A 72,089-nucleotide genomic window follows, 5' to 3' on the forward strand; every position below is an offset into this window, starting at 1 on the left:
ACCAAATGGGTGGTCCGATACCGTCCAAAGTGCCCTGCTGCTGGGGCATCATGGGCCATCCGGAGAACCTCCAGTCGTAGTGGCCCTGGCGGGACGTACAGACGACCGTGGTGCAGCAGCAGGCCCTGATGCAGGACCAGCCCCGGATATTGTGGACTGGACCCTTCAGCCAGCTCCCGGAGACGATCCTGGGCCCAAGCATCGACCCGCTGCTGTTCCCGCACCCGAACCTGCAGTGGCTGCGCCTCCTGGGTGGCCAGGAGTGCAGCCGGAGGTAGAATCGTGGTGGGTTCTGCTTGCTGTACCGTGTCTGCGTTGTCTTCAGGTTTCCGGGACAGAGCATCCGCCTTCTGATTCTGAGAGCTAGGGATGTAGCGGATCCGAAACTGGAACCGGGAAAAGAACAACGCCCACCGGATCTGTCTTTGGTTCAGCTTGCGGGTGGTCTGGAGGTACTCCAGGTTCCGGTGGTCGGTTCTCACCTCCACCGGATGTCGTGCCCCCTCAAGATGGTGGCGCCAGACCTCAAAGGCTACCTTGATGGCCAGTAGTTCCCGCTCCCACACAGTATAGTTACGCTCCGCTGGGAGGAGCTGGCGGGAATAGAAGGCGCAGGGTAAAAGTGGCGCTTCCGGTCCGTGCTGCTGAGACAAGACGGCACCGAGAGCCGTACTGGAGGCGTCAGTCTCTACCACAAAGGGTCGAGAAGGATCCGGATGTTGCAAGATTGGCGCTCTCTCGAAACAGGCCTTCAACCCTTGAAACGCCTCCTCCGCCTCCTTGTCCCAGGAAAACGGCGTCTTGGGGCGCAGTAGTCGGGTCAACGGGGTGGTGCGGTGAGCATAGTCCGCAATGAAGGTTCGGTAATAGTTGGCGAACCCCAGGAAACGCTGTAGGTCCTTGCGGTTCCGAGGTGCCGCCCATTCTCGAACCGCTGCCACCTTCCCAGGATCCATCTGCACGCCACCTGGTGAGAGTCGGTGACCCAGGAAGTCCACTGACCGCTGATGAAACTCGCACTTGCTGAGCTTTGCATACAGACGATGCTCGCGCAAGCGCTGCAGCACGGTCCGGACATGGCCTTCGTGGCACGCCGGGTCACGGGAGTAAACCAGAATGTCATCCAAGTACACCACCACGTACTTGTCTAGCAAGTCCTGGAACACGTGGTTGATGTACCGTTGGAACACAGCAGGCGCGTTGCACAAACCAAAGGGCATAACCAGGTATTCGAACTGTCCGTACCGGGTCCCAAATGCGGTCTTCCACTCATCCCCGGCGCGGATCCGAATCAAATTGTAGGCACCCCGGAGGTCTAGCTTGGTGAACACCTGCGCCCCTTGCACCCGCTCCAGTAACTCCGAAATAAGGGGCAAAGGGTACCGGTCCGGGATGGTGATCTTGTTCAGGGCCCGGTAATCATGGCAAAGGCGGAGCTCCCCACATTTCTTTTTAACAAAGAGCACTGGCGCAGCAGTGGGCGAGGTAGAAGGCCTAATGAACCCACGCTCCAGGTTCTTGCGCAAGAAGTCCTGTAAAGCCTCGCGCTCTGGCTCGGTTAACGAGTATAAGCGACTCACCGGTAGAGGCGCTCCGGGCTGGAGGTCTATGCCACAGTCAAAGGACCGATGCGGCGGCAGCTGGTCTGCCCCCCGTTCCTCAAACACGTCGTGATAGTCCCGGTATTCAGCGGGGAGCGTTGTAGCAACCTCCTCAGTGGGCGCGGCTGCTAGCATCTCAGTCTCAGCAGGAGAACTGGGGTCTGGGAAGTGTACAGTCCGTTTGACCCAGTCAATCCGCACATTGTGAGCCTCCAGCCAGTCCATCCCAAGCACCAGGGGGAACCGGGGCATGGAGGCAATATCCAGAGTTCGCATCTCACGGTGCTGCTGGAGGCACAGGACCAGGGGCTGGGTCTCCTGAGTGACGGCACCCGAACGCAGGGGCCGTCCGTCGATTGCCTCCACCTGCACCGGTTCGGGCTTGTTCCGAAGTGGCACCCGATGCTGGGCAGCAAAAGCAGCGTCCATATAAGAGCGGGTTGCGCCCGAATCTACCAGCGCATGGGTAAGAATCCATGGCCCTTCTGGAGGGTATAGATGTACCGGAACCATAAGGTGTTGTAATTCAATTGGTGCGGCCCCATTCTGTGCTGTTTGGGACCCCAGGTAGCCAGGGCCATCAGCTACTGGGGTTTGGTGGTTTCCCTGCAGCTGGCGTTTCTCAGGACAGGACCTTGCATAGTGTCCGCTTCCGCCACAATAGAGACAAAGATTCCCCTCCCGACGCCACGACTTCTCTGCGGGGGAGAGGCGTGGCCGCACTGCCCCAAGCTGCATAGGTTCCTCCAATGACTTAGCTGGGCCCGTGGGGCTGCTGGTAGACACTGGGGCCAAGAACTGGAGGTGCCGGCGGTCCCGAGCCTGACGCCGGTCCTCTAGCCGATCGTCAATCTGTAGACTCCATTGGATAAGGGTGTCTAGCGTGGTGGGGCGTTCCATCGTGGCCAGCTGGTCCAGTATCTCATCTGAAAGCCCCTCGAGATACTGGTCCCGGAGAGCCGAGTCGTTCCAGGTCAAGTCCTGTGCCAGCAGCCGGAATTCTGTGGTGTATGCGGCCACCGTGGACTTGCCCTGTCTCAACCGCCGAATCGCCCGGTTGGCTTGACTCCCTTTCTGGGGGTTGCCGAACGCGGCCTCCAAACGATTGCAAAACCCCGTATAGTCTGCCAGCAAGGGGGAGTCTTGCCTGAGTAGCGGCAACGCCCACTTGGCCGCCTGGTCCTTTAACAAACTAATCAAAAAGTGCACCTTGGTGCGGTCGTCAGGAAAGTTCCGGGCTCGCCCCTGAATATATAGCTTGGCCTGGGCCAGGAACATAGGAAAGCTGGCCGGGGCTCCATCAAATTTCTCAGGCAAAGCCACTGGGTACTTGCCAGGAGTCGGGGCGTCGGCCCCAGGAGCCGGTAGGGCCTCTAAGCGTTGCTGAAGTGCCACGACCGCGTCACTGAGCTGCTGCACGGTGTGAGTCAAGGCCTGGTTCTCCTGGGCCAAAGTCACCAGTGCAGCCGCCTGGTCCTCCATGGCCTCTGGCTCTTCCCGAACGCACCCCTACGAAGGGGGAGTGCAGGTGTGGCGGGAGCAAACTGTGCTGGTCCCGGGGGTCAGGTACCGTGAGTGTAGCAGAGTCCACACGAAGCGGGGCGAGGTCCGATGCGGAGAGACGGGCGGGGAACAGGAACGCTGGAACAGAAGGCTGAGCAGGTAACAGGAATACCGGATGGTCGGAAACAGGAGGCCGAGCAGGGAACAGGAGTACTGGATAGTCAGGAACAGGAAGCCGAGCAGGGAACAGGAGTACCGGTTAGTCAGGAACAGGAGGCCGAGCAAGGATCAGGATCACAGGAAGGTCCGAAGCCAACAACGACGTTGCTCCCGCAACCTGGGGCCGGGATGAGTGGGCTTTTATCCTCTTCTAAGGTCAGGGGCGGTCCCGACCCCCAGGAGCCCCGCCTACTCTGGCCTTAAGGCGAGCACTCCTCCTGGGGGCAACTAGTTCCCTTCGCCTCTCTGCCCTAAGCCTCTGCAGATCAGGAGAGGCTGAAGGGTTACTGGGCCCTGGAGGAGGCTCACCTGTGGCCACTGAGTCATCAGGCCCCTCTGGGGCCAGGAGGACTTCACCTGGGGCCAGCTCCTGCTGCACTGCCACAGGTGCAGGCTCTTCAGCCTCTAGGCCTTGCCCCAGTTCAGCCGGCCCTGGAGGCGGGGACTCCTGTGCAGGCTGGGATTCCTCTGTTTCATCCTCCGAATCAGAATCCCAGGCCATCACAAGAGGATTTATGCACATTTACAGCTATATGTGCATCAACCCTTCCAGTAGATTAGAGACATGGTTCTCAATCACATAGTTGGTCTACAGCAGTATCAATAAAATCATAAAATCATAAAATTAAAAAGGAATGGGTCCCAAGGGCAATCTAGCCCAACTCTCTAAAATGTAAGAATCACAGCTAAAGTATCCATGACAGATGGCCATCCAACCTCTGCTTAAAAACCTCAAAGAGAGGAGAGTCTACCACCTTCTAAGGGAGTCTGCTCCATGGCTGAACAGCTCTTATCATTAGAAAGATCTTCCTAAAGTTTAGTCAGAGTCACCTTTCTCGTAAGCCATTGGTTTGGGTCCTACCCTGCAGAGCAGGAGAAAACAAGCTTGCTCCATCTTCCATGGGACAACCCTTTAGATATTTGAAGATGGCTATCATATCTCAGTCTCCTCTTTTCCAGGGTAAACATATCCAACTCCCTCAACCGTTCCTCATATGGCTTGGTTTCCAGACCCTTGATCACCTTGGGTGCCTTCCTCTACACATGTTCCAGCTTGACAATATCCTTCTTAAATTGTGGTGCCCAGAATTGGACACAAGTACTCCAGGTGTGGTCTGACCATAGCAGAGTAGAATGACACTGTTACTTGCCTTGATCTGGACACTATACTTCTGTTGATGCAGCCTAGAGTCTCCGTTTGACCATTGCTCCATCTAGCTTAGTACCATCTACAGGATCTGACAGCAGCTTTCCATGATTTCAGGCAGGGGTCTCTTCCTGCCCATAGAACAGTCTTTGCTGGATTGAACCTGGGACATTTCTCCATGACAAACATGTGCTCAGCTACTGAGCTATGATCCTTGCGTCTCGGGTCACATGACAAAAGGTATGTCATGGTATTGGAACAATGCCAGGTTATGCTAAACTTTAGTAGCAGATGGGGTTTCATCTATATCGCTGTGATGATCCAGGAAGCATTCCTGGTCTGCAACTCATAGCACGCGCTCCATCCCAGAGTGCCAACAGCCACATGTCTGAGTCACTAAGAAAGAAAATAAAGTAACAGATTCAGCTGGCCAAGAGCTGTGGGTTTTGAAAGTAGTAAAAACTGCACATCAACACACCATTTCAGCGGCAGCCAATGCAAAGATTTGAGGTTAGGAATGACGTTCGAAGCCTGATTGAATCCAGTGCGAAAGCCTGGTGTGGGCAGCTTTGCTCTCAGCTCAGCAAGAATAAGAAGCTTAAAAAATTCAAACTGAAACAATCCAGCTAACACAAATACCTTACTTGTTAGAATCGTTGCATTTCTTGCTTTTATTTGTAGGCAGTGATGTTGGTGAAGATAACGAAGACTTGAATATAACTGGGTGACTCCTGGGCATTGAGTATGTCTTACACTAAGATAGGGTCTGTTGTGTTAACAAATGATTAGGTTCATCTTGCTTGAAAAGGACCCAGTCGTCTACTTGTCTCTTGACCTTACTGTGTCTGTTTCTTCATTTTCCTCTTATTTTCACTAGGGGTACTGTTAGGCCAACCCCAAATTTTCACATAACAGGACCCAACAAGTTGTTTGCGCTCAGACTTAGCTATGAAATTTGAGATTAAATTTGAGATTTAAGAGACTGCAAATTCGAGACTGCAAAACTTGTGTCTCATCAAAGGAGAGGCCACATTTACAAGCCTGCAGTGCGGGGGGGGGCAGGGTTGGACCCCCTCAGGCGTCTCTTCCAACTCTACAATTCTATGATTTTAAGCCCCAACATTTCACCTAAGGCTCAAATTTTAATCCAAGTTTCAATCCCCACCCACCCAGTTCCCTAACCCTGAGCCTCTGCAGCTTATTAACCATAAAATATTAAAAGAATTAACCAAGAAATCAGACCCCCCCCCCAAAAAAAAGACTTTATGACATCAGCTCCAAAAAACACACTTTGAAAATAAACATGGTATGAGATGCAGGGTATGAGATAAAGGCAAAATGGCCTTTATAGGGGATAACTTGCCCCTCCTTTCCCTGCTTAAGATGGCCTGGAGCAGACAAACCCACCAAGCTTCTGAAATGTTGTCATTGGAAGGAATCCCTTACCAGATCTTGTCAAGATGCTGCTGACATTCCTAAGTGCACTCAAGTTACCATCTGTTGCCATGTTTCCTTCAGGTCTGCTGATGATGTGGGGAGTGGGGGGGGGAGTTCAAGGACAAACTAAGATGAGATTTTGGGCCACAAGTTGCTGTTACGGTACTATTTCTGTAGAAGATGCTGATTCCTATTTTTCTCCCTGCTCCAGCATAATCAGCCTTTTTCCTGATTGGAGGAGTATCCATTAACAAAAATGCACACATAGGCATAATCATTAATGGACTATTGGAATGATGATTTATATTTAGGCAGTAGCACTGATCAATGTGCAGATCAAGAGGATTTTTATCCGAGTGGGCTAATTCCAGTAAAAGCATCATGGGCAATTGGCGCTTTGTTTGGGCTCACTGAAATGAAATATACTGCATTGCGGTTCCTGTTCTCTAGGACTATTTTTTTTGGGGGGGGGAATCAGCAAAGAAGAAAGGAGGAAGAGTTAATAGAGGTTAGTTAAATCTGAAATTGCATTTGGAAAACTGGCAAGTCTCGCCTTCTAAGATGTTAACATAAAAAAGAGGCAATGTGGTATAGTGGTTAGAGTTTTGAGCTGGGATCTGAAAGGCCAGGGTTCAAATCCCCAACTCAGCCATGAAGCAGACCGGACAATCTTGAGCCGGTCCCTGCCTTTCAGCCTAACCTACCTCACAGGGTTGTTGTGGGGATTAAATGAGGAGGGAGAGAACCATGTTTGCCACCTTGGAGAAAAAGGTGGGACATAAAGGACAAAATTAATTAATTAATTTAATTAACTGAAATGAAAATGAAGTCCATTCATGATTGCAAGTTTGCATTAAGGATGTGTCTTGAGACCAACAAGGCTGAAGATTAGTGACATAAAGAATTTCATGCTTTAAAAAGTGACAGCCTCGTTAATGCAGCTTGGCAAAGTTGCTGTGTGAACAAACCCAACATTTTAATTGAAAATTGAGGCTTGCAGTGTGCTTTTAAAGATGGTAAAAGTGCTCAGTGATGGTGACCATTTAGAGATGCAGCTGGGATGAATATAGGCTTTGAGTGTCTCTGATAATTCTGGCTTTTGCTCCAGGTCTATGCCTATAAACATGTCAGGATGCCACCTTTCCCTTCTCCCTCACTTGGTCTCATGTAAAATATGCTCTCGCATAAAATTGCTTCACACAGACCTTCAACTGTGCAGAAGGAATGTATCCCAGTGTTAGAAATCATTATTTCTGTCTCCAACGCGCTGCTTACAGAGTGCAATGTCTGCACATTAGGAACAAAATATGCAAGCTGTGGGCCACATATTTTAAAAACCGGCAATTTTGACTTCTGCTTCTGTTACTATTTCTCATCCAGGCTCTGCTGCCTGTCTTCTGGGATGAATTTAATGAATACTGTCTTCTTTTAACTTATCAAATTATGAGATGTGCTTCTTATATACACTATGGTGACAGTTCATGTTAGTGGGTAGCAGATAAATTAAATTACAGACAGATGTGCTTGCAAAGGGCAATCATCATGCCTAATTTAGATAACAGGCTAATCACTCTGAAAAAGAAATAAATATATCCCAATGGGCTTGGCATGTTTTAAAAAGTCCTTTCTGTCTCCATCAATGTAAATGCTACAGCTTATTTTGAGACAGAGTTGCAGCAATACCCAGTAGCAAGAATTTGCCATGTCTGCCTCCAGAAAAACAATTAACCAAATGCTGCTACCTTCTGTCTTCATAATTTAGACGTCATCCCAGGAGAGTTGGCTGCTCATGGCCTCTATGATGTTTCAGCGAGGTGTTTATTTGTGGAACAGATCAACAGCATTATCAGAGAAAGCATTCCCCCAATTCTATACTCATGTGCTTCAGAGCTATCCATTATTTACCTGTAGTTAAGCACACTGTGGGGTGAATGGGGCATTAGGGGAGGGGGATATGCTGTACTCCTTCTGGGATAGTTTGCCCACCTTTGGTCCCTGCACTCAGGTCTCATCTGTGGCTCACAGAAGCTGTAAGCATGTGACAGCAGTCACATATGTTAGTATCTCAGCTTACAGTCAGAGGTACCTGGCCTCCCCCGAGGCAATTAAGCTGGATACTTGATGACCTCTCCGCTGCGTCTCCCGGCAGGCTAGGTCATAACTCCGGCGATTCTCCTCATCAATCAGACGTGAAGAACACACCCTCCGCTACTCTGCTTCTCTCTCTCTCCCTGCATTCTCCCAGGGAGGAGAAATGAGACAGACAGGAGTCCTTTCTACATGTTTTATTCTTGTCACTCAGCAGTACATAGAAATGTGACTGTTTCCTTTCAGACTCCATTAGAAGAGTCTCACACTCCTCCCCTGTACTTCCAGCACAGGTCATATGACACTCTGAGCTAACATCCGGTGCTCAGTACAGAGAATAGGCTCCACCTTTTCTCTAGCAGTAGATCTGCAAAACACAACATCCTGTTTTGCATTCCAGCAATCTGGAGCTGGCTTTTGCCTTGGTGCTTTTTCCTGACAACCTCCCCCAAAAGCATCAATTGGCAAAACATGATCCAGAGAAGAGAACAAACAGTTGTTATACATATAACAGTCCCCTGTTGTTTCAGTTCCACCCTTGGAACTCCCCACCACTGGTTTCACCAGTGTACCTCTCTGGTTGTCTGGCTTCCAAGGAATGAGTGCTTCTGCATTACCTTGGCTTACTACTCTCTGTTGTGTCTTTGTCTCTGACTTAGACACTGCTTTAATCTGCTTTGAGTTGTTAACAATAGCAACACATGCAACAGCTAAGTTAGCAAACTCTTTTGAGTACCTCTTTGGTGGTACACCCTTTGTAACTCTCTCAGACCTGCGTACGAGGTTCTGATCCTCTGTGCTCACTGGTTCAACCTCTGGACTCTGTTGAGAACCAGTAGCAATGGCTAACTGTGGTTCTTCCTTCACCTGTGAAGGTCTATCCATTGTGTGAGATTTTCTCTCAATGACTGTTACAACTGAACTCTCTGAGCTATCAGTGTCATCATCATCAGTACCACTGTAATCTGTGACATCAGAAAAATCATCATCATCATCATCATCTGAATTGCCACCTGTGGGAAATGTCTGTACTACTCGCTCTTGCTCTGGAGCACTCTCTAGGAACTTTGTGAGAATCACCTGACCAGATTCAGACAAAATTACTCTGTAGAGACCCTTTTCATATCCCACAAAAATGCCTCTGGCATTCTTTACTCCACCTGGAGCTTCTGTTCTCACATGAGACCCGAAAACCTTAAAATAGGCAACAGAAGGTTTTCTATTGAACAGCTTCTCAAAAGGAGAACATCCCAACTCTGTTGAGACTTTTCTCAACCACACATGAAGATAGGATGCTAGAGATTCGGCCCAATATTCATGTGGCAAATGTGAACTCAGCAATTGCGCATTCATCCCCTTTTGCAATTCTTTGTTCACCCTCACACAGACCCCTCTGTTCCACGCTTCGGTCGAAACAGCAACTTTGTGGTCTATCCCTTTTCCATCCAGGAACTTCTGAAACTTCTGTAACAGAAAAATTTGCTTCTCATCTGTGAAAAGACAATCAATGTTAGCATCATGCATATTTTTAACCTTGTCACAAAACTCCTGAAACTTTTCTAAAGTTTCTTGCGGTTTCTCCATCATATAAACCCAAGAATAATTAGTGAAACAATCCACACACAAAAGGTAATACTTTGCACTGCCTCTAGATGGTTCTAGAGGACCAATCACATCAGCATACACCCGCTGAAATGCTCTGTCGACCTTCGGCACCTTCCGGGCGCTCTTGGTCACACCTGCAAGAGAGATTTCGTTAGAATCAGAAGAATTACATTTCATGTAATCACTTTGATCAAAAGTCAACAAATACAGTCCATCTGTGATGGCCTGGGATTCCGATTCGGAGGATGAAACAGAGGAATCCCAGCCTGCACAGGAGTCCCCGCCTCCAGGGCCGGCTGAACTGGGGCAAGGCCTAGAGGCTGAAGAGCCTGCACCTGTGGCAGTGCAGCAGGAGCTGGCCCCAGGTGAAGTCCTCCTGGCCCCAGAGGGGCCTGATGACTCAGTGGCCACAGGTGAGCCTCCTCCAGGGCCCAGTAACCCTTCGGCCTCTCCTGATCTGCAGAGGCTTAGGGCAGAGAGGCGAAGGGAACTAGTTGCCCCCAGGAGGAGTGCTCGCCTTAAGGCCAGAGTAGGCGGGGCTCCTGGGGGTCGGGACCGCCCCTGACCTTAGAAGAGGATAAAAGCCCAGTCATCCCGGCCCCAGGTTGCGGGAGCAACGTCGTTGTTGGCTTCGGACCTTCCTGTGTTCCTGATCCCTGCTCGGCCTCCTGTTCCTGACTATCCGGTACTCCTGTTCCCTGCTCGGCTTCCTGTTCCTGACTATCCAGTACTCCTGTTCCCTGCTCGGCCTCCTGTTCCCGACCATCCGGTGTTCCTGTTGCCTGCTCAGCCTCCTGTTCCAGTGTTCCTGTTCCCCGCCCGGCTCTCTGCATCAGACCTCGCTCCTCTTCGTGTGGACTCTGCTACACTCACGGTACCTTACCCCCGGGACCAGCACAGTTTGCTCCCGCCACACCCGCACTCCCCCTTGTAGGGGTGCGTTCGGGAAGAGCCAGAGGCCATGGAGGACCAGGCGGCTGCACTAGTGACTTTGGCCCAGGAGAACCAGGCCTTGACTCACACCGTGCAGCAGCTCAGTGACGCGGTCGTGGGACTTCAGCAACGCTTAGAAGCCCTACCGGCTCCTGGGGCCGACGCCCCGACTCCTGGCAAGTACCCAGTGGCTTTGCCTGAGAAATTTGATGGAGCCCCGGCCAGCTTTCCTATGTTCCTGGCCCAGGCCAAGCTATATATTCAGGGGCGAGCCCGGAACTTTCCTGACGACCGCACCAAGGTGCACTTTTTGATTAGTTTGTTAAAGGACCAGGCGGCCAAGTGGGCGTTGCCGCTACTCAGGCAAGACTCCCCCTTGCTGGCAGACTATACGGGGTTTTGCAATCGTTTGGAGGCCGCGTTCGGCAACCCCCAGAAAGGGAGTCAAGCCAACCGGGCGATTCGGCGGTTGAGACAGGGCAAGTCCACGGTGGCCGCATACACCACAGAATTCCGGCTGCTGGCACAGGACTTGACCTGGAACGACTCGGCTCTCCGGGACCAGTATCTTGAGGGGCTTTCAGATGAGGTACTGGACCAGCTGGCCACGATGGAACGCCCCACCACGCTAGACACCCTTATCCAATGGAGTCTACAGATTGACGATCGGCTAGAGGACCGGCGTCAGGCTCGGGACCGCCGGCACCTCCAGTTCTTGGCCCCAGTGTCTACCAGCAGCCCCACGGGCCCAGCTAAGTCATTGGAGGAACCTATGCAGCTTGGGGCAGTGCGGCCACGCCTCTCCCCCGCAGAGAAGTCGCGGCGTCGGGAGGGGAATCTTTGTCTCTATTGTGGCGGAAGCGGACACTATGCAAGGTCCTGTCCTGAGAAACGCCAGCCGCAGGGAAACCACCAAACCCCAGTAGCTGGTGGCCCTGGCTACCTGGGGTCCCAAACAGCACAGAATGGGGCCGCACCAATTGAATTACAACACCTTATGGTTCCGGTACATCTATACCCTCCAGGAGGGCCATGGATTCTTACCCATGCGCTGGTGGATTCGGGCGCAACCCGCTCTTATATGGACGCTGCTTTTGCTGCCCAGCATCGGGTGCCACTTTGGAACAAGCCAGAACCGGTGCAGGTGGAGGCAATCGACGGACGGCCCCTGCGTTCGGGTGCCGTCACTCAGGAGACCCAGCCCCTGGTCCTGTGCCTCCAGCAGCACCGTGAGATGCGAACTCTGGATATTGCCTCCATGCCCCGGTTCCCCCTGGTGCTTGGGATGGACTGGCTGGAGGCTCACAATGTGCGGATTGACTGGGTCAAACGGACTGTACACTTCCCAGACCCCAGTTCTCCTGCTGAGACTGAGATGCTAGCAGCTGCGCCCACTGAGGAGGTTGCTGCAACGCTCCCCGCTGAATACCGGGACTATCACGACGTGTTTGAGGAACGGGGGGCAGACCAGCTGCCGCCGCATCGGTCCTTTGACTGTGGCATAGACCTCCAGCCCGGAGCGCCTCTACCGGTGAGTCGCTTATACTCGTTAACAGAGCCAGAGCGTGAGGCTTTACAGGACTTCTTGCGCAAGAACCTGGAGCGTGGGTTCATTAGGCCTTCTACCTCGCCCACTGCTGCGCCAGTGCTCTTTGTTAAAAAGAAATGTGGGGAGCTCCGCCTTTGCCATGATTACCGGGCCCTGAACAAAATCACCATCCCGGACCGGTACCCTTTGCCCCTTATTTCGGAGTTACTGGAGCGGGTGCAAGGGGCGCAGGTGTTCACCAAGCTAGACCTCCGGGGTGCCTACAATTTGATTCGGATCCGCGCCGGGGATGAGTGGAAGACCGCATTTGGGACCCGGTACGGACAGTTCGAATACCTGGTTATGCCCTTTGGTTTGTGCAACGCGCCTGCTGTGTTCCAACGGTACATCAACCACGTGTTCCAGGACTTGCTAGACAAGTACGTGGTGGTGTACTTGGATGACATTCTGGTTTACTCCCGTGACCCGGCGTGCCACGAAGGCCATGTCCGGACCGTGCTGCAGCGCTTGCGCGAGCATCGTCTGTATGCAAAGCTCAGCAAGTGCGAGTTTCATCAGCGGTCAGTGGACTTCCTGGGTCACCGACTCTCACCAGGTGGGGTGCAGATGGATCCTGGGAAGGTGGCAGCGGTTCGAGAATGGGCGGCACCTCGGAACCGCAAGGACCTACAGCGTTTCCTGGGGTTTGCCAACTATTACCGAACCTTCATTGCGGACTATGCTCACCGCACCACCCCGTTGACCCGACTACTGCGCCCCAAGACGCCGTTTTCCTGGGACAAGGAGGCGGAGGAGGCGTTTCAAGGGTTGAAGGCCTGTTTCCAGAGAGCGCCAATCTTGCAACATCCGGATCCTTCTCGACCCTTTGTGGTAGAGACTGACGCCTCCAGTACGGCTCTCGGTGCCGTCTTGTCTCAGCAGCACGGACCGGAAGCGCCACTTTTACCCTGCGCCTTCTATTCCCGCCAGCTCCTCCCGGCGGAGCGTAACTATACTGTGTGGGAGCGGGAACTACTGGCCATCAAGGTAGCCTTTGAGGTCTGGCGCCACCATCTTGAGGGGGCACGACATCCGGTGGAGGTGAGAACCGACCACCGGAACCTGGAGTACCTCCAGACCACCCGCAAGCTGAACCAAAGACAGATCCGGTGGGCGTTGTTCTTTTCCCGGTTCCAGTTTCGGATCCGCTACATCCCTAGCTCTCAGAATCAGAAGGCGGATGCCCTGTCCCGAAAACCTGAAGACAACGCAGACACGGTACAGCAAGCAGAACCCACCACGATTCTACCTCCGGCTGCATTCCTGGCCACCCAGGAGGCGCAGCCACTGCAGGTTCGGGTGCGGGAACAGCAGCGGGGCGATGCTTGGGCCCAGGATCGTCTCCGGGAGCTGGCTGAAGGGTCCAGTCCACAATATCCGGGGCTGGTCCTGCATCAGGGCCTGCTGCTGCACCACTGTCGTCTGTACGTCCCGCCAGGGCCACTACGACTGGAGGTTCTCCGGATGGCCCATGATGCCCCAGCAGCGGGGCACTTTGGACGGTATCGGACCACCCATTTGGTCAGTCGGGAGTTTTGGTGGCCCCGCCTGAAGGCTGACGTGGCTCGCTAAGTTGCTGGTTGTGATGTCTGCCATCGCGCCAAGGGTCCTACCGGGCGACCCCCCGGCCTACTTCAGCCATTGCCAGTTCCACCGCGCCCTTGGCACACGGTTTCGTTGGACTTTGTAGTGGACTTACCCTCGTCTCGTGGCTGTACCTGCCTTCTGGTTTTCTCCGACCATTTCACCAAGATGGTACACTGCGCTCCTTGTCCATCTGTACCCACAGCCAAGGAAACTGCGCAGCTGTACCTTCAGCATGTTTTCCGCCTGCATGGACTACCTGAGCGCGTGGTGTCCGACCGGGGCGTTCAGTTCACATCCCGGTTCTGGCGAGCATTACACCAGACCCTCGGGACAGAGGTCTGCCTCTCGTCAGCCTACCACCCACAGACCGATGGCCAGACGGAACGGGCGAACGCGGTGCTAGAGCAGTACCTCCGGTGTTACTGCAGTTACCAGCAGGATGATTGGGTCGACCACCTGGCATTGGCGGAGTTCGCCTATAACAACGTGGTGAATGCGTCCACCCAGCAGACCCCGTTCCAGGCCAGCTATGGTTATCATCCACGGCTGTTTCCAGAGGTGCTGCCGGCATCCGCGGTCCCGGCAGTGACGGAGTGGCTTCAAGAGCTCCAGTCCCAGCAACAGCTTTTGGTGGAGCAACTGCACCAGGCCAAGGAAGCGTACAAAGCCCAGGCCGACCGCCACCGCCAGGTGGGGCCGGAACTTCGCGTCGGTGACCTGGTTTGGCTCTCCACTCGCCATCTCCACCCCTCTCGACCTTCACGGAAGTTGGACGCCCGCTTCACCGGCCCGTTCCCTATCGTGGACCAAGTCTCTCCTGTGGCATTCCGTCTCCGGTTACCCGCAACCCTGAAGGTTCACCCGGTCTTCCACAGGTCCCTTTTGAGTCCTGTGGCCCCACCCGACGAGTTCCACCCGAACCGTCCCCAACCGCAGCCAGTGTTGGTTCGGGGAGAGCCTGAGTACGAGGTGGAACGCATCCTGGACTCCCGATACCGCAGGGGAAAGCTACAGTATCTCATTGACTGGAAGGGGTACGGACCGGAGGACCGTTCCTGGGAACCAGCGGCCAACGTCCACGCACCTGCCTGCCTCCGGGAGTTCCATGCGACATACCCCAGCAAGCCGGGTCCGGACCCTCGGTTGAGGGGGGGGCCTGGGAGGGGGGATGGTGTGATGGCCTGGGATTCCGATTCGGAGGATGAAACAGAGGAATCCCAGCCTGCACAGGAGTCCCCGCCTCCAGGGCCGGCTGAACTGGGGCAAGGCCTAGAGGCTGAAGAGCCTGCACCTGTGGCAGTGCAGCAGGAGCTGGCCCCAGGTGAAGTCCTCCTGGCCCCAGAGGGGCCTGATGACTCAGTGGCCACAGGTGAGCCTCCTCCAGGGCCCAGTAACCCTTCGGCCTCTCCTGATCTGCAGAGGCTTAGGGCAGAGAGGCGAAGGGAACTAGTTGCCCCCAGGAGGAGTGCTCGCCTTAAGGCCAGAGTAGGCGGGGCTCCTGGGGGTCGGGACCGCCCCTGACCTTAGAAGAGGATAAAAGCCCAGTCATCCCGGCCCCAGGTTGCGGGAGCAACGTCGTTGTTGGCTTCGGACCTTCCTGTGTTCCTGATCCCTGCTCGGCCTCCTGTTCCTGACTATCCGGTACTCCTGTTCCCTGCTCGGCTTCCTGTTCCTGACTATCCAGTACTCCTGTTCCCTGCTCGGCCTCCTGTTCCCGACCATCCGGTGTTCCTGTTGCCTGCTCAGCCTCCTGTTCCAGTGTTCCTGTTCCCCGCCCGGCTCTCTGCATCAGACCTCGCTCCTCTTCGTGTGGACTCTGCTACACTCACGGTACCTTACCCCCGGGACCAGCACACCATCTTTCTCTTTGGCAGTAAGAAACAGTTCTCCATCTTTGTAGATCTTGCAGCTTTTAGCATCATAGGACAGTTTCAGTCCTTTCTTTGCAATCTGCGACACGCTCAGCAGATTAAATTTCAGTTCTGGAACCAGGTAAACATCACTTATAGTCAAGTTCAGACTCTCAAGATACACAGTCCCAATTCCGGTCGCTTCCAACTCTTGACCGTTGGCCTGTTTCACAGTGAAGCTTTGCTTCTTCAACGTCGAAAATAATTGTCTGTGCGGGCACATATGAACGGTCGCACCCGTGTCAATTATGAACGAGTTCCCAACATCTGGCGTGGTTCCTTTCGCCATCATAGCCTTTGCAGGTTTCACCTGGCACTTGGTACTGCTTTTGCCTGACGCCTCAGGCTTCGTTGAGCTGCTCTTTGCTCCTCTTGACTGTCGCGGCTTCTTACAGTTTCGCTGTAGATGCCCAGTCTGTCCACAATTGTGACATCGGACAGCACTCAATAATACACCATGCTCTCTAGTAGATTCAGCAGTGGGAAGATTTGAACTCTGTTCTACCCTCCCCCTGTCCTTCACTTCCAGTGCAGCAAGTCTGTCGTGTTCATTCAGGACCACAGCACAAACTCTCTCCGCGGTTAGGTCCTGAGCCGGAAGGGAACCAAGCTGACTGGCAACAACCTTGTAGGTGCGATTAAGGCTGTTTATCATCATGAAGCAAAACACTTCCTCCTGAAGACGGAAATTGCGTTCCACCATCTGTTGACGCAGAAACTTCATTTCTGTCAGGTGCGCTTGAACATCTCCATCAGGCGCAAGTCTCAGATTGGTCAACTTCTCAAAATACAGCAACGCTGAAGAACCAGCATCTCTCTGATGCGTTGTACGCAGCGTATCCCAAACCTCTTTCGCGTGTTCTAAATGCTGAATATGCACCAACTGCGGATCTGACACACACAGAATTATAGCAGTCCTGGCCCTCACATTCTGTGACTCCCAACCTCTGGTTGGTGCTGCAGGGATAGGGTTTTCAATTACATCAAACAGCCTCTGATTCTGCAGCAGGGCCTTCATCTTTACAGACCAAGATGAATAATTGTCATTATTTAGGGGAGGTGGGCAAGGCAAACCTCCTGCCTTCTTGGCATCCATCTTGAAGCCAAGCCTCTAGCTCACACTGTCAAACAAGCTGTAAAATCCAACAGTTGTTTTTTTCTTTCTCAGTCAGGCAGGCTGCAAGCTGTTTATGCTCTTTGCACCTGGCAGCAAAACGCTGGCTGCTACAGAAAGTCCCTTTCCAAGAGCACGTAAAGCTTGTAGCCAAAAACACTCCATGGCTTAGTTTCGCTTTCCCAGCCTCACAATGCAGCTGCGTAGCCAGTAACTTTCCACTCAAGAGTGCATTCAGGACTACTTATCTTAACCACAGGAATTTGTGGAATGCAGGCTTCAGCCTCTGAGCTGCAGGCCTTTCTCCCGGAGCTTTTGTTTTTCAAACGCAGAGCTCCCGTGAACCAGGGAATTAATCAACCTGCGTTCACACTTTTAGCCTGAAATGTGCAGCATACCTTGAGCTTTGTTGCTTGGAAAACACCTTCCTCTGGGTCTGTTCAGCCTCTGGCTTCTGTCAGATGCTTGCCTTCCCCCTTGGAGCAGAGGAGGACATTCCACCAGCCTCTCATGCAGATGTCCGATGAATCGCAACCATCCGAAGGCTGCCATATGTTAGTATCTCAGCTTACAGTCAGAGGTACCTGGCCTCCCCCAAGGCAATTAAGCTGGATACTTGATGACCTCTCCGCTGCATCTCCCGGCAGGCTAGGTCATAACTCCGGCGATTCTCCTCATCAATCAGACGTGAAGAACACACCCTCCGCTACTCTGCTTCTCTCTCTCTCCCTGCATTCTCCCAGGGAGGAGAAATGAGACAGACAGGAGTCCTTTCTACATGTTTTATTCTTGTCACTCAGCAGTACATAGAAATGTGACTGTTTCCTTTCAGACTCCATTAGAAGAGTCTCACACTCCTCCCCTGTACTTCCAGCACAGGTCATATGACACTCTGAGCTAACATCCGGTGCTCAGTACAGAAAATAGGCTCCACCTTTTCTCTAGCAGTAGATCTGCAAAACACAACATCCTGTTTTGCATTCCAGCAATCTGGAGCTGGCTTTTGCCTTGGTGCTTTTTCCTGACAAGTCACACCCTAAGAATGGCTTCAACTGGCTGGCTAAATCAGACAAGAGTAGCTGATGTGTCTCAAACCCTTGGTGAGTTAGGGGCTTCCCCTGCATGTGAAGACAGGCTCTGGCAAATTGAGGGGACAAGACCAACAGTGGGTCCAATGGTCAAGAAGGCAGTTTCTGTAACTGAATACAGAAGCTTTTCTACTAGGGATAATGGACACAGGTATAGCAAGAGAAGATCAGAAAATATTCCTCTATGCTACAGGAGCAGCAATGATCCTAATTGCTAAAAACTGGAAAAAAGAAACTGTGCCAACAAAAAAGGAATGGCAAGACAAACTGTTAGAGTATATTGAACTGGCTAGATTAACAGAGGCAATCAGAGACCACACTAGACAAGAGTTTCAAAAAGCATGGGGGAAGTGCAGAGAATACTTCACAAAACAGTGCCCTAAAATACATACCTGGACTTGTTTCGTTCAATATCTGCAGGAGATCTTGTGGATATTTAAGTTATAATTAGAAATTTTTTAATAATTATTCATAAAGGAAACAGCTTAAAAGGAGTAAATGAGGAGGCCAGATACAGGATAAAGGAAGCCTTTTATTTGGTTGTTTGTATTGTTGTATGGGACTCTTGACAGTCCCATGGACTGCAAGAAGATCAAACACATCCATTCTTAAGGAAATTAGCCCTGAGTGCTCACTGGAAGGACAGATCCTGAAGCTGAGGCTCCATTACTTTGGCCACCTCATGAGAAGAGAAGACTCCCTGGAAAAGACCCTGATGTTGGGAAAGATGGAGGGCACAAGGAGAAGGGGACGACAGAGGACGAGATGGTTGGACAGTGTTCTCGAAGCTACCAGCATGAGTTTGACTAAACTGCGGGAGGCAGTGGAAGACAGAAGTGCCTGGTGTGCTCTGGTCCATGGGGTCACGAAGAGTCGGACATGACTAAACGACTAAACAACAACAACAATTGTTGTATGTTATGCTTATTGTATTTCTGTATTGGGGGAGTGGGGGTTTATGTTATGTTGTAAATAAAATTTCCAATAAAATTTAAAAAAAATAAAAAAGAAGAAGGCAATTTCTGCACATGCTGTAGAGGGAAGTGAGGGGAAGATGGGGCTCATCAGCCTGGGAAAGTAGCCCATCTAGGAGAAGGAAAATTTTGACCCTAAACCTCTGCTGCCTTGCAGGATATATTTGAGAGGAGAAAAGGCTAAGGAATAAACCAGGCATAGGCAAACTCGGCCCGCCAGATGTTTTGGGACTACAACTCCCATCATCCCTAGCTAACAGGACCAGTGATCAGGGATGATGGGAATTGTAGTCCCAAAACATCTGGCGGGCCGAGTCTGTCTATGCCTGGAGTAAGCCCTATACAAATCCAAAGTGAGTCCCTAAGATGGTTGGATGGCGCCTCCTTCCAGCAACTCATACAGCCAAGCTGGTGCTGAATGTCTTGCTCTGTTTTCCTTTGGAGCACATCAGGAAGGCTGAGGGGGGCATGTTGGGTCATCAAGGACCTCCATACACACTGCCCAGGCTTGCACCCTGGAGAGGTCACTTTGGTGCTGCAAATGCAGCCATTTGACTTCACCCCCGAAGATGTGTTCCATTGTCTCTTGAGACAGATGGATGCCAACAACAAAGCACATTGCAAAATTCAGAGAAGTCAGGGATTCAAAGGATGGCCATGTTTCAGTTCTTGTATGTTTCAGTTCTCCCAGTACATTTCCGAGCACAAGTGTTGGTGCTGACCTTTAAAGCCCTAAACGGCCTCAGTCCAGTATATCTGAAGGAGCGTCTCCACCCCCATCGTTCTGCCTGGACACTGAGGTCCAGCTCCGAGGGCCTTCTGGCAGTTCCCTCACTGTGAGAAGCCAAGTTACAGAGAAACAGACAGAGGGCCTTCTCGGTAGTGGCACCCTCCCTGTGAAATGCCCTCCCACCAGAAGTCAAAGAGAACAAGAACTACCAGACTTTTAGAAGACATCTGAAGGCAGCCCTGCTTAGGGAAACTTTTCATGTTTGATGTATTATGGTATTTTAATATTTTGTTGGAAGCCGCCCAGAGTGGCTGAGAAAGCCCAGCCAGATGGGCGGGGTATAAATAATAAATTGTTGTTGTTGTTGTTGTTGTTGTATTGTTTTGGAAGGTGCTAATTAGAGAGATTTGCTTTCAAGTGCAAACTGTATCAAACCTATCCACCTTTTACACACCTTTTTGCTAAGCTAAAATCCTCTCTGGTTCCCCTCTTTTTCATGGCATTAAGAGTGGGAAGGAAGAGCAGGAAAACATCCGATCGAGCAAAATGCCGCAGTGATGTGTATACAAGCAGTTGGCAACAAAAGAGCAGAGAGCAGCTTTTGTTTGCAAAAACTGTTTATTTAGGAAAGACTTAGTGTCTCAGCATTTGCAAAGAGTATTTTTTTTAGGCTAGAACAAAAACGAGTTCAGTATGTGAAAAATAAACCAATGTCTTTGGGATTCATAGGCACCTTCACTGCTATTTTTCTAGAAAAAGAGGTAGTGGAACTCACCATGAATGCCTCCCTTGTTAACTAATAATGGCAATGGTGCCCACCTGAGAGGTGCCAGAACTCAGTTTTGGTGAGTTTTGGCTGAAAAAAAAAGTCCTGGGCACCTTTATATAAATATAAAATCCTCCTTGGTGGTTTCCACTGTTGCTTAACATAGACTAGACTCTGGTGCCTAGACTGCTCTCTTTATAAAAATATACCTTCATGCTGATTGATCAGTTCAGGGAATTCTCCATCATATCTCCACAGTTCCCCCAAAGGATTTTGAAGATGAGGAGATTGAGGCACCTTGTCCTCCATTACCTAAGACAATTTGTGCATTGTTACTATTCTTCCCTTGCAATTCCCATCCTAAGGAAGTTGTTTATGTGCTTGTGTGACTTCTCATGAGAGCAAGCTAAGAGCTAAACAATAAGATGCATCCCACAATCCAATGCAATACACAGGAAGTTCCATGGACTTTACAGTGTCTGGGATTGATGATCGATATCAGGGAAAAGAAAGTTGACCAGACAGTGCAGAAGTCTAGACGGTTGTAAAGTTGTGAGTTTTCAGCCAAAATTTAGGGATTGACAGACATCTCCTAGCTAACTTGCCATCACCATTCCACTGCCCCAATGACAGCCATCACCCTCCCCCAAAAAACCATCACCATTCCGACAAAGTGCGAGATTGGCTCCACTATTATCAAATAATGGAGGTTTTCAAGTTGGACAGGAAAATTGGCTTCCAGGTGGAAAAATCAAAATTAGAAACGGAACTGATAGAACCCAATACTAAGAATTTGTCAAGAATGTATAACTTGTTATTGAAATGGAATACACAAGATGAAATAGTGAAATCAGCTATGATAAAGTGGGCACAAGATATTGGTAATAACATCATGTTTGCTGACTGGGAACAGTTGTGGACCACCGGTATGAAATTTACGGCATGCAATGCCTTAAAGGAAAATATTATGAAAATGATTTATAGGTGGTACATGACCCCAGTCAAGCTTGCAAAAATTTACCACTTGTCTGATAACAAATGTTGGAAATGTAAAGAAATTGAAGTTACATTCTTCCACCTTTGGTGGACGTGCCCTAGGATTAAGGCTTTCTGGGAAATGATTTATAACGAAATGAAAAAGGTATTTAAATATACCTTCCCTAAGAAACCAGAGGCCTTTCTCCTGGGCATTGTCGGCCAGGTGGTGCAAAAGAAAGACAGAACTTTTTTTATGTATGCTACAACAGCGGCAAGAATACTCATCGCAAAGTATTGGAAGACACAGGATCTACCCACCTTGGAAGAATGGCAGGTGAAGGTGATAGACTATATGGGACTAGCAGAAATGACTGGCAGAATCCGAGACCGGGGAAAAGAGACGGCGGAAGAAGATTGGAATAAATTTAAGAACTACCTTAAGAAACACTGTAAAATTTATGAATCTTAGAATAATGTTGTTTTTAAATCTAAATGGGGTACAGCTGTAAAGATTAAGTGAAAGGAAAGTAAGGATGATAATTAGATAAAATCAAGGGCGAGGATTTGCTGAGCTAAATTTTTGAAATGGGAACGCAGAAAGGGGAGGTATGAGGAGGTCGGTGAAATAAGTTTTAAGAAAATAAGGTCTTGAAATTATACTTGTTCTTTTTTATGTTATTTTTGTTTGTGTGTGTGCGTATTGTTATGTTTGTTATAATCTGTAAAATCTTAATAAATATTAAAAAAACAAAAAAACATCACCATTCCACTGCCCCATTGACAGCCATCATCCCCCCCCAAAAAAAAAACCCCTAAAGAAAATGGTGTCTTATCAGCACTACTTCCACCCATGGTAAATTCACATATATGTACAGAGCTCATGCTCAAGGATCCTTCTGAAATCTTCAAAAGCTCCTCCCCCCCCCCAATTTCACCACCTGCAAATGGGTGGAATCTGAAGAGGTGTGGGAGAAACTTCAGCTCAGGTCTACATAAGAAAGTATGATCAGTTTATGAGAGTGTGACTCAGGTTTTCCCAATTTTATGCCTTCCAGAAGTTTTGAACTATAACTTACACCAGGTTGGGAGTTTGAAATGTCCGAAAGGCACCAGGTTAGGAGTGACTGCTATAACCTGACCAGATAGTCACTCAGGTTTATACTACTGCTATTCTTATTTACAGTAGGACACTGGATCGAAAGAAACCTACAGTGGTGCCTCAGGTTACAGACACTTCAGGTTACAGACGCTTCAGGTTACAGACACCGCTAACCCAGAAATAGTACCTCGGGTTAAGAACTTTGCTTCAGGATGAGAACAGAAATCGCGCGGCGACGGTGGCGCAGCGGCAGCGGGAGGCCCCATTAGCTAAAGTGGTACCTCAGGTTAAGAACAGTTTCCGGTTAAGAACGGACCTCCAGAACGAATTAAATACTTAACCCGAGGTACCACTGTATTTATATGGTATCTATGACCTATGACAAGGCACCAACTTGAACAGAATATTGGTATTCAGAAACGTTACTGCCGCTCACCATAGAGCAGAGCATACCCATCGTGGCTAGAAGCCATGGACAGCCCTATTCCCCAATGAATTTGTCGAATCCTCTTTTAAAGCCATCCAAGTTGGAAGCCATCCCTGATTCCTGTGGGAGTGAATTTCGTAGATAGATTATGTGTTCCATGAAGAAATACTTCATCCTAGAGGGAGGAAAACTTTTCTCTATCCACTTTCTCCATGCCATGCATAATTTTTTAAAATAAATTTCTGTATCATACCACTTTAAATAAACCTACACATTTAAAGCACATATCTTCCCCTAGAAAGTCCTGGGAACTACAATTTCTTTTCCTTTTTTCTATATTTTTAATTAAATTTTCTGTTTTACATTTTAGAAAAATTATTTAAACAACCTGAAAATATCAATGACTTCTCTTCTTCTCTTCCCATGGTTCATTTTGCATAACATAAATCCCTGCATATCTTACATAAACTAAAACATTCAGTATTCCATTGTTACAGCCATCAAAACTTATTTACACTGTTGAATTTATCTTAATGCTGCTCACGTTTCAAGTGTACACAATTTCTTTCCCATATATTCAATAACCATTTTCTAATCTTCTTTAAACACATGTTCTTCATGTTCTCTTATTCTGTATATTAGGTCCACAAGCTGCTCATATTCCATCAGTTTAAGTTGCCATTCTTCTTTAGTTGGGACTTCGCTTGCTTTTCATTTGGGGCTAATAAAACAGGGGTCGCAGTAGTGGCATACATAATTATTATTATTTTTTTGGCACCTGTGGATTTCCATCTGAATTATCCCCAAAGGGAACTAGACTTTCTTAAGGGTGCTGGGAATTGTATTTCTGTGAAGAAGGAACTACAGTTCCAGGATTCTTTGGGGGAAGTCATGTGCTTAAATTTGCCTTAGCTGTGCTTTAAATGTCTGGAGTAGGTCAACCCCCAGTCTGTGCCCGTTTAGACAATACATAACACAATAATCTGTGTACATTCTTAATACGCAGCACATTCCTTCTCTCAGCGTTTAGGTGTAACAGCAAAAGAGTCACTCACGAGACTCAGTTCTTTTAAGGATCTTGTCCACTTGATTATTTTTTTTAAGGAAATTTCTGAGCAATGACTGTACAGAGTCTCCACCTGGCTTGCAGCCCTCCCCTCCCCTCCCAGTTCCTTGGAAGCTGGAGCAGGATCTCGGCAGCAGCAGAAGCCCAGGCGGCCCACAGCCGATCTGTAAATGCTTGCTGACAGGAAGTGGGAAGGGAGCTACACTACACAATCTCGCAGCACGTAAGCTTTCCTCCCACATCCTGTCAGCGTCACTTGCAAACTGGGCACCGGCCGGCGGCTGACGAGATCTCAGTAGGACTGCTGCTGTTTTGCTGAGAGGTTGGCATCAGCCCAGCTGGCCATCCTGGGCTTTCTTTTGGGCTCCTTGCCCTGAGAACGTGGATCCACATTCACCTAGCAGAGCCACTCTTCCTACGAAGTGACACCATTGAAGCAGACAAAACCAAGGCTCATTATAAGGCCAGTTCAGTATAGTGGTGCCTCTGGGTGCGAATGGGATCGCTGCTTCCGCGCATGCACGTGACGTCATTTTGAGCACCTGCACATGCGCAAGCAGCAAAACCCGGAAGTAACGGCTCCGTTACTTCCGGGTCGCCGTGGAGCACAACCCGAAAATATTCATCCTGAAGCTACTTCAACCTGAGGTATGACTGTACAAGGATGCAACTTCAGCTGCTGGGAACATAGGAAGCCACCTCACATTGAGTCAGACCCACTGGTCCATCTAGACCAGTATTGTCTACTGTTATGTACTGAAGTTCTCACCCTGGGCCAGCAGGGGGATACTGTAGATAGTTTTCACTCAGGTCCACATATGCAAATAAGGAATTGAAAGTGACGTTCAGTGATTGGATAGTTTCAGAAAGTTGTTACTGTTGGCTTGTAATGGAGCTTTATATAAGCAGGTTGGCTGAACCCTTCAGTTCTGTTCTGTTCTGGGCCTGTGAATAAACCAGAGCTGTTTGAAGAATCGCTGTGTCGTCTGATATGTTCACCCACAACTTAACATCAACCCTGACTGGCAGTGGCTCTCCAGAGTTTCCAGCAGGGAGTCTCTTCCAGCCCTAAGTGGAAGTGCTGGATATTGAACCTGGGACCTTCTAGGTACCTTTTTTCACATGTGCTGGTCATGCAAGGAAATAAAGGCTTTCTGGGAAATGATATATAATGAACTGAAAAAAATGTTGAAAATAACTTTTGTAAAAAACAACAATTCAGAAGCCTTCTTATTAGGAATTGTAGGTACCGACATCCCAAAGGAACAGAAAAGACTTTTCATGTATGCGACAACAGCAGCACAGATGCTTCTAGCCCAGAGATGGAAAGAAGAAAGAGCCCCTAGCAAATGGCAAACCAAGCTGTTAGACTACGCCGAAATGGCAAAACTGACCCGAAAGCTCAGGGACCAAGAAGACAAAAACTTCAAGAAAGAATGGGGGAAATTTATCATTTACTTAGGAGACCACTGCAAGCCAATGAAAACATTAGGGGGATTTTAATCTCACTTGTAATGTAACAAATATTATGGACAACATGGATGTATATAAAACATAGACTATGAAATAATAAGCAGTTGAAAACGTTGACAACAGGACGCGTGGAGGGGATGATGGAAGTCTCAAGATTCAGAGAAAACTCTTGATATGGATATGTATTTGGTTTTGTTATAAATTTACATCTGTAAAATCGAATAAAAATGATTTTTTTAAAAAAGAAAGGACAACATGCAAGGCCGATGTTCTACCACTGAGCTAGGGTAAAGCTACAGTTCGTTGCAGTACAAACATCTGCCATGCTGCCAGAGGAGCAAACTCTCATTCAGACTGCACAGTCATGAGTATTTTGCAAGAAGAAAATGAATCTGACGGCCTGATCCCATGAAGTCTTATGTGGGCCTCCAAAGTACACAGAAACTAATGACTAGAGCAGGAGTTTGGAACGATTCAAAGAGCCCTGGTGCGGAACACTGGTACACTAAAGTCTGCTTTGTTTTGCTTTTTCTGCAATGGTACAAAAGCGGACAAAAAGTCTGTAGAGCTAAAGGCCAGATTAAAAACGACTTCTTCTTTTGCAGCTTGGTATGGTTTTATTAGGTACACATGTCAAGTAGAACACAGCTCAAGTCTGCCAACACACTTTGTGCCGATTTGGAACTCATTACTTCGGACATTCCTGGAATATCGCAGCCCCAATATTCATTTGCCTGCTGAAGATGATAAAAATGCTTTGTCTCGCTGTTTGGTCACTCACAGTCTGGAGCAGGGTGGTTTAAAGAAACATCTGAACAGCACCTGAAACAAAGGAATCTAAGGCTCAGGTTGGAGCAATTCCTTGGACATGTTGCTTTTTTACAAACGGAATTGAAACTAATTTTTTAAAAAATAATAATAATCAGTGTTGTCCATGCCTCGTTCTGCAGCAGCTCGATGCCATGCCTGAGCCACGCAACCAAATACAAAGAAATCAGTGCTGAACATGCCTAATAATTCTGCACAGGAACCGGGCTGTAAACTGCTGGTAGCTTTGATGGCTTAAGCATCTGAAGTATGCAAGGCTTGTGAAATATGGACTAATGAAGCATCATAGACATCTTGGTGATGCCTGTTATGTAAAGAACTAAGACGGCTGCACTTGCTCTGCGTGCTCCAGAATAGTTGGACTTCCACAAAGCTGTACCCATTCATATGGGAGCTGCTTTGAACATGGCCGAGAAAGAATTTGTGGGTTCAGTTAAATCACTTTTTCCTTTTCTAGAAGATCACTTGAGGGCTTGTTTTCACATGCAAGAGATAATCTCTTCTTTCCAGACACCCCTCGTGGCTTCTTTGTGTCTCCCACACATTACCTTTGGGGTACGTTGTGATGAAATCCGCCATTCAAATCCCTGGAAGCCCTGTGGAATTGAGATGAGGTGTAGCCAATCTGTGAGTGAAACAATTGCTTTGGGCCTGTGAGCCATATCTGGATCCTGAAGGTATTTCAAAAGCATGAAGTATTTGCCTATTGAGTTGTGGCTAACTTAGGCAAGAGATAGTGCCAGCTTATCGTGAAACGTGCCAATGCCTATCTTCCAACCATATAAATTCCAGGGTCAGGAAGAAAACAGGTCAAGATCCACCGGGAGGTCTTTGGGTGATCTACAGTAAACCAGCAAGGGTTTCTGACCACTTTCTGGTTTACAAAAGCAACAGTTGAAAGGCTACCCCCCCCCCAATTAGCTGGCTATATGAAGAATGCTTAAATGTAGTGCAATAATTGTGGGTGTGAGTGTGAAACTTACCTCACAGGCTTCTGAGGATAAAATGGGGGAAGGAAGAGAACCATGTATTCCACCTTGAGCTCCTTGGAAGAAAAGTCAGATATAAATGGAAACAACAACAACAACTAATAATAATAATAATAATAATGTGAGCTCAGTTCTGGTTCTGAAAACAAATGAATAGCCTGAACATGCTCTCAGAAGCATCCTGTCAATTATTCACAAGTGTTTTAGGACATAGGACTTGGTATAAATCAGACCATTACTCAGTCTAACTCTGTCTACACCAGCCATCAACATCTGTAGTCCAGATGTTCTTGGACTACTGTTTCAAACATCCCTGATCATTGGCCATGCTGGCTAGGGCTGGTGGGAGTTCAACAACTTCTGTAAGGCACCAAAATGGGAAGGATGATCCAGTGGCATAGCATGGGGGGGGGCTGAGGGGGCTGTGGCCCAGGGTGCACTTTGGAGAAGGGGCGCATCCAGGTGCCCCCCACAACAGGCTCCCTCACTGGAGCCTGGCTTCAGTGCGCGAGGGAGCTGCCTCTGTAGCAGCTCCACTCCCAGGTCTAGCCTGACAGGGGAGTCAACAGCATTGTTGACTCTCTCTCCTCAGCTGGGCTGTGCACTGCCTGGCTACAGCTCCACTTCCGGGTCTGGCTTGACCCTCGGGCGGAGTGGAGGAGTGTGGCAGCACTGCTGTTGCATCTCCTGAGCTGGACTGCATGCCAGGGGTACAAGCTATAGGGCATGGAAGGGGCTTCAGCCCTCTCAATATTTCTAGGCAAGGGGCCACCATCCCCTGACACCTCTCACTCCCAGGGGTGTAGCAACAGGCGTGCGGGGGGGGTGCGGTACCATCCTGAAGGGGGTGACATTCGGCGTCCCCCACCACTCCCCCAAGCCGGGCGAGCAGCCAAAGCGTCGAAGCTGCTTCAGCGGCTCTCCTCCTTCCCCTGGCTCGCTGTAGGCTTGGGAGTTGTGGGGGGACATGCCGAATGTCACCCCCCCTTCAGCCTGAAGAGGGTTGACATTTGGCGGGGGGCCCCACACCGAGATCAACCCGTGGGGAGGATCACGCAGCCGCACCGAGATTGGCCCCATGGGCGGATCACCTTGCCCCTTGCGCGGATCGTCCCCGTCCCCGTGCATGGATCGCCCTGCCGCCGGGTGCGTGGCATGTGTGCCGCTCCGGGTGTCGGAGCACCTAGCTACGCCACTCTTCACACCCAGCCTCAGCTCTGCTCCCAAGTCGTATCTGACGAGGGAGATGGGGAGAAGCAGAAAAGTCCTTGAAGCGTTTCTGTCCCTCTCTTCGGCTGGGCAGTGCCATGCAAGGATGCTGTTGAGGCAGCATTCTCGGGCGAAAGCCGGCCTTCTGGGAAGGCACTCTGGCGTTCCTCAGACCAATCCTCCTTCCCTAATAATAATAATAATAATAATAATAATAATAATAATAATAATTTATTTATTCCCCCCCCCCATCTGGCTGGGCTTCCCCAGCCACTCTGGGCGGCTTCCAAAAAAATATTAAAATACAGTAATGCATCAAACATTAAAAGCTTCCCTAAACAGGGCTGCCTTCACATGTCTTCTAAAAGTCTGGTAGTTATTATTCTCTTTGACATCTGATGGGAGGGCGTTCCACAGGGCGGGTGCCACTACCGAGAAGGCCCTCTGCCTCGCTCCCTGTAACTTGGCTTCTCGCAGTGAGGGAACCACCAGAAGGCCCTCGGTGCTGGACCTCAGTGTCCCCAAACCAATCCTCAGGGAATTGCAGCTCTGGAACGGGAATGGGAGAGGCAGAAAAGGAGAGGGTGACCCTTCTCTGTCACAAGAAATCTATGAGTGAATCTCCCAAGTTTTTGCTTTCAAAAGTGTCGAGGGAAAAAGAGTGTTCGTCTTTCCCCAGTCCCATTTTCCTGACCTAAACTGTCCCCTCCCCTAGAAACTATCAGCTCCACCATACATGTGTGTGCTTAGTTACCTATAGCTGGGTTGTGATCCCCCCCCCCGAACAAAGCTAATAGTAACTGGGGGAAGGGGGCTGATTTTCACAGTGAAAATGGAACGAGGGGAAAGGGTTAAGTACCCCTTCCCCCTGAGCTGTTGCTCTGCTCAAAACCGAGAGTTATGCAGCTGCTTTAAAGCAAAGAGACAGAGTGAGTTGGGAAATCCAATCCTCGATCATCTACATTGTGCCTTTTTAAGTTCCCAGTATCCCAGACCGCTGCCGCTGGAGGACCTCTTGCCCTGAAATGTCTTTGTTGTGCTACGACATTCTTGATAACGATGCTCTAAAAAAAGGACTTACCCAAAAAAAGGAAGGTCAAGAGGAGGGCAATGAAAATGCTCTGTCCCAAGGGCTTGCCTTATGAGGAGAGAGACCAGAAGGGACTGTTTTAATTTAGCCTCTAAAGAGGATGATGAGTCAAGGGAGATAAAGAGCACTTGAAAACAGTGCACCTGATACACACACACACACCACCCACAACACTAGAAAAAGGAGGAAATATCATGGAATTAAAAGGTAATATATATAAACCAGGCACCAAAAGATGCTCTTCTGTTCCCAAAAGAGTGAAGGCAACTTGCAGAAAGCTAGAGGTTCATTATACCACTGGGAATCTTGTACAGTCTGTGTTCCTGATGGACAGCTGGTGCCTTGACAGCTAAAATGGGATGGTGACTCCAAGAATTCTGGTGCCCAGAATGTGCCAAGGGACCTAATTCTCATTGCCAAATCTTCAAAAACATATTGTCAGTTTGGAAGAGGTGAAGAAAAGGGCAGCTAAAATGATACAACAGATTTGTGATTGATTTGTTAAAATTTGGTAAATCAATAAATATGATTTGGCAAAAAATAAAGATAGATAAATAAAATAAATAAAATAAACCGATCCAGGGGCTGGAGGAACTGTCCTATGAGGGAAGGCGACAGTGGAATGGTGATGGAGTAACATGATAGAGTTGCCTGGAATTATGCATGACATGGGGGAAAGGAGGTGCTTTCGCCCGTTCTCATCATGCTATAACTCAGCAATCCAATGAAGCCAAATGGTTGAGAGATTAAGAACAGGTCAAAGGAAGAACTTTGACATAGTGCATAGTTCTACGGAATGCACTGTGACAAGATGCTGCCAACCAGATGGCTTTTGACATTACCATGAAGGAAACAGCCATCAATGGCTACTAGTAGAGACGAGGAAGAAATTCAATTCAGTTTTCCTTCAAAGCTGAACATGCCAAATTCCTACTTTTCAAATAAAATAAAATAAAATAAAATAAAATAAAATAAAATAAAATAAAATAAACCAACCCACATTCGTCCTTTGAAATTCACATTTTCTCTTAAGTTTGCAATGCAATCCTCCAGCCAAGGGGTGTGTGCAAAAATGCATGCGCTTGGGTAAAGTGTTCATTAAAATGCATATATTGTCAAAACTAACATGCAAAAATGTGCTGTATTAGGGGAAACCACTTTGCAAAAATGTATAGATGAGTCACTGCACACAAAGATATGTTTATTAGGAGTAATTCATGCAAAAAATTCTGGTGAATTTGCAAGATGCTTTTTTAAAAAATGCAAGCTGGTACAGAAATGAGTTGAAGACTGGAAAAATTAAAAACTTGAAGAACTGAAATGAGCATTCACCCCTAGCTACTACTCATGATGACTGTATACCACCTCTAGCATCAAAGACAGTATACCCATGATTTTCAGTTGCTGGGGTACATGAGTAGGAAAGGGCTGTTGTCCTCATGCCCTGCTCATGAATGTCTATCAGCATCTGACTGGCCCCTGTCAGAAACAAGGCACTGATAGGCCTTTGGCCTAATCCAGTGAGGCTCTTCTTTTGCTCTCATCTGGCCTCCTACTTACTTAACGGCAGAGCTTGCTAGATTTAGCTTCTAGACTTTTGCATTGCAGTCGAAGTCTGCAAAGGGCAGTCCTTTTCAAGCAAAGACCTGCCCTTCCAGTTGAAAAAGTCTAGACAAATGCCACTGTGTTGAATGGAATGGCTAAAAAGACTACAGAAGCAAAGAAGCGAGGAGGAAAGAATAACTGAACATATTAAAAGATTAGGGGAGGTTCACAGGATGGAAAGTTCTAAGAATCAACTGTGCTCCACACCCAAAAATATTCAAGAAGGGTCCCAAGTGACTCATCTAATGAAACGAGGAAAATTATATTGTCACCATAATCCTTACTTGGTTGATTACCGCCGAATTGCATATTTTTCTCAGCAGTTTTTGGAACGCTGCCATTTCTTGGGTTTCAAATGCATTTCAGCCACTGCAGATGTCAAGTGTGTTCAGAAAACGCTTCTTTACTCTTGCTGTTTGCACAATGCCTCACCACCCCTACTTAGATGGATTACAACTCCCATCAGGAGTGCCAGCTTGGCCCTGCAACTGTGGGTGCTTGGGGCCGTGGCTGCCATGTAGCATGCATGGCCCTTGCGCCAAAATTTGTGGGTGCCCGGTCCCCTCATGGGGAATTTTGTGGGGGCTCGGGCACCCAAGGTCCCATGGAGTTGCTCCTATGATTCCCATCAAGCCCAGCTAGCACAGCCATTGGACAGGAATGATGGGAGTTATAGTCTAGTAACATCTAGAGGGCCACATGTCCCCCACCCATGCTTTAATAGTTGTGTAGACAAGCATGATGTCATCCTCCCTGCGTAGCCCTCTAGGGAAGGTCTTGCGCACAGACTTCTGTTGAATCCATGTTGCTTCTTGGCTCTCTTCTCAGCCAACGTGGTCTAAACAGATAATGGGTTGGACAACAGAATCCTTTTGGAGCCAGACTGAAAGTACTCAATTAGATGGTCAGCCTGGAAGACCTAGAAAGTAGTTCACCTTGCCAGCTGCTGCTACTGGTTGTCAGATAGCAGCAGTGGCTAACCACCGGTTCGGGGACTTGATTCAGGCCCCCTCCCCAGCAAAACTTTCTGCCCCCCCCAAGACTGCTCAGATTTTGGTGCTGACAAAAAGGGAAGATACAGTGCTGAGGTGGGCAAAGGCTGCAAATTGTGCCCTTTCCAGTCATCAGACTGCATGAATCTGCTTAGGATTGGAGGTTGTGTGCCTGTGTATCTGCATATGTGTGTCATGGATGTAGATCTGGCCTCCAAGGATCACGCCACGGTTGTGGCTGTCATGGTGGAAGCAGCAGTGGCTGACACATTCTTTGCTGGACCCTCTCAATGTTCAGAGGGCATTCAGCTCCGCCCCGGCTCCCCATGGTGTCACGCGACATTGGACGCGTGACGTACAGGCATCACACCAGGCCTCCTCAATAAGAAGATAGCACCTCTGCATATGAGCAGCCTCTGAAAACGGAGTGACAAGTCACAGACAGTTGTTTCACCCAAAGCAGCCTGGGACTTGTTGTTTCTACAGGAGCTGCAGAGCCCCATGCTTCTTGGGTTGAGAGGTAAATGGGTATACTGTAAATCCCCCTGTGCTCCTCAGATGAAGAGCAGGATATAAATTTAATAAAGAATTAGCAGCAATAGTAGTTTAAATATGGGGGTGGGGTGCTTTTATGTCCTCACAATAGTACTTTTTCATACTCATTTGTTTGCAGGCAACAGCAACACTGTGCTTCATTTACGAGAGAGAACATGTTGCCTCATGAGCTCTGGGATCACCAAAGTTATATCCTCAAACTGGGACTGATAACATCAATCTGCACTGAATTCTGCCTTGTATGGCATGGGCACAAATGATGCATAACAGCTGTCCGCTGGAAAGGAATGTAATCACATAACAAAAGCTATATGGCTCTGGATCACTGAAATTCTTCTTGCAGCTGTCTACAATAACTATATATAAGTTTATCTCCCCAAGCCCCGGTAATGGCTTCATCCACCTGTTTTGAGTTCAAGATTCTCCCTGCTCCCCCCTCCCCCACAAAAAATTACAGGTTCACACACAGAGCTGACCTAGTCATCCTATACATTTTGAGGGTCACATGAATTCCATGCAATGTGACTATTGCAGTTGGTCCCCCATTTTTTTATAAACCATTGATTAGTTGGTGTGATCCAATTTTATTCAGGTTATTATTTAAGAGACTATGCCTGTGAGAAGCTTGCAAACAAGGCACGAGTGCAATAGTCACTCATAATAAGCTCTTTATTGGGCTTCTTGTTGAATGGTTGGATATGATGCAAGGCCAAGTTAAAAACCCTTACAATCTTGGTATAAACCCTCACTTTATATCACTAGTTTTAAAGATCATTTAAGGCAGGAGAGAGAACTCCTATGGTCCTCCACATGCTGATGGACTACAAGTTCCATTATCCCTGACCATTGAACAACTGGATAGCTCAGTTGGTTAGAGTGTGGTGTTGATAACACCAAGGTTGCAGGTTTGATCCCTAAACGGGACAGCTGCATATTATTGCCTTGCAAGGGGATTGGACTTAGATAATCCTCAGGGTCCGTTCCATCTCTACCATTGTATGATTCTATGATTGGCCATGTTGATTGAATTAGATGTTGATGAGAGTTAGAATCCAACAACATTGCGGCAGGGAGCAATTTCCCCCACCCCTGATGTAAGGGCTGACTGAGAAGGCAAAAAGCTGGCCAAACACAATGGCACGTCGTCAGAAAGTCAACATAATAGCACAGTCATGAAAGATGAAATCCCGGAGAAACAGAAAGATGGATCCATGATAAGATGATGAAAATGCCTGTTGGAGCAGAGCATTATATTAAAGTCATATTTCTGCAACATTAAAGTCGTATTTTTTAGACGTAAAGAGCTATCCAAATGATGGAGGGAAAACAACGATGGGAACATATATTCTGGCATGTTACAACAGCAGGCGGGCCAAGAATCTGAGGAGTGACCAGCTAAAGTATTTCAAAACATACATTAGGAGCAAGAAGCCTGCCAGGGAATTGGTGGAGCTCAGAGACCACCAAAGTGCAAAGGGAGATTTGGGGTGGAGGAGTCAGTAAGCGTCCATTGCAGTTCTTTTTAACTGCTTATTATTTGGCTATTTGGATGCACAATTTCTAATAGTTATATTCAAAGTGTACTAACTTTGAATTTTCATTATATACATTTAGCAACCTTCCCCAATCAGCCCTGAGTGCTCACTGGAAGGACAGATCATGAAGCTGAGGCTCTAATACTTTGGCCACCTCATGAAAAGGGAAGACTCCCTGGAAAAGACCTTGATGTTGGGAAAGATGGAGGGCACAAGGAGAAGGGGACGGCAGAGGACGAGATGGTTGGATAGTGTTCTCAAAGCTACCAGCATGAGTTTGACCAAACTGCGGGAGGCAGTGGAAGACAGGAGTGCCTGGCGTGCTCTGGTCCATGGGGTCACGAAGAGTCGGACACGACTAAACAACAGCAGCAACAACCTTCCCCAATCTAGTGCCCTTCAATGTTTTGGTTGACAGCTCCCAAGAGCTTCTTACAGCATGGCCAATGGTCAGGAATGATGTGAGATTGTGGTCCAAAACTGTCATGAATCCCATGGGGCTTTCTTCAAAGAGATGGTCTGCTCCCAAGGAGGAGTGGGAGGAACTCAAAGAGTTTGAGCCAGATGACACCGGAAGGAGCCTAGCAGGATGGGGGAAGTGCTATAGAGTTTTTCTAGAACACAGGTATTGATTGTGTTCTTTCCATTTTCACAACATTGCTTGGGATTTGAGCTCTGTGCGCAGTACAACCTACGATAGAATTCATTACTAATTCCTTTTTGTTGCTTATAAAGTATAGTCTGTATCCAACCATAACATGAACACTGGTAAATGAGTAACTGATTTATAGGTAGGAAAAATGAGGAGATCTGTGCACATTTATTGCTGTTTATAAAAAGTTCTTTTGGTAATCATTTTTAACTATTTAAAAACATAATTATATTTATTTGAGAGGTCTGTTTTATTGTTGGCTTAACATACATTATAATTTGAAGCATATTGGGTAGGAAAACTGAAGGTATCTGTGTGCCATTGTTGGTGTGTATAAAAAGTTGTTTGGGTAGTCATTATAAACTATCTAAAAGCATAAGTCTATTTATTTAAGAGGTATGTTTTATGGCCAGTTTAATTTATGATATAAAGTGTTGCATTTTTTAGATAGAGACAATGCTCCTATGGTATTGGGGATGGGATAAAGAAGGAAATGCCCTAGAAAATGCAGGACACTGGATCGAAAGAAACCTCGGTTTACATACGCTTCAGGTTACAGACCCTGCTAACCCAGAAATAGTACCTCAGGTTAAGAACTTTGCTTGAGGATGAGAACAGAAATTGTGCGGCAGCGGCGCGGTGGCAGTGGGAGGCCCCATTAGCTAAAGTGGTGCCTCAGGTTAAGAACAGGTTCAGGTTAAGAACGGACCTCCAAAACGAATTAAGTATGTAACCAGAGGTACCACTGTATTTGGACCCCAGGATTAATAGCTCGGCATGCATACATGTCCACAACCTTTTGGAACCTATTCTTCATTGTTCCAAAGAGCAACTTTGCAAAAAACAACTGACCTCTGGACCTTTCTGGTTTGAGTCCATGCAGTTAGACAAACAATGATCGCAGCAGCCATGTAGGGTATTTGCAGAATCGTAGAAACTGAAGAGTTGTCAAGGAACAGGAGGACCATTGAATCCAAACCCTTGCAGTGCAGGAATCTGTTGTCCAATATGGGGCACAAACACATGACCCTTAGTGATGTGCATGCAGGGAATCTCAGGTTCATTATCCGGAATTTCCAGACACAACAGGATGAGGTAGCAGGTGATGAGAAAAGGAGCCTGCTGAGCTACAGACAAGTCAGTCTATGTGATGGAACCAAGGGCAAAGCCGGGATTTACAGTTTCTTGTCACTGTGTTTCCTCTTGGGCTACCTATCTCTGCTTGCCTGTATGCTTGCCTTCAGGCCAACGCCCCTGATTAAAACAAACAAACTTAGATGGCGCCACATACTAAAATCACTCATACTTTCCGACGGATGGCAATTCCCTATATAGTTTATAATTTTGGAGGCTGTCTCTGGAATCACTGGGCAGTTATTGACTCCTGCGCCTGCTGCAGGAACATGCAACAAAGAAGACATACATTTGTTCATGAGTCCATGCAAGCTAAAAGGTAAAGGGCCCCTGGACAGTTAAGTCCAGTCAAAGGCAACCATGGGGTTGTGGCACTCATCTCACTTTCAGGCTGAGGGAGCCAGCGTTTGTCCACAGACAGCTTTCTGGGACATGTGGCCAGCATGACTAAACTGCTTCTGGTGCAATGGAACACTGTGACGGAAACCAGAGTGCACAGAAATGTTGTTTACCTTCCCACCGCAGCAGCACCTATTTATCTACTCGCACTGGTGTGATTTTGAACTGCTAGGTTGGCAGGACCTGGGACAGAGCAACAGGAGCTCACCCCGTTGCCAGGATTCAGACTGCCAACCTTCTGATCGGCAAGCCCAAGAGGCTCAGTGGTTTAGACCACAGCACCACCCATATCCCAATGAGTCCACGTAAGGTAGCTATGACCCTTTTTTGGACAGACATCATTGGGCCACTGTACTCCATGCTCCAGTAACTTCTGGATTGCTGGTTGAGGTTCCATTCAGATTTCATATAACCTCTAGTTTAAAACAGGTTCATTGGTTGCCAGTTCATTTCCAGGCCCAAGTTAACATGCTCATGTTGGTATTTAAAGCCCTGCACAACTCAAGTACCAAATATCTGAAAGGCTTCCTCTTTGCCTACAGACCCTCTTGGGTGCTAATATTGGCAGAGGGTGCCCTCTTGGTAGTTCCTTCACCCTCAGAGGCTCGGGAAGTGGTGGTCCAGGAGAGGGCCTTCTCTGTGGTGGTCCCTAAGCTGTAGAACTCTATCCCCACGGAAGTACTTCTGTCACCTTCATTTACGCTGCCTTTTGAGTCTTAAGGTGTATATTTTTAGGACCAACCTCATTTTTGTGATGGTAAGTTGTTTTAAATGGTTTCTAATATTGTGCTAAAATGTTCTAACCCACCCTGGGAGCTTAGGGTGAGGGGCGGGTAAATGATGATGATAAGGTAAAAAAGGTAAAGGACCCTTGGACGATTAAGTCCAGTTAAAGGTGGCTATGGGGTGCTCATCTCGCTTTCAGGCTGAGGGAACCGGCTTTTGTCCACAGACAGCTTTCCAGGTCATGTGGCCAGCATGACTAAGCTGCTTCTGGTGCAACGGAACACCATGATGGAAACCAGAGCGCATGGAAATGCCATTTACCTTCCTGCTGCAGCTGTACCTATTAATCTACTTGCACTGGCGTGCTTTCAAACTGCTAAGTTGGCAGGAGCTGGGACAGAGCAATGGGAGCTCACCCCGTCGTGGGGATTCGAACCGCCAACCTTCTGATTAGCAAGCCCAAGAGCCTCAGTGGTTTAGACCACAGCACCACCCACATCCCCAATGATGAGGATAATAATGTATTTGTTTACAGAGATTATATCCTACAGCTTCAGTGTAGGTTTGTGCTTCCAGGGTGGCCAAGAGAGGGGCAGAAATCTTTTTCTCTGGTATCAAATGGTGGTAACAACATCTCCAAGCAGACCTCCCTGGAGAGGACATTCCAAAGGCAAGGAGCCAACACAGAAAAGGCTCTCTCGGGAGACCACCCATTTCACTTAAAAGCCAAAGAAAGGCCTCAGATGATGCAATTGACAACTCTGTAGGGAAATTGTTCATGAAGCAACATTCAAAATGTTTTCAAAAGATCAGCAGCTGCTTCTAATCTTTGGAAGGGCCTATCCATATGCATCTCTAATTTTAACATGAAGCAAGTCATCTGCAAAAAGTTAGCTGCATTGGAAGATACAAATCTGTTTTTTGATCAGACCTCAACCAATCAGTATGGCTTTCCCCTTTCCTAAGATCTGGAAGCAATGCAAGGAAACAAACAGGAATCACCACGAAAACTAAATCCAAGCCAGTAACTCTTCTTCAAACTCTTTAGTCCACTTTTTTGATTAGGCGCTCGAATGCCGATAGAATTTCCCCTTCTTCTTACCACAGGCATTCCAGTGGCAATTCACATTCTCCAGCAGAAATGAAAGAGGATAAACTGTCCCTATAATCGTTTAATGCGCAGTAAGGATACTAAATGAAGGAATGTGATCCTCCCCACTACCTCCTGACTCATATGCATACATATTCATTCTCCTTTTATTTCAGCCAAAAGAACCAGGCTGAATTAATTTAAATAACTAGGTAAGTTGATATGGAAAATTGCAAGCAATATGATTTTCTATGAAAAGAAAATAATGTAATGGGGCCAGTTTGAAAGAACACCAAAGGCATTTTATTCACATTGCTTGTTCCCATTACTTTCAAAATACACTTATTTTTCTGCCTTGGGCCAGTTTCGAATGATCAGTCATTCCTTGCATATTCAAGGAAGCTTGAATCAAGCTTTTTTTTTTTTGCATACGGAAAGAAAAGTAAGACATCTGTGTTGGAATTAGGAAAGGAATGAGAAAGACAAAGGTGCCTATTTTGCAAATGCCTTATTCTGGGCTTTTGCATATGAGGCACTTTGGACTCCCCATACCTAACTCAACCTACCAGCCACACATGGTGGTTTCCAGTGGATAGGCAAGAATCTGAAACAGGAGGTTTGATGGGTCACCACCTGGCAATCTATGTTTAGCTTGGAAGGTCATGAGTTGTGCAGCTCTGCTTTAGACGCCATTCAGACACTTTTAATGGCTCTACTGATCCAAATCAGGATGGTGACTAACAAGAATAAAATGAACACAATAATATATAATAAAATACAGAAAAACAGCAATAAAATACAAAATAAGGAGAGTAAAAACAAAGCCTGCAAAAGATCAGCAAAATCAACCAATAAAGTAGAATATTTGTTTCCAATACATTTATCAGCCAAATGCTTGCATAAATAAAAATGATCTACACATAAAACAATAGAATAAGCATAGTGCATGTGCTGTGTAAGAAATCAGAAAGATAGCAACTGTGAGAGCCAGAGCGGTGTACTGATTAGAGAGTTAAATTGGGGTTCAAATCCCTGCTCAACCATTGAATGACCTCAAACTGGTCACAGTCTCTTAGCGTACCCTACTTCACATTGTTGTGGGGACAGAACTTTGTACCTTATCTTGAGCTCTTTGGACAAAAGGTGGGATAAATTTGAAATAAGGTGAATGAATGAATGAAATAATTGACCTGAAGCAGTGGACACAGGGAGGGATTTGTTCATAAGATTGAAAGCAAGGCATGATCCAGGTCAGGGACCAAAACAGGGAAGGAGGGAGACACGAAGGAGGCAGGAAATGAGCAGAAGAGAAGTCTAGCAGGCTTAGTAGCTTCCTTTTCCAACAATGATCCCTGAACTGAAGGAATGCAGGAGGGTAGGAGCTATATTATTATTATTATTATTATTATTATTATTATTATTATTATTATTATTAATACACCGCCCATATGGCTGGGTTTCCCCAGCCACTCTGGGCGGCTTCCAACAAAACACTAAAATACAATAACCTATTAAACATTAAAAGCTTCCCTAAATAGGGCTGCCTTCAGACGTCTTCTAAAAGTTTGGTAGTTATTTTTCTCTTTGACATCTGATGGGAAGGCGTTCCAATGGGCGGGTGCCACTATTGAGAAGGCCCTCTGCCTGGTTCCCTGTAACTTGGCTTCTCACAGTGAGGGAACAGCCAGAAGGCCCTCGGCGCTGGACCTCAGTGTCCGGGCTGAACGATGGAGGTGAAGACACTCCTTCAAGTATACTGGACCGAGGCCGTTTAGGGCTTTAAAGGTCAACACCAACACTTTGAATTGTGCTCCAAAACATACTGGGAGCCAGTGTAGGTCTTTCAAGACCAGTATTATATGGTCTCGGCGGCCGCTCCCAGTCACCAGTCTATCTGCCGCATTCTGGATTAGTTGTAGTTTCCAGGTCACCTTCAAAGGTAGCCCCACATAGAGCTACAAAGCAGGAAAGCCCTTTCCGCGCTTGCAGCGGAGAGGGTGTTGCGGGCAGGACCCTCCCACATTCACGGGGGCTTCCCTTGCCCCCGCGAGACTTGGGGGAATCCCCGGGCGTGTCTGCAACCCAGCCCGCCAATGGGCGGGCGGGGGAGGCGCGGCCTGGGCTATTTAGGGCCAGGCACGCCCGGAGACTGCCCTCTTTTTCCCCTCGCCCAGCTGAAGAGCGGTTTTCCCATCCCACCCACCCTTAGGTTAGCTAGACTTGGCCTTGCTATGGACTCCGGTTGGTCGCCGCAAGGGGCCTGGTAGTTGGCGCAATTTCCTGCCTTTTGGTTTTTTCGCCTACCTCGTAGCAATCGTCACAACTTTCTCGGTATTGGCGGTTAGGCATTGGCATGGGGCAATTGTTAGACAAATGGAGGGGGGAAGCGCCCAATGCGCCCAATGCGAAGGGGTAGTCCGGTAGAGGACTCCGGGGGGTGTGGCCTTGTCCGAAGGCTTGTGAGGTAGGGCCCCCGGTACGCCCCCGAGCGGTGACACCCGTGGGATCCTAGTTGGCGTACTTCAACAGGACTCCCGCGGTTTGTGTTCAACCCTTCCCGGTCACCATGCCTTGTAGTCTATAGGAGCCAATGCCTAAGGCCAATACCTTCAATTTTCGTAATCAATAAAGTTGTGGCCTTTTATGCCCATTAACCTTATATCATTGTGTCCGTGTCTTCATTTCATTGGGGGAGGTAACTTGCCACGCAAATAAGTGGTTCGTGGAAAGGGGCTGAAGCTCCATGATAGAGCATCTGCACTGCATACAGAAGGTCGCAAGTTTAATCTCCAAGGTCTGCAGGGAGAGCTGGAAGGGTCCCCTGTCTGAGATCACGAAGAGCTGCTGCCTTGAAGTGTTGACAATACTGAACTAAATGGGCCTATAAAGTAGAATTCTGGAGATAGGGGGTGTGTTAGGGCATTCACTCATATCATACAGTTTGGTGGCCAGGCCTCATGTGCTCCTCAGAAATCAGCCTCTTGTCTCCAGCAGTTGTGCCTTCAAGTGAAGATCCATAGCTGGAGGTTACCTGTCTTTCAGTGAAGCTTGGTCACCATTACTAATCTTACTGATCAACCTCTAATGAACTTTTTTGGAACTCCAGGTTTTCCCAGAACATAGCTGAAAACCACTGTACGAGATGACGGTCCAGCAAGATATATCCTTTCACATAAAGGAGAACTCTGTGTTCATTTTATTATTATTTTTCTTTGGATAAAATATACTTTTTTCTTTTAGTAAACCAAAAATTTACTGCTTGTTTTCCATAGCTTCATACACACCAGACACACTGCCCAAAGAATCCTGCAAACTGTAATTTTTAAAGGATTTTGGGAATAGAAGGGCTGTGAAAGGTTAGCTACAGTTCCAAGAATTCTTCAAGGTGTGTTGAATGTGCTTTAAAGGTCTGGTTACGTACACAGCAAGATGTATGTCACCACATGCTTCATTTCATTTTTAAATAACTTTGCTTTTTTAAGGAAAATTTATTTATCTTGTGGAGCTAATTTCCAGAGAGGTGGTTGTGTTAGTCTATAGAAGTAAGAATTGCAAAGCCTCGTGGCACCTCTAAGATGGGCAACTAGAATCCATTTCACCCATTTTCACACACAAATGCATTTTCACACACAAATGCAGGTATAATGAGCAGCGGGAGAAAACAGTAGGATCAGGGTCAGATGACAATGAAATAAAAAAAGGCACAATCAATATCAATTCAGTTAAAGGTTAAGGCATACACAATATGCAAAGTTCACAACAACTGTAACTGGGATATTAAAACCATCCTAGTGTTGCTTAAGATGCCTGCAGTGAGCTATATATCTCTTCAAGTTAAATAACTGACCTCCTTCATAACTTGAAAGGTCATGTGGTTCAGTGGTAGAGCACATTCTTTTCATGCAAAACATCCCAGGCATTTCCAGATAGAACTGGGAGAGATCTCACCTGGAATCCTGGAGAGCAGCGGCCACTCAGCGTAGACAAGGCTGAACTAGATGGGTCAATCGCCTGATTGCTTATAAAGTAAGTATTCTTTGAAATTGTTCAAGAATGACAACTTTCAGGTTTGCAGCAAAGCATTCTGGGAAGTTTTGAAACATTTGCCCACTGGTGTGTCCACTGTGTCTTTGTCTTCTTTCTGTGGCCCTCTGATATTGAGGGTTCCTTTTGCTTGACCTGTGCTTCAGCAGATATGGTTTAATTCCTTCAAAATTCAAAACACAGTACCCATGACACAGTGGGTGGCATTCAGCTAAGTGTTACTCTGAATAGACTCACTGAAATTAACCAGCATGAGTATGCTAGATCTATTAAAGTCAATGGTTTTACCCTGAGTAAGGCCAGCTACACTGAGTTGAATGCTACCCTTAGTTTTAAGAACTGTAAGCCAGGATGTAATTTGTAGGCAGGCTCCCATTATGTATTAACATATGCTCCCTTTAAAGGACAAAATGAAACGTCAGTTATTGGGATCTTGGGGGAGAGGGGAGCACAAATAAAGCATTGATTTATAGAGGGAAATGATGTATTCATTCTATGGTGGGGGGAAATTAATGAGCACCCTTGCGTAAATGAAATGTGCCTGAACCGAGTCTGTGCCTTTTGCCTCAGTTGTCAATGTCATTAATCAGGAGCTATAATTTGTGCGTGTGGAATATGTAATGGAAATGAAAACACATTTTCTGCGGTAACTAATCCTTCACTCGCAGTTAACTCCATTTTACAAGATGGTATTGTGCCCTTAAAAAAGCAGTGTGCCCATAACAGAAAGAACTGTATTTCATGACTATCAAATACTGCTGCTTAATTTATAATCCTTTTTTGCTGACATGACTTAAATGCTCCATGTTCCAGTTTGATACTCTACCACACAACTTAGGAATGTGGGAAGTTTCACAGTAAAGGAGCAGGTACCATTTCTTCTGGGACTTCCCTTGACTCATTATGGGAAGCTGGTTGTTCACAGCCAAGGTTGTCCCTATATAGGGCATATGGCAGTGTTTCCCAACCTTTTTTGGGCAAAGGCACACTTGTTTGATGAAAAAAATCTCGAGGCACACCACCATTACAGCCCCGTGACGTCAGCGCGCAGCGTCACGCCGGGAGGGACGCACGAAAGTGTAAGTTTCAATTTTTTCCCCTCCCCCTTGTCAGGGAACCTCCAAGCTTTGGGGGTGGGGGGGAGGAGGCAGCAAAGCGAGGCAGGAAGGAGAGCGCGGCTTGGCTGGGTGAGCTTTGGCAGGGGCAGGGAATGAGAGCCGCGAGGCGGGCGCTGCGGACGGAGGCGCTGCCCGCCGAGCTCGCAGGCAGCCAGGCAGGCAGACGGCGAGAGCCCCGCACTGGGCAGCCTCTCCTCGCCGCCGCCGCCCCGCCTCTCGCCGCCCGACTCGCCCGCCTCACTCCAGGCAACATCTCGCGGCACACCAGGCAACATCTCGCGGCACACTAGTGTGCCGCGGAACAGTGGTTGGGAAACACTGGCATATGGGATGGCAAAGAGTAGGCATGGACTGAAACCTACTGCAGTTCAGAGACAGTGAAGACATTCCCCTTCTCAGAAGCAGCAGGACCATTCAATGACCTGCTGCACCCAAGGACCCCATAAGTCTCCAACAAATGGATAGAGGATGCATTCAGACATTCAGTGCAATTGTGTTCCTGGGTATAATGTCTCAATTCCTAACATACCTTTCACACTGCAGTACCTGTTGCATTATGGAACTGTAGTTTTTTGACTGATATGGTTTTTTTACTGTGGTTTTTTGACTGATATACCATGCTGAATTTCATTCACATCAGAGGGCATGGTGTGACAGAACAAACAACATTGGACAGTATCGTATCGCTACTCCCCCCGCCCTCTTTCTGCACATGTGTGTTTCTGTTCCCCCATAAAAACAGCAGGAAAGAACTGGATGCTGGTAAGGGTAAAGGTAAAGGGACCTTTGACCATTAGGTCCAGTCGTGGCTGACTCTGGGGTTGCAGTGCTCATCTTGCTTTATTGGCCGAGGGAGCTGGCGTACAGCTTCCGGGTCATGTGACCAGCATGACTAAGCCGCTTCTGGCGAACCAGAGCAGCTCACGGAAACGCCGTTTATTTTCCCGCCCGAGCGGTACCTATTTATCTACTTGCACTTTGAGGTGCTTTCAAACTGCTAGGTGGGCAGGAGCAGGGACCGAGCAACGGGAGCTCACCCCGTCGTGGGGATTCAAACCGCCGACCTTCTGATCGGCAAGTCCTAGGCTCTGTGGTTTAACCCACAGCACCATACCACCCCAAATTTCATCACTTTGCTCTCATGATTTTCTGGGTTGGGGGGGCTGCAAACAGATTTATTTATTTTAATGGAATCAAATAACACAGCAGAATTGAATGCTCTGTCGTTTAGTCGTGTCCGACTCTTCGTGACCCCATGGACCAGAGCACGCCAGGCACTCCTGTCTTCCACTCCCTCCCGCAGTTTGGTCAAACTCATGCTGGTAGCTTCAAGAACACTGTCCAACCATCTCATCCTCTGTCGTCCCCTTCTCCTTGTGCCCTCCATCTTTCCCAGCATCAGGGTCTTTTCCAGGGAGTCTTCTCTTCTCATGAGGTGGCCAAAGTATTTGGAACCTCAGCTTCAGGATCTGTCCTTCCAGTGAGCACTCAGGGCTGATTTCCTTAAGAATGGATGTGTTTGATCTTCTTGCAGTCCATGGGATTCTCAGGAGTCTCCCCCAGCCCCATAATTCAAAGCATCAGTTCTTCAGAGATCAGCTTTCACTTCCATACATCACTACTGGGAAAACCATGGCTTTAACTATATGGATCTTTGTTGGCAAGGTGATGTCTCTGCTTTTTAAGATGCTGTCCAGGTTTGTTATTGCTTTTCTCCCAAGAAGCAGGCGTCTTTTAATTTCGTGGCTGCTGTCACCATCTGCAGTGATCATGGAGCCCAAGAAAGTAAAATCTCTCACTGCCTCCATTCCTTCCCCTTCTATCTGCCAGGAGGTGATGGGCCCAGTGGCCATGATCTTAGTTTTTTTTGACGTTGAGCTTCAGACCATATTTTGTGCTCTCCTCTTTCACCTTCATTAAAAGGTTCTTTAATTCCTCCTCACTTTCTGCCATCAAGGTTGTGCATATCGGAGGTTGTTGATATTTCTTCCGGCAATCTTAATTCCGGCTTGGACTTCATCCAGCCCAGCCTTTTGCATGATGAATTCTGCGTATAAGTTAAATAAGCAGGGAGACAATATACAGCCTTGCCGTACTCCTTTCCCAATTTTGAACCAATCAGTTGTTCCATATCCAGTTCTAACTGTAGCTTCTTGCCCCACATAGAGATTTCTCAGGAGACAGATGAGGTGATCAGGCACTCCCATTTCTTTAAGAACTTGGAAATGAATGCCAAACATGAACTATTTGATTTGATTTATTGCATTTCCTTAGAGCTATATATTGCAGTTATTAATGCTACCCAGCCTGACGCGACTTGATTCATAAAAACCGACTCCTTTTTGGAATAAAGCCATTCTCAAGGATAGGCTTAAGTCGCCTTCGGATGCATTGCTGCACCTTTACCTGTGCGCTGCAGGTAATAACTAGAGATCTCCTGTCTGGTTGCTTGTGTTGCTTATGTTGCAGTAAGGATGTTGACAGAAATTGCAAAAATGACAGCTGAAACTGAAAGTCAGCTTCATCTCTCAGCTTAGCTATTATTTTCTTTTTTGTTTGCGGTGAAAGCCTGCGGTTGGTGTTCTGCACAGACAAAAAATGGGAAGACGCTATAGAGTGTGTTTCCCCCTTGAGGCCAGCATCCCCACCCAGTTTCACTGATGGAAACAAACTATTTTTAGAGAACACAAAGGGATGCTTCAGGCATTCTGTCTTCCCTGGCCCAATAATCTGCTTCTGAAGTATGATCACCATGTACATTTGGGGCATGTGGTTTTCTTCTGTGTTTTTATAAGCAAAAATGGAAACAAAAGAGGCTTCTAAGTGCTGCTAATTTAAACTATTTGAAGTGATTATAGCTTTGAAACATCTAATATCCTTTTGATGACACATACTTCTAATTTAATTGACGACAAGCTATTTGACCGCAGGACGGGTTGGTGATAATGATGGCTGCACATTTCAAGAACATCAGATCCATTACCTTAGTGGGACTTTATAGCATGCTGTTGTGTTGGACACCAATTATTTTGCCCATTTTTAAGATGGGGTGGTGGTGAAAGCTTAGATAACATAGTTTTTCTACTCATTCAGATATAATGTGGCATATTTGTTTTTAAATTCATGCTTGATATTTTTTTTGCTTCAAAAAATGGTGTTTGTATTTGAAATACTGAATATTTAAACATGGTAAGGAGCTGATGGGAACCTCTTGGGGTGGCTATGGCAAAATTTCAAATAAATATATGTGATCCTTCATTACATCTTCCTAATATGGTATTTATTCCAAGGAAGTTTCCATCAATCAGGTGTAAGGTTTATACATCAGATGATACAACTTTCCCCCTGCCCTTGCATTAGGTGAACATTACTCTATCATTCGGGTGTGACGGCAAATGAAGGAAAGGAAAATAAGGTCACTGGATGAATTATGGTCCATGTGGAGTTTGCTGTTGAATTTAAGGTAGGCATACTTCTACCTATAGCTTATAGTGACAGTATGGTGAGAATCCTCTTCTATGATTTAAGACATGAGAGTTACTCTTACGTTATCTTTCATGTACATGCTAGGAACTACTTTACAACCCAAGTCCAGTATCCCTTCTATATTGCTTCAAAAATATGACGTGAACAAGTGGGATCTCCACTCTGCAACATAATCTGCAGTTTGCAGCGCTGCTGTTCAGGATGCTGGCTAGCTGGCCATGCCCTTTCCCAAAATGCTTCATCTCATCCCCATTGCTGCCCCCTCCCCAGAAGTCAAAATTAGCTACTGAGCAAACTCGTCCATGTTGGACTGTTTTTGCTACGCCCCCTTATGATTTATTTTTTAAAAGAATGTTTTATATTTCTGCAAACTTTGGGGCTTCCCCCATGCCTGCTGCTGCATGCTCAAATACAGCAGCAACACATAGCTAATGAATGTAATAAATGTATTATTATTGGTAGCATTTATTGCATCCATTAGCTATGTGTTGCCACTGTATTTGAGCAGGTATCTCTGTATTGCAACACAGGGGTTTGTTTTTGTCACCCCTGTGTGCACGGCTGTTGCCATTCTGGCTCCATAAAGTAACGACATTCACCACCTGAACATCGGAAATCTAGGAAAATATTACAGATACAGCTACCTGAAGGGCTTATTGGTTTTGCAAACCAAAAGTGGGGACTCAGGATGGAGAGGAGTTGTTACTTACCTGCATAGAATGCACTGTTACGAGAATTCATGAGCAATACTCAGTGAATATGGAAATCACTGTGGGATTGTAACCAATGGGTTGAAGATCACTTGCTGATATTTAGTCAATGAATGTTTTACTGCATCATAATCAGAAAAATATGATTTTGTTAGAAGTGAAATGCTGCTGCTGCAGAAACTTGTTAGCTGCTTGCTACCCAAAGGTTTCCAAGTAACATACATTGAAATTATAAACACAAACGCACCATGCAAAGTGGCTGTGGACTTTTCCTTGGTTTTTAGTCTTCTTCTCTGTTTAGCTTTCTTTAGTGTCTTTGTGTGCTGGTGATTTTAGTAACTATGCAGAGTAGATCCATCAGACTCAACTGATTTAAGCTGCTAAGTCTGTTGATTCAATAGCTCTTCTCTGAATAAAACTATTGTTGGATATAACCCTTGAGTTTCACGACAAGGATGGAGAACCTTTCATCCCATGAGTTAAATGCAGCCCACATGATAGAAATTAATAAAAATTATGTGAGGCATGGAGAAAGTGTCTAGAGAAATGTTTTTCTCCCTCTCTCATGACACTAGAACTCGTGGACATTTTAATGAAGCTGAACGCTGGAAGATTCAGGAAAGACAAAAGGAAGTACCGTATTTTTTGCTCTATAAGACTCACTTTTCCCCTCCTAAAAAGTAAGGGGAAATGTGTGTGCGCCTTATGGAGTGAATGCAGGCAGCGCACCTATCCCAGAAGCCAGAACAGCAAGAGGGATTGCTGCTTTCACTGCGCAGCAATCCCTCTTGTTGTTCTGGCTTCTGAGATTCATAATATTTTTTTCCTTGTTTTCCTCCTCCAAAAACTAGGTGCGTCTTGTGGTCTGGTGCATCTTATAGAGCGAAAAATACGGTACTTATTCACACAGTGAAGAAACTATAGAATGCATCCATGGGCATAGCCAGGATTTTGGTTGAGGAGGGGGCAGTCAAAGTGAGCTTTTTAAAGTACATTACCCCCTAAAGTTGTGGAGCATTTTTGGCGAAATCACAGGTTACCCCCCAAAAGAGGACATTACAGGGGGCAGGCTTTGGAGAGGGGCAGAACCTCAGTTTATTGAGTACTTTCTTTTTATAATTTTTTAATTTGATTTTCCAAAATAGAAAAAGATAGGAAAGGGAAAAAATAAAAATAAACTTGCATCAAAAGATCATACGAATCCCATATGTTGAGATTACTCTGGATCTCCTGACTCCCTGCCCCCCCATCCCATCCATGGATCCCTTTCCCCTTTGAAACAGATATAGTAAGTCATTCGGGCATCCCTGGCCAGCCCAAACTCTCCAGAGACATCTGGGTTGTTTGGCAAAGGGGTGACTGTTCTTCTCATTCTCTCTGATCAGAAGGTAACCCTCAAGAGATGTGGCATGTTTTTCTGTATCTCCATGGCTGCAGAAGGCACCAGTATCAACCACCGGGGGAGGCCTAGATGGGATGGATGTGGTCCATTGATATAGTTTGCCCAATCCTGCTGTAAAAGATGGGTCTGGGGTGTTTTTTAAATGAATCCCTTCACTGCTGGACATGTTGTTTTTGAGAACTGATTGCATTTCTCAAAATGTACAATTAGGAAACCTTTAGCTTGGGCCCCATGCATGAACTCCTTTAGGGATTATGACTATAAATTATCCTTAAATGCCTGTTTTCCCCTAAGAAAGCATGGAAGCACTTGAAGAATTTAAAATGAATGACTGTCATCCTCAGATACGATGTTGAATTTACAATAAATGAGAGGTGAAAAATGAGTTTGCTTCCCCTCGGGTTTTTGCAGCATCCAAAGAGATTTGCAAAACCTGGGTGGGACTCCTAAGACTGAGCGGTCATGGAAAGCAGTTTGCTATCCTGGGGTGTTCCCATGTTTTCCATGTTTCCAATAGCAATTTGGCTGCCTGGAACAGAGGAAAGCTGACATGAAGAAGTCATCAAGGAAAATCTAAGTTATCATTTTGCATTGGCACAATTCCAGAGTCGTAAGCTGTCATATATATAAATTCATTCCTATACCATGCTGCCAGTAACTGATATGATACCTGAATGATGTACTTCCTTTGGGTGGATATAGTTAATTCAGGACCTGATACTGATGATCTGCCCCAGTGGTTTGCTAATAATGCTTATGGAAGGAAATATCCATTAATTTTCTGTCCCCATCTGGGGGTGGACAGAGAGGAGATTCCAACAAACCAAAACATTGCCTACACAGATGACAGCACTCTATCAACACTTGACTTTGGAAGCAATGGACTCTGGGAAAGGTTGCACTACCCATAGGAAGCAGAGAATACAGAGGAAAGAAGCCAGGCCTTTTGCGCCTTCCTGGCAGGAAAAAAATAGGGAGTAAAAAACTGACTAGTGCACTTAATTCCTGTTTGTTTATTGAAGCATTTTTACTCAGCTTCAGCCAAAAAAGCAGCTTACAAGCCAGAAATAAGGCAATCCCCGCCTTCAGACTCACAAGGTAGAAGAGATGACATGAAAGGAAAAGGGACAGGGAGGGAGAAGGGAAAAAGCTAACTCAGCCATCAGTTCTTAGTTACATTAACTAGTTACTATATTGTTAATGACCAGCAGGAATGGGAAGATTTCAGTGACAGGAGAACCCAATAGTTGCTGCCTTCGGAGCTGAACTGATGAAGAGAACCTGCTCTCCCATATTTCCTTCTGTTATATATGACTTGTTATGTGACAGTTAAGGGAAGAGCCTCATATACTCAGTGTTTCTAGTGCTGGCATCCGTCTTCTCAAGGGGGTGAAGTCAAACCTTTGGAGAATCACAGCGCCCGCTGTGGCTGCAGAAACAAGTAACTCGTAACTGCTGCCTCCTGCATTGTTTTTGCTGCATTAGCAGCACTGAAGTGACCTCTCCAGGGTGCAAGCCTGGGCAATGTGTATGGAGGTCCTGGGGTGCCCAGATGACAAGACCCCACTCTTGTCCTCACTGATGTGGCCCAAAGGATTTCATTTCCCTCAACAGCACATGCAGAAACCGCCTTCTTGGCCGTTGGATCCTTATTGATCTTGTCCATTCAATCCACTGGAGCCTGTCTATGCATGCAGGTGAAGACCCTAACTCACTGAGGGTTTGAGACCCATTGGCTACCCTCACCTGGTTTAGCCGGCCAGTTGAAGCTATTTCCCAGAATGTGGCCACTGTTCCATGCTGACAGCTTCAAGGAGCCACAGGCGAGAGCTGAGTGCAGGGTGGGGACCCAAAATGGACAAACTTCCCCAGAAGGATCATGATATGTCTCGTGCTCTTGGAAATAATAAAGACCTGCAATTTATTATTTTAATAGCTATGCTTTTTTGTAACTGGTCCTGAGGCTATTTAGTAAATGTCCGGCTATAAATGCAAATAATACATAATTGATTAAATAAGCATTTTAAATTTCCCTTAGGCTTCATTTAAGTTATGAGGTAGTGCAGACATTAGGCTCTGCGTATATAACAAACATCTAATGTAGTTCACCCTCCTCCCCTGTCCAATAATCTGGGGAACTGTAGGTCAGGGAAAAAACAATGCTGTCCGGGGTTGTAAAAGCTGTGGAGAGAATAATTGGGTGCACTCTTCCCACCTTGGATCAAATCTATGCTTCCAGGTGCCTTAAGAAAGCAGCAGAGATAATGCAGGATAGTGCGCACCCCGGAAATGATCTCTTTCAGCTTCTGCCTTCTGGAAGAAGGTACAGGGTTATAACCAGCCGCCTGAGAAACAGTTTCTATCCAAATGCAATTTTGGTTTTAAATGCAGTGTAAGGTTGTCTTTATGGGAGTATATTGAATTTAATTATGGGGTATCAGAGTTTTTAGGGGGCTAACCAGGCTGGGATAGCAGGCTTGTTGGCTGTGAATGTCTGATAGAGATTTTTCAATTTTGTTGTTCTGTACAGGACAATGACAATAAAGATTATCGTATTGTTGCTAAGGGTGGTGGTAACTATAGGTCTGTGTAAACTACAATTCCCAGGATTCTGGGGCAGGGGGCTGAAATTATGCACTTTAAATATGTGGTGTGTCTGAAGCCTTATTTATGGTATTCTGCACTCAGCATATCCCAGTGGTGTTGTGAAGCTATGCGAGTTCCTCACGATCAAAGTTCACATTCAGCAAAAATGCCGATTTTTTAAATAACTCACCTACCTGAAAAATGTGAATTTCCTAAGTGCCCCCCCCGTCACTGCTACCCCTGCATCTTAATTGAAGAAATGTTGTGGAGATAGACCTGGAGAATGTGCAAGGGTGGGGGGGGGGAGATTGACATAAAGGGAGATTGACAAAGGATGACCTGCATTATTCATCGTCCATTTAATTCCCCATAGAAGCCCTTGGACAGTTATTATACTTTACACAGACAGACTAGACAATCTTCCTGTGATATGGCAGCCAAATCCTGCCAGTCATATCTTGGTCTTGTCAGGAGAAAAGCTAACTGTCATCAGAACAGCTGCATCATCATTCTGTTCTGTTTAACATCATCTTCGTACATGTTTGACTTCGGTTCCATTTAATTTAATCTCCTTGCATTGTTTGCTAACACTCTGTAGACTATGAAGAGAATATACACACACGGAGATTCCTTCAGGTCTTTTTCACATGTGCATCAACATGACCCAGTCTTTCTAGTGCTGCCCCAGTTCGAATTTCAGGTAGGGGTGCTTTTCTGAATGTCCCCCCCCCCCATAAAGACAAAACCAAACCCTAAACTGCCCTTGCAGGTAGAAATATAATGAGGACTTTCTCCACGAGAGAAACTATTTTATTAGAATCATAGAATCATAGAGTTGGAAGAGACCACAAGGGCCATCGAGTCCAACCCACTGCCAAGCAGGAAACACCATCAGAGCACTCGTGACATATGGTTGTCAAGCCTCTGCTTAAAGACCTCCAAAGTAGGAGACTCCACCACACCCCTTGGCAGCAAATTCCACTGTCGAACAGCTCTTACTGTCAGGAAGTTCTTCCTAATGTTTAGGTGGAATCTTCTTTCTTGTAGTTTGGATCCATTGCTCCGTGTCCGCTTCTCTGGAGCAGCAGAAAATAACCTTTCTCCCTCCTCTGTATGACATCCTTTTATATATTTGAACATGGCTATCATATCACCCCTTAACCTCCTCTTCTCCAGGCTAAACATGCCCAGCTCCCTTAGCCGTTCCTCATAAGGCATCGTTTCCAGGCCTTTGACCATTTTGGTTGCCCTCCTCTGGACACGTTCCAGTTTGTCAGTGTCCTTCTTGAACTGTGGTGTCCAGAACTGGACACAGTACTCCAGGTGAGGTCTGACCAGAGCAGAATACAGTGGCACTATTACTTCCCTTGATCTAGATGCTATACTCCTATTGATTTATATAATGTTCATAATTCAACAAAAGAAGCAAGCAAGAAAGAAAGGGAATGGAGGGGGAGACAGGGGTGAACTGGGAAGGGAAAATGTGATTGTTTCAGTTACACATGCTTAGCTACAATAGTTCAGGGCAATTAGGGAACTGAGCCAAAGGCTTCACGGAAAATGTGGATTTTGAGCAGGGATTTGAAAGAAGCAAGCTGGTGACATCATGCAGGTGCTCTGGAAGTGAGTTCTAAACCCCAGCTGCAATCTGCTTTTACATAAAAGAAACTGTCTTAACTTCCTCTTTCCTATTAACCATACCACCCACTGAATGTCCGTCTTCCCTCTTCTCCCACACAAAACCCTTACAGGCTTGCCAGTCAAGAAGTTTATATAAAAAGCAGGTTAAAAACAACACCAAACGTCTCCACGCATTGTGGGAGAATGAGCATGTTACTTGTTGCCAGGATGCATTTTAAACATATATTCTTCCCTCCCGTGTTGAAGGAGTCATACATATAGCCAGACCTGTATTTGTTTATTTTCCCAAAAGAGGACAAGTATCATCATGGCCATTCAGCTCCACAGCTAAGCAAGTCTCCCCAACCTATTCCAATCTGGTTTAAGGCCCACGTTTGGCACTGAAACAGCCCTGGTTGATGATCTGCATCAGAAAGGTGATGGCGGAATGTGATCTTGTTGAATTCTCAGCAGCTTTTGATAGCGTTCAAAATCTGGAATTGGAGGCAGGGTGATACAGTGGTTTCCCAAGTACCCAGGAAAAATTGGGACATCCTGTTTTCTCGTGCAAGATCATGGCAGCCATTTTGGGTGCCACTTTTTGGGGGGGGGTAAGAGCAAGACGCTGATTCAGAAGACGCAAGTCCCAGTTTGGGGCTTGAAGAAGTTGGATGTTATGTGGTTCTGCTCCTACCTGCAGGACTATACCTAGGAAGTAGTATTGGGGGATTTCTGCTGTGGAGTCCTGCAGGCTTCTGTTCTGTTCCCCATGCTATTTAATATGACTATGAAGCCATTTGAAGATCTGGAGCATGATGTAACCAATATGTAGATGAAACCCATCTCCATTGCATATGTACCAGGTGAAGCTGTGCAGGTGCTGAAACAGTGTCTGTAGGAAGCAATGAGCTGGATAATGCTGAAACTGAACCCTGAGAAGATGGCAGCGCTGTTGGTGAGCAATTCTCACATCTGAAAATTGGGGTTTCCGTACTGTTCCAGTCACACTCCCTCTGAAAGAGAAGGTACATAACTGGGAAAGGGGGTTACTCCCAGATGCAGCATTGCCACTGGTAAGCCAGATAGCATCAGTAGCACAGAGTGTCTGTTCCCAGCTACATCTGTCTCAGATGTTATGGCTATTCCTGGACCACTGGCGTAGCCTTGCCACACTAACCCATGCCCAGGTAACCTCATGTTTACATCATGTAATGTGCTTTCTGCAGGGCTACTGCTGAAGATGGTCTGGAAATTGTAGCTAGTATAGAACATGACTGCTGGAATTCTGACCAGTGCATCCATGTGAAATCATATAATGCAGATTCCATAGGATCTACATGGCTACCTGTATGTTAAAGAGGCTGAATTCAAGGTGTGTAAAGCCCATAATAACTTGGTACCCAAATACTTGAAGGAACTCCTCTTTCTGTATCAGCCAGCTTAGGCCCTTAGATTGGTAGGCCCTTCTCATTGCCCTGCCAACAGGTGTAGCCTGAAAGACAGGGCTTTCTCAGTAGTGGCACCTCAACTATGGAATTCTTCCTCCCCTTCCCCCTGGAGGTACAGATGATCTGGGGCTTCCAGCCTCAGGTAAAGATGTGTCTTTTTGGTTAGCTGTTTCAAGAAAATGGAAATTCAAGGTTTAGGTCAATTTGCAGCTGTGTTGGTGCAATGACCGTTATCTTAAAATGTTTAACACTTGTTGAATGGTTATATATTGAAATTTTATTATTTTAATGAACCACCTTGAGATCTTAACTGATGAAGGGTGGTTTAAAAATGGAACCAAAAACAATCCATTATGTGCAGATGACCAACTGCATTTTTGTCATTGCAAGAGAACCTCGGGGAATAACATCCAAAAGCATTTCAGACAAGTTTTGACTGTGCAGAAAACTCCGTGGTTAACAGCGATTAACATTCCCATCGTTCATAAATGTGTCTACTTCTTGGAACACAGTTATATTTCTGGCCATCAGCAAATCCCAGCTGTATCATTATAATACATTACAAATTCTGGAAACCATTTTCAAGAAACCATTTTCAAGAATCCACAAAATGTCACGGAACATTTCCTAGAACGCACTGACATGAACGAAATTTGTGCACTACTGAGTTTGGTGAGCAAATTGGATTCCTAATAGCATGATAGAAGCAGTAAGTAGAAATAAAATATTTCATTCGTAGTGTTGTGATTAATGTTTGCTTTAGATAATTTAATGAACTACCTTCCCTAATTATGTCCCCTTAAGTTATATAGGAGATTACTATTAGCAAAGGCATTCAGGTATATTATTATGATTTTCAATATGTAATGATACAATGTCTTTGTGCAGTAGAGGGTTAAGATGGGATGTAAATTATATTCTATTTGTTACGAATTATGAGAAAAAATATGTACCACTAAGATAATCACACATTCTTCCTGCTAGCGCCTACCTTTCCCTTCCTGTGTGTCTGTCCTTAGAGCAGAGGTTTTCAACCTTTTTCGGTCCGCAGCTTCCTTGACCAACTACATTCTTTCTGCGGCACCCCTGTGGGGCTCAGGAACCCAGTTATGTCACCCCTTGCCTGCAGAGCTGGCAGCCCCTCGCCCCTTTTCGAACCCTCCCTTGGGGAGTGCTCCCTCGGCCTCCTCTCCTCTCCCCTTGAGAGTTCTCTGGGCATCCGCAGCTGCCACCCCTGGTCTCTGAACTGCCCCCCCCCAAGAGAGGAGCCTCCTCACATTGCCCCACAGGGGCCTGGTAAGCACCCCCTGGCCAGCCCGAGGCACCATTCGCCTGGGGAGCTTGCAGCCAGGGCTGCTGCAACAAACAGCTCTGCAAGCCTTTGGGAGGCAGAGAAGCAAGAGGGCATCAGAGGAGGGAGGGAAGAGGGACAGAGGCCAGTGTTGCCCGCGGCACGCCTGACCATCAGTCAAGGCATCCCAGGGTGCCACAGTACACTGGTTGAAAACGACTGCCTTAGCGTGTTAAAAGAAAAGGTAAAAAGGTAAAGGATCCAGTCAAAGGCGACTATGGGGTTGCGGAGCTCATCTTGCTTTAAAGCCAAGGGAGCCAGTGTTTGTCCACAGACAGCTTTCTGGGTCATATGGCCAGCAAAACTAAACTGCTTCAGAAGCAATGGGAGACCGTGATGGAAGCCAGAGCGCACGGAAACGCTGTTTACCTTCTGGCCGCAGCGGTGCCTATTTATCTACTTGCACTGGCATGCTTTTGAACTGCTAGGTTGGCAGAAGCTGGGACAGAGCAACAGGAGCTCAAACTGCCACATGGATTCAAACCGCCAACCTTCTGATCGGGAAGCCCAAGAGGCTCAGTGGTTTAGACCACAGTGCCACCCATTATGGCAGGATTCTTCATTAACCACATGTACATAGATGGCACCATATAAATAAATTCCAGGCGTTCTCCATTTTAGTCTGGCTAATTTCACATAAATTGCTCAGAAGGGTGCCTGCACATTTGAGCTCCTTGCAGAAAAAGGTGCCTTATATATGCAGCAAACAAACAAACAAACAAACAAACGTGAACCTGAGACCAAGGGGCTTCTTTTCCACATACAGCTGCGGAATCCTACGTCTTGCCCCCCAAACGACTTATTCCCGAGCAAGAGAGCAAAGGACACACCCATCAGAAGACAGCAGCAACTTCACAGTGCGCACGTGCACCGAGACTGCAATTTAATGGTCCGGCGCTTGCTTGCTTGCTTGCGACATACTACTCGACTCAATTCAACCTGTTGCAAGACAGACCGCGGGCCCACTTGCCGGCTGGGACCACGGAGCGAGTCTTGGCACCGGTGCGCCGCTCTCCAGGCTCCGCTCGGCCTCGCGCTGCTCCCCGCGCGCGCCAGCCCCGGACCCTCCTCCTCCTCCTCCTCCCCCCACCCCCGCGCGGCGTGCGCAGCGCCACCATCGCTGGAGGGGAAGCCCCGGCTGCCAAGTGGGGCGGAGTCGGAAGCGCGAAAGCAAAGAGGGCTGCTGCGGGGCGGGCCTGAGAGCGGCAGCAGCTGCTGCGAGGGCAGGAGCGAGCGAGCGGGCGCGCAGGCGGGTAGGCGAGCGGGTACCGGCCGCGCGTCGCCCTTGCCCAGCTGCGTGGGGAGCAGGAGCGGCGGGTGGCCCGACAGCCAAGCAGCGCCGCGGCTTGGGAGAGCCCAGCCGGCAGGCGGGCAGGGCGAGCGAGCGAGGGACCCAGGGACCCAGGGAGTAGCTGCTGCTGCCGCCGCCGCCACCACCCGCCGCCGCGACGGTGAATGAGCTGCTCCCTCACTCCGCCCGCCGCCTCTTCCCAAGCGACGACAGCGGCTCCGCGCGGGGCTCCTCTGCGCCCAAGATGGACGGTTTCGCCGGCAGTTTGGGTAAGTTGGGGCGCCTGGCTGCCCCTCGGAGGGTGAGCAGGGAGAGAGGTGCCGCGCTGCCCCCTCGGGCGGGGGTGCCTCGCTCGAAGCAGGTAGGGAGGGAGGTATGGACTCCCCGCCCCCCAGCCCGGGATTTTTCAGGTGGAGGCGTGTGTGCATGAGGAGGAAAACGCACCGCACTTCTTCGCCTTGATCTTTTATTACTGTGATCTCCGCCCCCTCCTTGAGGGTTGACGTGTAGGGTTACCTTGATGCAGTTCCCATCTTTCTTCTCGCCGTCGCTTGCTCGTCCCCCAATATCTCCTTCTTCTCTTCCTGAACTGCCCAGCAAAAACCCTTCGTTTCTTCCCGCCTAGGAAATGCATTTTGGTGAGGAGGTGCATTTGGGGGGGGGGGGTGGAAAGAGAACCAGCGACGGGCATCGGAGGGAAACGCGTCGGTGTCAGTCATTTGGTCTGCCTCGCGAGGGACGGGGAGCCTTCCTTCCCTTGACTGAAGTGTGGGGAGGGGGTGTCGACGAAGAAGACAGAAATTTTGTTCCCCTCGCGTACCCCCCACCCAGCCTTAAGGAAAGCGCTGGGAGACATGCATGGTCTAGATCTCGTTATCATTTGGTTGCAAATGGGCGTTTCAAAGGGAAAAGCGTGGGGTGCCACCTCACGCTGTCGCCGAGCCTGTATCTTTTGCAAAAAAAAAAAAAGAAGCAACAAAAACAAACACCACCAGTCACAATATGGAGTAAAATGCTGCCTGGAGAACGAAACTAAATCCTTTGGCAGTCTTGGTTGAGGTGTACAGTGTGCTTATCTCTGTCTGCTCTTTTTTCTCAGAGGTTTAATTGGCTGATGCACCTGCTTTCCTGTGCATCCAGTACTGTACTTGCACTGCTTGGTGTGTGCATAGGGTTGGAGATTATGGCATGGGAGTTAATGTGGATGAACCTGTTATTTGCCCTTAGGCAGTGAAGCTAAATAGTATTTTCACTTTTGTCTAGGGCCTCACACATCTTTGCTGTTTTCCCGGCTCACCAGTGGCCTTGCTGAAAAAGGTTTAGGATGCAAGTAGATGTGATGCTTTAGTGTGACCCAATGTGGGCTGATTTTATTTAAAGTGGGGGCTGTGCTTCCAATGGCCTTTAATGTGGGATGGGGTAAAAGCACAGCGTGAGCTGCAACATCACACCCCTTTTCCAGCCCATGCTTTTCACTCCTCAGAATCTCTACTCCACCGTTTTTCTTGCTAAGGCTTGGAGTTCACCTCTGATTATGGAGCCCTGATGGGAGAGAAATGCTTTTGGGTGGGAAAATGTAGGCTGGATAAGAAAGGCTTCAGCCTCCCTTGCCTGCCCATGTTGCGCCTTAAATCTTCCTTCCGTATTGTAAGGAACTGAGAGTGACCTGACCACATGACATAATTTGCCACTGTAAAAGCTACTTTATCTATCTGAAATAGATGCCCGAGGAAGGAACTTGTCTTAACTGACTGTGTGCAGACAGTAGTTTGCTGGAGAATGAAGTGTATTGTACAAAAGTTGTTTCCTGTGATATTGTATGTTCATTTTCCCATATTGCTGTGGGGTCAAATTGTTTTAGTCTTTTGCAGTTCTTTCTTCAGATGCTTTTTGTGAAAGATGGAATAAACTCCCAGCAGTTAGCCTGGCAGCCAGAATTTAGATACGAGCATTGTAGTAGTGCCCATGAGTATCTCACTGGCTGTGTTTGAACGTCACACCGTAGTTTACATTTAACTAGTCAATATTTCTCCTCAAACCACAAGCAGAGAAGAAACCGTACTGATGCTTTGGAGAGAAGCAAACCATGAGCCTGTGTTCATAAAGCACAAGAAACCAAGGCTTGCGGTTTGTTGCTCTCTACAGGGTGAAATAAAGCAGTGATGTTTGAGCAGCGTGTACCACCACACTTCTCATTTGTGTTAAGTCATACTTAAACATTAACTATTTGGATAATGTGACATGTAAGCAAGGCCTTCCTATCTCTCTGCTTCCACCCCAATAGATCTGGAGCAGCTACTAACACTTTAAAAATATTTAACTAGGAGGAACGAGTGCATACCCACATTTATGTACATTGCCTTTTACAATCGAGTAAGAGGTCAGAATTAATGCAGGGTTAAATCTCAGCAATGACCCCCTGCCATTAAAGAACACTTTAAAATTATTATTCTGTTCTGTGAGGAACTCCACTGCTTGGACCATTTGTCTGGCAAATAATCACGACTTGGGTCTCTGAGCAGGATTAGGGGAAGTGGGTGCAAATAGAATAGAATCGAAGTCTGCAGACTGTAGCTTCCTCACACTTCTCACTTCAGCCTCTAGTGAACAGATCCTTCGGGTTTTGTATTTGCAGAAGTGCAACCTTTCTTGAAACATTTCTGCTTTTTGAATTATAATCGAGGGATGAGGAGTCTGTGCCCCCCCATGTTGTTGAACTCCAGCTCACATCAGTTTCAGCCAACTTGACCAGTCACCAGGGAGCTTCTGTTTTTATCACTTCTAATATGCTACTAATGATAAGCTACTAATAACTCTTGATCAGAGCAAAAATATTGCATTGGCCTTCATAGGAAGATAGTTCCATAGCTCCGGAGAAGCTTATCGCCTGCATAACCTTGGAATGTTCATGCAGAATTTCACCTTTTCTTTCCCTCCTCAATTTCCAACCATGTGATCAGTTTTAATCTCCACAGAGCCGAATTTCATAAATCAGCTTATCTTTTTATGTAAGAATTTGTCACAAATATAGCTTGTTCTTTTTTTACTTGGCAAGGTCCCAAGAATAGAGATACACATGTTGGCATTGGGCATACAGAAAGAGCACCAACCAGCTCCTGATCTTAAGGGACATGACCTCAGATGTGTCATGTAGTCCTGTTGAAACTGGAGACGTGCATAGCTAGTGCTAGCCTTAGTTAATGGTATGGACCCAGTATTTTAGCAAGGCATAACTGAGTGTGCCCTTAGTTTACATGTTAACGCTCCTTCATACACATACAAAAGTCCTTGTGTTCAAACAAAGTTCAAACAAACAAACAAAATATTGTATGCCTGGTGTCAGACTACTGCTCTTTTCAGTAAAACGTCATGTTTCTGCGTGCAGCTCCAGCTGCATGCAGTCTGAAGTGTTACTGTCCAGACATGGGTATATGCCTTCATTATGAAGTAGACCTGCTTGAGTGTAATGGGACTTAATTAAATGCATGCCATGCTTTTTATGACTGCTGCCTTAGGTTGAGTTTATGCATTTTGTAAGGTCAGTTGCCTATTATTATTATTATTATTATTATTATTATTATTATTATTATTGGGGTAGGGGAAAGAGGGGTAGAGCCTCACTAAGTCAAAGTCTTTTGAGAAGCCAAACTTTTAAATTCTGGACCAATTATGTGATTGCTCTACTGGTGTGTTGTGATTCTGTAGAATTGCTTCCTTCCCATTTCCTCCCCAAGCTTCTACTCTTGCAGTAGTGAATTAAGTTCAGGAACTTGAGGGAATGTTCTGCCGAACCACCCCCAGTGTGTGTATACTAAGTCCCAATCTAGGAAGACAAACCTAGGAAGGTTTATCTTCCTAAATTAGGAATCAGCAGTTGAACAGATTCTCATGTGTCTTGCAGACTTTGCTTTCCTTCACAAGCATCAAGAGTGGCTGGGGTGACCTGAGAGCCAGAAAGGCTCCTTTCCCCTGTTGAAATCCCATGCCAGCTGTAAACTCACAGGGTGGGATTAGGCAAATCACACTTCCCCACCTGCAATATTAAGATGATAGTTTAAAACTTGCCACCATATTGGAGAATTTTTGGCTAGTCTCCCTGTGTTCTATTCTTGGGCAAGGTGCTTTAACCACGTGATAAGTTATCAGTTCCATGTTTGGGATGATATACAGGTTAAATAGTTCCGTTATTAACATAAACCATTTTTAACATTGTGGTTTAATTGTTGTAGGCTGCTCTGGGGCCTTAGGGCGAAGAACAGGTAATTAATACAGATGTCTTGCAACTTGAGTGGGGGTTAGGTTCTGGGGATTGTGCGTAAAGCTGAAATTGCGTATAGCCAGAACCACCCAAAACTGCCCCTGCATGAAAACCCAGTGCAGAAAGAGCTTTTAAGCTCTGTGCCTTACATGCGTTTAATTAGTGCAGTTGCAGATGGCCGGCAACCAAGTGGATAAAGCTGTGATCATACAAGTTAAATGCATGCAAGTTGTGTGTTATTACTACCACTACAATGTGAGACATGGTAGGAAGGTATTTCTGCTGATGCTGAATCTTTATACTGAGACAGACGACTGGTCCGTCTAGTTAGATATTGTCTATGCAGTGGCTCTGCAGGGTATTAGGCAGAAGTCTTCTAGCCCTACCTGGAAATGTTGAGGATTGAACTTGGAACCTTATATACACAAAACAGGTCATTTCCCGCTGAGCTGTGGCCCTTCCTATTTAAATTTGTGCTGAATGAAATGGCATTCTTCTAGATTTGTTAGTTTGGGAGTGCTTCTGAGCTCTTCTTTGTCCTTGGGTGTTGACGTGACACACGTTCAGATGTACCTTTGGATGTGTGGGCTGAGAAGGATGCAGCACCAAAAATAAAAGAGACAGCTTCTAAGTGGTACTGCAAAGTATCTTCAGTAATAGACTTAACAAGACAACAAAGTAGTCACGTTTCATATACAGTGGTGCCCCGCAAGACGAATGCCTTGCAAGACGGAAAACCCGCTAGACAAAAGGGTTTTCCGTTTTTGAGCTGCTTCGCAATGAGCTGCTTCCCTATGGGCTTGCTTCGCAAGACGAAAACGTCTTGCGAGTGTTCCAATTTTTTTCCGCTCCCCCCCTTTTTCTAAGCTGCTAAGCCGCTAATAGCCTTTTAGCCGCTAAGCCGCTAAGCCTTTAATAGCCGCTAATCCGCTAATAGCGCTAATCCGCTAATAAGGTTGCTTCGCAAGACGAAAAAACCGCTAGACGAAGAGACTCGCGGAACGGATTATTTTCGTCTTGCGAGGCACCACTGTACAGCAGTACCTTGGTTTTCAAACAGCTTAGTTTTGAACAACTTGGAAATCGAACGCTGCAAACCTGGAAGTCACTGTTCCGGTTTGCAAACTTTGCTTCGGAAGCTCCTGAGCTTCCGTTTTGACTGTTGCGCTGCTAATTTGCGTCCCCCTGCATCGTAATTAAAGCCTCCTTCCCTCCTTCCTTCCGTTTTGGCTGTTGTGCTGCTAATTTGCGCCCCCCCCCCCATTGTAAATGAAGCCTTCCATTTCTGACTGCAGTGTTATGAGGTGATATTTGGTGCTTTTGTTTTTGCTGGTGTTTTTTTTTTGCATTTTTGTTTGTGTGGCTTTTTCGTTTTTGTGACTGTGACTTGTTCTTCGTTTTATGAGACCCTGACTTGTGACTTCGTTTTTGTGACTTGTTTTTGTGACTGGAACCCAGTTCAGCTACTGATTGATTGATTGATTGTGTGATCAGCTACTGATTGATTGATTGATTGATTGATTGTGTGACTGTGGAAATGGATAAAAGCCCCCCATCCAAACAATGACTATCTTCAGTACAGGTAAGTTTTTTAAAAAATCATCTACATTATTGTCTTATTTTATAGTACAGTACATAGATTATTGCTTTCATTTTATGGATCAATGGTCTTGTTGGATAGTAAAATTCATGTTAAATAGCTGTTTTAGGGGTTGTTTTTAAAAGTCTGGAACGGATTAATCCATTTTGCATTTCTATGGGAAAACGTGCCTTGGTTTTGGAACGGACCTCTGTACGGATTAAGTTTGGGAACCAAGGTACCACTGTAAAGGATTTGGAACTTGCTCTCCAGGGAAGATTGGATGGCTGCTATACCATTAACAGTCTTTGTTTGTTTGTTTGTATTGTGTAGACATTCCTTATTTAAGAAAACTTTGGTTAGACTTGCTGGCTGTCTTGAAGTCTTTTTGAAGAAAGATGGGATGAAAACGTGCTAGCAGATAAACCCATAAAATACAGTTAATAGCTGAAAAAGTGAACATTCCTCCAAAAAGGAGATTCTTTACAATCTTTCGGAAGGAAAACATGTGTACACATGTACTATATTAAAAGCTATGATGAGGGGGAAATAAATTTCAAAATACTCCCTCTTTGTCTGAGGTACATATAACACCACAGTATATAAATTCAGATCTGCAGCCCTACACTAAAACCCATAACACTTTCATGTTGGGTTTTCTGGAAAATGTTGCTTATTGAAATGATCTTGAGCGTGAGCCTAACCCTCTAGGTTTTAAAATGTTTATCCTGGCAGTTGGGGCATCTGCCTGAACCAAATCGGTGAACCATAATTAGCAGTATGCTGCTTAAATCTGGCTCCCTGCCTGTTAGTCCATCCAGTCTCAAATAATTTTCCTGGGCATTTTGAACCCTGTGATCAAGAAAGTACGCAGAATGAAATTATAATGGCTCCATTCCTTTTTCTTAAAAAGAATGTATTTTGCCTGCGGGTGACTCATGCAAAGATGATAGTTAATATTTATGAGCATCTTTATTCCAATGTTGAGGTTGATCAGCATATCAAAGAGCAATAGTATTCGGTCAACCCTTTAAATGCCGCCCTCCTACCTTCCTAGTACGCCTAAAGAAAATACATTTTAAACACACACACAGGCAGAATATGCTTTTTCAAGGTTATAAAATCACCGCTGAGTTATTTGTTCTTGTATGGAAATGATTTTTTAAGACCTTATCGCTTGTGTGAGTATTTCTTCCATTTGTAATTGTGCTGTTGGTGCTTGTTTGCTGTAAAGAGAGCCTACATGTGGCAAGCATTATCAGATCATGTCTTGTCCTTTACACAGAGCTCTGTTTCAATATGCTCATTTCTGAGTTGTATTTGATTTTAAAATGAAAATTTTCTCATCACAGAAGCTTTTTCTGGAGGACAAGCGGTTTTAAGAAACGGGCCCTTCCTTGCTTAATCATCTGTTGGCAGTCCGGGCAACATTAACAACTGCACTTCATGGTGCGTGAATGCAGGAAGCAATGGCCTTGCTCTGATCTGGCTTTATGTCACCATGTAGACAAGGAATGAGAACAATGATTCTTGCCCTCACTCTGCTGCCACGCAATAATGGAGAGGTATATTGCGCTGTGGGTTAAACCACAGACCCTAGGACTTGCCAATCAGAAGGTTGGTGGTTCGAATCCCTGTGACGGGGTGAGCTCCTGTTGCTCGGTCCCTGCTCCTGCCAACCTAGCAGTTCGAAAGCACGTCAAAGTGCAAGTAGATAAATAGGTACCGCTTCGGCGGGAAGGTAAACGGTGTTTCTGTGCGCTGCTCTGGTTCGCCAGAAGCGGCTTAGTCCTGCCGCTGTACACCGGCTCCCTCGGCCAATAAAGCGAGATGAGCGCTGCAACCCCAGAGTTGGTCATGACTTGACCTAATGGTCAGGGGTCCCTTTACCTTTACCTTTATATTGCTATCACCACTACTGGTAAGATGAGCTACTTACAGAATTGGCCAAAGTGGTGGAGAGCATTGTCTTCACAGTCTATGAAAGGACAGCATTGTTGGGGGTTTATTTTGACTAACCCTACAAACTGTTCAAACATACGTAGCTATATTCTAGGTTAAGATCTGGCACGTGGGCATTGCAGATGTTTATACAACTAAAGCTCCCTATAAATAGCTAATGATTGGAATGTTTTGCTTTTCCACATCTGCATGCTATTAATTATTGTTATTATTTGTTTGTATTTTTCTCCTGCCCTTCTTCCATGGATCTGATGGCATCATACAGCTCCCTGCACCCCATTTTATTCTTGCAATAGCTCTGTGTGGTGGGTTAGGGGACTGGCTCAAGATCATGCAGTGAGCTTTTACTATTAATTAGTCACCACACAGCCTGTTAGCCACTATCCTGTACCACTATCCCGCCCTGTGGAACGCCCTTCCAGCAGATGTCAAAGCGATAAACAACTACCTGACATTCAGAAGACATCTTAAGGCAGCCCTGTTCAGGGAAGTTTTTAACGTGTGATATTTTACGGTATTTTTGGTTTTTATGGAAGCCGCCCAGAGTGGCTGGGGAGGCCCAGCCAGATGGGCGGGGTATAAATAATAAATTATTATTATTATTATTATTATTATTATTATTATTATTATTATTATTACCAGCCGTGTTTGAAGCCTCCATTGAATCTATCGAAACTTATTGCTTAAAATGTTGGTGGAAGTATTGTGCGATACACTTGGGAACGGTTCTAGTCCTTTGATATCTGCAGCACTTGTTGTCCTTACAACTAAATATTGGTATCAAGGGTGATTCCAGTTCCTTCTCTCCCTCCATCTTCTTATAGCAGTTACAGTCGTACCTTGGTTCTCAAAAGCCCCGGAACTCATACGTTTTGACTCCCGAACGATTGAAAACCGGAAGTGAGTGTTCCACTTTATGAATGTTCTTTTGTAAGCCAAACGTCCGACAGGGCTTCTGCAGATTCTGAATGGCTGCAGGAGCTTCCTGCCGTCAATCAGAAGCCACGCTTTGGAAGTCGAACGTTTCAGAAGTCGAATGGACTTCCGGAACGTATTCCATTTGACTTCCGAGGTACGACTGTACTTTGACTGCAAGCTCACCACATTTTAACAATGCTCTCTCTTCCTAATGGGCAGATGCCTAAATGTTTAGCTTTGACGTGTTAACGGAATGTTTGTGCAATAATAATCATTCTGTATGCAGAAGAATCGTGTCCAGGGAAAATCCTGAGCCTTGATTGGATAGTTCTGTCTGCATGTAGAAACCTCTCTCACAGAAATATTGAACCTACTCTAGCTAATGTAAGGGCTTCATAAGCCAGTCATGCATACCTATATGAGCATTCTTTTCCTGCAGCACTATAGGTCCTTCCTATCTTTTTATGCATTCAGTTTCAATTTATTGTTGTGTAACTTTATTATGCCTAGCTGGTACCTGCTAATAGTAATTGTATGGGCTTCCATGTTTTCTTAACGCCTTGGGAATCTTGTGTAAGTGCATTTGCTTAAATACCTTGCTGGGAAAGCTGCAAATTCTTCAAGCTAATTAGCTAGCTGAGAATAAATTGTCACAGCTATTGTGAGCATGTGTTTTCCCAGTGAAGTAAGCCTTTTTGCAGAGCCAGTTGCCTCATTAATAATTCCTCCTGTCATTGTTATCTGTATGTCAGAAACGTTATTGCAGATGGTGCCCTGACAGTGCAGGCAGAAATACCTTCCTACCATGCCTCTTGCAGTTTGAAATATTTGACACAGCTGTCCTCTGAATTTGGACTTTCTAGTGGAAACTTGTGAGATCAAACAAATCCATTTCTACAGATAATTGCGGAAAAATTGTGCTTGAGATTAGAAGTAAAGAATTGTATGTAAGCCGTGGGAAACTGCTGAAGTCTTAGAGTGCTAGAGGGAGGGCATAAATGCATATGTTGCAAGCTAGCTTTCGCAGCTGAAGCCATTTATTTATTTTCTTTCATGGAATCTTAACCAGCTCTGTAACTTATGCCCATTTTTGTAACCGCTTTGCGGAAATACAGTGGCGTAAGAATGGGAATGTCTTAGCACTATTGTGACGGAAAACTGCTTGCGACCCCCTTTAGCAAAATGTGTTGTACTGCTATGGGCCAGGGGTTAGTAAGTTGGACTTTGAGCTTGAGAGAGCTGGGTTCAAATCTCAACCTTCTCTGTGAATGCATGGTGTGGTGTTAGGAAATTTGCTTTGGTGTTGCATCAGAAAAATATATACAGCAGGTCACTCCTGCAAATATCCCTGGAAATATTATGTTAATTAGCAGATATGGTTGAGAAACATGAGGTTGTGAGTATAACTATCAAATACAAATTCTTAGTTGCTAGCACAACCTTTGTAGGTTCCGTAGATGAAAGACACACTTAGAGGACACATTATGTATATTTTATTTATTAAGAGAGTTCTATACTGTCCTTTACCAAATATGATTATAGGGTGGTTTACAAAAAACTAAAGTAACATAAAGATACACACACATACACATTATGTAGAATCATTAAATAAAAAACAATAACAACCCAAGAAAACTGCAAAGAGTTGGTGAAACGTGTGGTTTTTGAATGGGTGTCTGAAAGAATGCAAAGTTGGGATGAGATCCATCTCAGTGGTGAGGTCATTTTACACGAAGGGAATGATCTCCTATTTTTTTAAACTCATGATTAAAAGCTTGTTAATGGGGGTCTTCGCATCATGGGTGTGGGTGTGTTAAGCCATAAAGAAAAGAGCAAAGTAGTCTTTATTTTTATTTCTTTATGAGTGCTCAATATTTCATTAAGAGTTTCTGCCTGCTCAGTCCTGGGCTTGTGACCCATGCACTCTTTCTGTCCTTATTTTAAATACTACCTACAATATTATTTTAACAACTTGGAATTATGTGAGCCTTTCTAGTGCATCCAGCTAAATTGGCAGGCTTTCAACTATGTCCTGGGAACATGGGAGGTTGATGGCTTAGTTGGTTGAAGGAACGCTGTCAAGTACATTAAGCACAAAAATCTGGCTTACCTTGAAGGGGATAACTTTTTGGATGGATTTATCCATCCTTCTGAGTAAGGACATGCGGATGTATATGAGAGAACAAATTTAAGTATTTGTCGAGCACCTAGAAAGGATGTCGTAGAAGAGTGCAGATTTCTCTATTTGCATTTAAACATTGTGCTTTCTGTCTGTAATGTACAACCTAGAGCACTAGCCCTGGAAACGCCCTGAAAGGTCTTCTCACAACCATTCTTGCAAGCCATCCCATGGGTGTGGAAGGCTGTAATCTCAAAGGGTAATGATCCTGTGCTAAAAGTCAATCTCTGACTTTTGTCTTCTGGGTTTCTGGGGGTTTTCCTGTTGTTATTCTGTCTCTCACAGCTACAATAAACCTACCATTAAAATTATGGACTGGTCATTTCTTTGTCAGAGGGCAAACGGGCAAATTTAGCAGGGGATTAAATACTTTCTCCCCTCATTGTACACAGTGTCTTTCTGACTCCTTGGGCAAATTCTATGAAACCACTTGCCTTAAGGGAAAACAGTTCTTAAGTATTCATGCCTTAATTAGTCTGTACCCTTTTATTTCTCCAATGCAAAGATAAGGAAATGCGTGTCATATAGAATATATAACTTTTCTGTTCCCTTATAGTGTATATACCTAGAGACAAAATTCCAAAGAAAGAGAGTTGAGCCAAGTAATATTCTGACTCCCCCACGATGAACCTTGAACTACAAGGGCTCTTACGGATTTTGGAATGAAATGGCATTTTCTTGTCACTGGGAACCTTAGTTTAAGGAGCCCTGAACTGCTAACCATTTATATTTATTTATTTATTTCTGTTTGGAGCTGAATACAGCCCTTTAAAAACAAATGAACTATGCACTGAATATGGATTTCAAGGCAATAGAGAAACTGTGGGATGACATGAGGCTGCCACAAGGTTGAAAGGGGTCAGAACATCCACTTTGCCTAAGGGCAGGGTCATTTTTCAGTAAATTGTTTTGCAAATTTGTTACTTGCATTTATAGTCGGCCTTTCTTGTGCAGAACTGAAAGCATCATATGTGAGGTTCCAAGGTCATCTCTCGATATGCACTGGTCACATCCTGACATTTTTTAGTACAAGCAAGGTTGCTGTGTCACGCAACTGCCGAAACAGTTGCTACAGTTAACATCTACATGTAGTTGTAGAGGCTTATTACCAGTTTTCCTTAGGATATGCATGCTACCTGTCAATTCCAGTATTTCTGCTTTTAGCTTGAAAATATCTGAGTCTCCAACAATCATGATAGCATTTGCTTCATAAGCCTGGGGGTTCTATCTCATCAGTGGCCATTATAATTTGTTTGAGTGCATTCTGGAGTTGAACACTTAATGAGCATCATGGTGGAATTGAACAGTACTGAAACATGCCCTTAAGATACATTTTTTCATCTGGTGGTGCTTCCGCCTCTTGGTTTTGTGACATTTGGAATGAAGGAAACTTGTTTGGGTAATGTTATATGCTCAGGGTTTTTTTTTCCAGCCGGAACTCAGTTCCAGCACCTCTCAAGTGGGCGCCATTGCCATCACAAGAGGACAAGGGAGGCGTTCATGGTGAGTTCCAGCACCTCATTTTCTAGAAAAATAGCGCTGGTTATGCAGAGATGACATATATAAGGGCATGAATCTGACCACTAGACTCTGGGTTTCAGATGTTTGGGAGCTATGGGCCGTTTTTAAAACAAACAAAAAATCACCAGGGGCCTGTAGGAAAATTTGCAATTCAAAGCCATGTAGTTTCTGTCAACTTGTGAGTAGCTTCAATTTTTCAAGAAGAGAAATATTCCCTTGCATTGCCAATGCCAGCTGTAAACATCTGCCTGAATGCAACATAATTCGTTTAGAGCTTTCCCCCTCTTACATTATGTAACATAGGTAATAAAACCATTTACCTGTCTTGTTTAAACTTGATGATATATCTTACGTAAATTGAATCTTTGTAGTTTTCCCACATTTAAATTAGTGCAGCAGCTTTAGGCTGTGTAGACACACCTACCACCTTGTAAAACGTTTTTTCCCCGTTGCTCGCGGTGAAAACGGAAATGAGTTTCAGAGCATATAATTTTGAAATTGGAGGAAAGTGTAGAAGTGTTTTTAATACTGCTCCATTTTCAGGAAATTATTTGGAATATGTAATTTACTTGGTCAAGAACAAGATGGCTGGGCTGATTTCAGTAAGCCTAGTCTTCTTCCCTTCTTTGGCGATCACTCGTAGCCGAGTAAGTTTGCTTTCCATGAACACGGTCTTAACAGTGAGTCCATAAGTGATTGCGGTGGCCAATTCTGGATCCACATGTCCTTCCACAGTGGGGACGCCAGAGTTGATCACAATGAGGGTTTGCCAAATGTGCCTTCCTCTTAGCACGTTTCTCCCTTTTGACCTGAGTTCAAGCAGCTTCAAAGTCCATGACACCTTTGGTAAAGGCTTTTCTCCAACTGGAGCGCTCACAGGCCAGTGTTTCCCAATTGTTGGTGTTTATACTACTTTTTTAAGATTTGCCTTGAGAGAGTTTTTAAACCTCTTTTGTTGACTACCAGCATTACACTTTCCATTTTTAAGTTCGGAATAGAGTAGTTGCTTTGGAAGACAATAATCAGGCATCCACACAACATGATCAGTCCAACGAAGTTGATGTTGAAGAGTCATTGCTTCGACAGGTGATCTTTGCTTCTTCCAGTACACTGGCATTAGTTTGCCTGTCTTCCCAAGTGATGTGTACAATTTTTCAGAGACACTCTTGATGGAATCTTTCAAGGCGTTTGTAAGTGGTCCATGTTTCACAAGCATACAGTAAGGTTGGTAGTACAATAGCTTTGTAAACAAGCATTTTGTTTTCCCTGTGAATGTCCCCATCCTCAAACACTGCACTTCAGTCAGGAGAAAGCTGCACTCACATAGCTCAGGCGAGTAAGCCTAGTGAACAGTTAGTCACTAAGAAGGAGGAAAGAAAAAGAACTCTCATCTTGTATCATTTCCTTATGAGGGAAATGGCTCTTTCAAAGAATATAGGATGTCCAGTAATTGACCACTCCTCTATCTATCCACCCTCCTTGCTTGTGACACTAGTTTATGTAGAACCGCTCTGATTTTTTTTTTAAAAAAATATGGTGTGCTTCCTAATAGTGTTTTGTTCCAGGTGATACAAACCAGATATTTTCAAGCAAAGCAGTAACGTTTTGCAAGTCTACCTAATTATATTTTCTTGCAGTATGTAATTGCTGGAAACCAGCATTTCGTATGAAACTCCTCAGACTTTCTTAGATTAGTCACTCCACCCCACTCCCCGAGTTGAAGTGATTGCTGTTAATATGGATAACATGTGACTTTGCTTATGCAGATATTCTGCTAATGTGCTCTGTATAAGAATGCCAACAGTGGTTAGCTTTTTTGTTTTTTGTTAATGAAGTGAGTTTTCAGCAGTGGAATATGTTTGGCATGCGCTTGTGCCAGAATGTGTGAAACTGAATTATTTTTTTGTTCTTTTAAAAAAGATGATTGCCTAGTTTCTTACATTAGTTATGTGTTGGCAGACGAGGACCCAGTAAGACAACTCTGTTTGAGGTAAAGAAGTTATGTAGCTTTATGTGGATTAACCTGAAAATGGGAGTTGATACAGGTTTTTCTACTACAGAGAAGTGCTGCTTCCCTCGGCTCCCCTCTGTGCTCATTCCATATCAAATGCCAATTATCTCTTCCTATTTGTCCCTTCTATTATTCTTCACGTAGGATTCTCTTTTCCACCCTCACTATGCCTTCTGCAGCACTGTGCATCTGTATCTGTTCAAATGTATTTCTGCTTTATTTCATTTTTAAAGAAATAAACAAGGTGGTTGTTGTTGTTTTTTACTCTTTAAAAATTCAGGAATTTTTAAAGAGTAATTCAGCTTTGTGACTTAAACAAATCTAGAAGAACAGGCTTTCTTTTTTACTAGATCTGGGGAGAAAATTCTGCTTTAGCCTAAAATGTTCTGAGCGCACTTCTACAGTGGGCTTACTCCTGAACATCTGTATGGAAACTTTTATTAGCTATTTAAACACATTCAAAATAAA

Source organism: Podarcis bocagei (genome assembly GCF_964188305.1).
Source record: "Podarcis bocagei genome assembly, chromosome: 3".
Classification (NCBI taxonomy): domain Eukaryota; kingdom Metazoa; phylum Chordata; class Lepidosauria; order Squamata; family Lacertidae; genus Podarcis; species Podarcis bocagei.